The 71493-nt window shown below is 48.4% G+C and overlaps 2 protein-coding genes and 1 pseudogene across 2 annotated transcripts; all 3 read right to left on the bottom strand.

The window, feature by feature from the left end:
- Nucleotides 1-18589: 18589 nt before the first annotated feature.
- LOC149355535 (uncharacterized) lies at nt 18590-55683 on the bottom strand. Its single transcript, XM_089577663.1, has 5 exons — nt 55423-55683; nt 25951-26066; nt 24923-25080; nt 22523-22667; nt 18590-18709 (listed from the first exon to the last, which is right to left on the bottom strand). The coding sequence occupies exons 1-5, from the start codon at nt 55508-55510 to the stop codon at nt 18686-18688; spliced, it is 531 nt and encodes a 176-aa protein (XP_089433789.1). The 5' UTR covers nt 55511-55683; the 3' UTR covers nt 18590-18685.
- LOC149355536 (uncharacterized) lies at nt 34637-39608 on the bottom strand. The gene is made up of 4 exons (XM_089583856.1): nt 38166-39608; nt 37854-37943; nt 36641-36752; nt 34637-34751 (listed from the first exon to the last, which is right to left on the bottom strand). Exons 1-4 carry the CDS (start codon nt 38280-38282, stop codon nt 34678-34680), a joined length of 393 nt encoding a protein of 130 aa, XP_089439982.1. The 5' UTR covers nt 38283-39608; the 3' UTR covers nt 34637-34677.
- Nucleotides 55684-64455: 8772 nt separating the features above from the next.
- On the bottom strand, nt 64456-70673 carry LOC149355534 (uncharacterized; annotated as a pseudogene).
- Nucleotides 70674-71493: the final 820 nt, after the last annotated feature.

Here is a 71493-nt window from a genome sequence, read left to right as displayed (position 1 = left end):
TTTAAACGCGAAAAAAACTACATCACGTTTTGTTTCTTGACAACCCAATTTTGGAAGCTACTTCCAAGAAAAACTCAACGCAATATTTGCACGTAAATATTCATCCAATGTGAGCTTATGCTTACCACGAGTTGCTTCGGAAAGGTTGAAACTAATATACATACCCAACAATTCAGGACAAAGGCATTTTTGATCAGAAAAGAGTGTATGAAAGCAATTTTTTCGTATATTGTAGCACTTCAGCGTATCAATGAGTATATCATAAAATCTCCCTTTGGCAGGCTCGAATTTTTTCGCTTTAACATGTTTGCTGTTAACAAAAACATTGCCCATTTGTTTTACATGGCAGCCTCAGCTGCTCGGTGCGAGCAAGACAAACAATATAAAAGAAAGATTTTACTCCATATCCGAAGAATGGGCCAGGGCTTTCTATATTCCTATTCAAGTACCGTACAATTTCCCAGTATCCAAAATGTTTGTCCAAGAGTGTTCGGCACGTGTGCCAGAGCCTACTTTAAGCTTGTTAGCACGAAAATATAGAGTAACTTGAGACGGTGAAGCGACGCACGACTGGTTTGTGCATCGAGGCCGATTCGGACAGCAACTTAATCGGCTAGCCGGTGCGTTGTATGTTTGTTCAAGATGAAGCGCGAAGATTTTTGCAGGATATTCACGGCCGTAGTCACTGATCCTTGGTAGACGCGAACCAGGCGATGTTCGCGTCTTCTAAAAGCGAATGTATGATAATTACGTAAACCAAAAGCCACGCTTCCTTCGTAGGGTACACCAGGGCCGCTTTCAGAAGCAACAGCTTTCGCATCTCTTTATTTGCCACAAAAGCAGTCCATCCCCGGTTTGCTGACACAGTGACGTGACAGTCTTAATAGTGATGCCTTCGTTGCCGTTCGGGAAACTAAGTTTACATTTCTTTTTCGGTACACCTTCATTGATGCTGTTTCCTCACAGTTGTCATTTGCCGCTTCGTGCACCATTCATCCATCACACCGACATTCTTTTTTATACCTATTTCATCAGGTCTGCTTTTGACATTTTTGTACAGTACTCAGTCTTGTGCGAACTGCCTAATTTTGGCTTCTACTTGGCTTGATAAGTCGCTCACAACCAGAAGGCACAGAATAGGGAATAAAGCAACCTCCGGTACACCACAAACTGGCAACGGCCAGATAAATAATTAGCGATGCACTGAACAATTGGGCCATCCCATTTTAACATTTAGTAACAATTTATCATAGCAGACACAATCTCAAACCTTTGAAAAGTCCAGGGGAAATATATTTACTTGTGATTGGTCGTCTATTGCTTTGGCGAAGTCTTGTAGGTTCTCCACAAGTTAGATTACGGTGCAAATTTCAGTTAATTATATCTTATTCCAAGTAATAAGACATATATTCGGAGGTGCAACACAGTCGAGTCAAGAGATAATTTAAAAATTACTTGGGATAGGGCGGTCTGGCTCGCGCATCGCAGGCTGTCTGGAGATCTATAGTAGGTACCTTTGTTCTGCAATTCACGAAAGCCCGTGGCATATTTTGCCGCACCAGCTAATTTCAGTTCGAATCATGTTTAGATCGAAATGTGGACTTACATCTAAGCATTAAAACGCTTGCTTCTTAACCTTCATGAATGAAAAGACGGGGAGTTGAGATGAATTCCCCACATCCAATTTGAAAGGGGTGGTCACGTGTTCGTTACTTTAGATTTTTCCCTGCGAAACGTGTTATTTCCTTAAACTGTGGTCTATGTGTCTATGTCTATGTGTGTGGTCTATGAGTCGTTATAAAGGCCTCTGCAACATAGAAGCGCTATAGTGTAAGCAATAGAGTGTGCATGTTTGAAAATAGTATTCACCTCACTGACTGAACATTTAAATGACTTCGAGTTCAAGCCATTTTTAGCCACTTGGGACAGAGTGCGAAAATGCATTTTCGGGCAGAGGGATGAATATTTTCTAAAACGTCATCCCATCGTCGCCTTGTTTAGATGTTTAGTTGTCAAGGCAAGACAGTGGAGCAGCGCAAGGGTTTTGCAAAGAACCGACGAGACACAGTGCGTACTTACAACTGACAGAGCTATTCAGAATGCCATTCGACCGCTGCGGTGGCAGTGGTCAGAGCATCAGCCTCGCATGCAGCAAGTGCGGGGTTCGAACCCCCGTGCCGCCGGGTACCCACCGGTGATACAATGGGTACAAGCTATCCCCTGGTCTGGTGCTCGGCTTATTTAGGGTGAAATGCTTGTGAAATGGATCTTTTCTTAGACCCCCCCCCCCCTTGAGTAGAAGAAAATACCCTGTGCCATACCGCTCTTTCGCCACAGATGCCCTCGCGCCATAAAAATGCATCATCATCATCATCATCAGATTGCCATTGCTTAAGTGTATGCGGGTGTCACCCAAAAGCCGAAAAAACAAGACGAACAGCACGAGTGCACGACGGCAACATATATTGATAATTCACAGATAAAAATAACCAGCAAATGATCCTGAAGAAACCAAATACTCGTGTTCTTGCCTTGAGATAGCAACGAAAATGGCGCTAACACACCTAGTTTTAAGCTCCATAATCTCAGAGGCGTCTATGCCACGAAAAACAGCTTCGAAAGAAGTTAGTGGCCTGCAAAGAAAACCTTATCTGCTCATTCCCTTTGTCTGACACGGACAAACTTGTAACAAGGAAGAACATTCGCAGACACCATTTCTGTAACGTCAGCCAGGTACTTCAGCGGTGTTGTACTGTGTCCTGCGTTTGTGAACGAACACCATCGAAAGTTTTCCCACCTCATTCGGGGAATTCTTTTGAATCGTGGTTTAATTATGGATGTGTTTTCGCTTTCCGAAACGCTATGCATGCTTGTTGCCTTACGGCACTCTCCTCTGGGCTAGATCGGGCACGACCGCGTACATTTGCGTGGCCCCGCCCTGCGCACAACTAACTCGTGTGCTGAGAGAAATGGGGAAAACAAGCAATTCATGAGGTTTCCTGAGCTTTGGACGTCTCTAACAATGAATTCAGCTGAGAACCTTTCATTATGAGATCACCATGGCGGTCACTGGGAGGGCGGCTGAAGCCTGGTCCAGAAGTGATAAACTTTAATCCTTACACCATCGGAAACCCTTGACCTCGATATCGGGGCATGCTGTCGTAAGCAGGGTCAAGTGATACGAGAGTGTTGTCGAAGCGTCCGACCGATGCGAGAAGGCGCTGGGCGAGCTCTGCGACCGACAGCCACGCAGATGAGGACACAAAGGCTGAAGTGAGGCCGCTCCTTCTGTGGCACGAGCGGGTTTCTCGACCACTCGGGCAGAGCCACTTATCCTGTGGACGGGGGAAATTTTCGTGTAGAAGAGGTGGGGACCTTAGGGTCGATCCAAAGGTAGTAGGTAGTCAAAGAAGGCTTAGTGAGGTTCTATCGAATTAGTCTTGCTCATCGTCGCAAGCCACCTCCTAAATCCCGGACAATGCGGGCGGACCATCCGGATTTTCGGACATGTTCCGACGTGCTCCTCGGAGCACTGACCCGAAGGCTCGTGGCCCTGACAGCCGCGCCGCACAAATCTGACGAGGCAGATAAAAAGGCTGGCTCCGCTCCGTCAAGGCAGTGCGCTTTGGGAAGGTTCAGCTGCTCAGTGGTTCCCGCGGAACCGACCCTCTGCCGTGCTTCTTTCGTGACCCTGCTAACTGCCTCGCCGTAAACCCCGTTCACCTCCGTGACATCGAAACATGACAACTTTTCCTGCGCTGAATTTCCCTGAACTTCTAGTTCGCGCTCCCTTGATTTTTATTGTTTTGCCTGCGTATATAGTAGTTTTTCAGTGCTAGTTCTTCGTGCCGCATCATACTGCTGCTCTAAATTTGTAAATTTTCGTCTTGTATCAATATTCAGATACATTTTATGCCTGAAAACCACAGTTCCTTGAACTCTTTCTTTCGATCCATATGACACACAGGCCGTCCAGCCTAATAATAATGCCTCTCTAAACCTCTATCAAGTGTTTACACCACTTTTTTCACAATCATTATCATCTGGTACAATTCCTGATGACTGGCCTACAGCGAAAGTAATACCCATTTTCAAATCTGGAGACCGCACCATTCCACTTAACTATCACCCTATCTCATTAACCAGCAACATCTGTAAACTCCTGGAACACAATTCATACTCAGGTAATTAATTATCTAAAGGAGCACGATATCATTTCAAAATACCAGCACGGTTTTCTCAAGGGTTAATCATGCGACACACAACTCGCTGGATTTACTAACGACATATTTTCCGCAGTAGACGCTGGCTTACAGGTTGACGCAGTATTTTTAGACTATTCTAAATCTTTTGATCGCGTTCCCCATCACAGGCTCCTAACCAAATTGACAAACTTAAATCTCCATCCCAACGTTATTTCATAGATAAAACAATTCCTCTATAACAGAAAACAATTCACCTCTGTCGACGGCTTTAACTCGTCTTCTGTCCCTGTAACATCTGGAGTCCCCCAGGGAAGTGTACTGGGTCCTCTGCTTTTTTAAATTTTTATTAACGATCTACCCAAGTGTGTATCGTTTGAAATTAGGTTATTCGCGGATGATTGTGTAATATATCGTGATATTACTAATGAAACCGACCGCCATTCACTTTAAACTGATCTTGACGCTGTAACGGCTTGGTGTTCCTCCTGGCTAATGTCTCTAAATGCATCTAAAAGAAAGTTAATGTCGTTTACTAACCGTTCCACTAGAATTCCTACAGCCTACTTCCTCAATAACGATAGAGTAGAACTTACAACAACTTACAAGTACCTAGGAGTTCACTTTCAGTCTGACCTAACTTGGCATTACCATATTAACACAATCTTAGCATCAGCAAATCGCGCACTCGGCCTTCTTAGGCGTAATCTCAAACACGCGCCTTCACACTTAAAAAAAACTTGCTTACATCACGCTATCCGCCCGAAAGTTGAGTATGCTTCTGCCATATGGGACCCTCAACAAGCTTACATCATAAACAACATTGAATCCCTGCAGAACCGTGCTGTTCGCTTCATATTTTCAGATTATTCACGCTTCACAAGTGTCACAGCATTAAAACAACGTGCCGAGTTGGAACCGCTATCATGTCGACGCCATTTCGCTCGCCTAACCTTACTTCACAAACTGTATCGCGATCCCACTCTACACGACGACTTCTTTTTGCCACACCCTGCAGTGTTTCCTCGCCGCGACTATGATAACAAAATAAAACGCATCACATGCCGTTCATTGCTCTACGCGAAATCATTCATTCCTCGCACTATAATAGATTGGAATAACTTGCCATGACACATAGCTACTGATGTTAACCTACAATCGTTTCAGCATTCGTTAAAGCAAACCATGGACTAACAGATTTGGTATTTTTGTTCTATTATGTGCATTTACTGAGTATTTTATTCTGCGTTGTTTGTTGTGTTATTTGTGTACATTACTAGCTTTAATTCATTATTGTATTTTGTTTCAAGTGCCTGCGCCATATTTTTATGCTTGTATCGCCCCCCCCCCCCCCCCCCCCCTATGTAATACCCTCGCACGAGGGCCCTTAGGGGTATTGTAAATAAATAAATAAAATAATGTGCCTCACACGCCTAGTCGGGAAACCGTTGAGGAGATCTGCGCCTTAACTCCGCCCATTGCACAAGTTTTAACAGTCATACTCTCGGAGCAAAACAGGAGGAGAGCTGGATGCCCAAGGAGGTGTGCGGCTCAAGGAACGGGGACAAATACTATGCTTCATGGTATTTGAGGCACGTATACTCGGAGGAGGTGATGGAGACTGCAAGTCGTACATAAAAATCTGAGTCCTTTTTTAAATGCTACATTCAAGGCATAAAAACTTGTAGAAGAATGTTTATTTTGGAGATCGTACCATAAAAGCAACCCATCGTAAACGTCTTTCACTCTCTTACATGCGTGTGAGCTGCGAAGGATCTGCATGTCCGAAAAATCATGTGAGTATACGGGCTTTAGGCAATTTCAATACATCTTCATCCTTCTAAGTGGTTCGATCGCTTCATGTCATAGCTAGCTTCTCCCTCGCTTCACAGCCAATACATTGTGCATTGCTCACATGACCGCGTTTGTCTTGGCAAGCACCATAACAGTCCTTTGGTACATATCAGCACTCTTTTTCGAAGTAATGAGCCCAAAGGATTTCATTTTGGGCCTTGCTTTCTGCCGCGCTCTGCATCGACAGCGTTGCAATTCTCTAGAAGGTAAGAGAAACTCTCCTCTTAACCCTTCCGAACTTGCACGGATGCTGCAGCAGGCGCGCATTTGGTGTTTTAGAAACAATCTCCTTGGGCTCTAAAATTTTGACAAAGCCTGCACCTCTACTTCGTTGTGTACTTGTCCGAAGACAAGAGCTCCGTCCCCAGCCATCATTGTCACACTACAATGCTTATGGGTGAAAGCCAAGGGACCCAGCAGCGCTTTAGCCGAAAAGGTGCGCGCCAGGACTTGACAGCTCGGAGCCACCTGGTCACGCGCAGTTTATACCTCTCGTATGCGCGCATGCGCAGATGATGCGTTGCGCAAGCAAATCGCGGATCGTGCTATGCTAAAATCCTCGACTTGCTCTAAGTACCATTCAAGCGTTTCACCTTCGCAGCATTTTTTGACTGCAGCAGCGCTATGCCAGTAACCTCCCTCCACCGGCTCCCTCCTGGACACCTCTCACCTCACCAACGTCCAATAGAAGACGGTGGTAACAAGTGGTGTAAGTAGGGTGGTGAACCTCACTTCTTTTTTTCCTTTTATTTGTTCCCTTCATTGAACTTCCTCTCCCTCACTTGCGCAGAATGTTTCCGTATCGGCAGGCTGCAGTGCCTTTCTCTACTGAAGAACAAAGAAAATGCACTAAATGTGGGTGAACAGGTAATTAAAAAGCTGGCTACGAATGCAACAGAGACGCCGCAATTTTCCATCATGGATAGAGAACATATATCTATTTTCCGCAGAAGGAGGCATCCTAAAGCAAAAGGGCAGCAAGACGCTTTCAAAAACTGTATACCCAGGCCAGTTAACGTTTATGGTGCAGGCGATGTTTTTCTGTTTTTATCCGTTCACGGAGTTTTCACCTCAGGTTCAGGATTTGTGAAGTTTGAACATCTAACTCGCAGATATTTGATTTCGTACCCTCTCCCCAGCATATATCTGAAAGGCATTGCAAGTCACTACTGATTAAGCGGAATGGAACAGCGTTTCATGTAAAAAGGCAAACAGTATCGTTAACAGAAGCCTTCCAGTAGAAATACGTCTGGTTACAAGAATTGCATAATATGGGCCGTGGCTATTCAACATCACCTAAGCAACAAATTGTTCGTTAATGAGGAAGCGTGCGCAAACATTGCAAAAGAGAGTGAACAAACTCACTCAGCTTTGAGAAACAAGATCGAAATCATCTCGTTGCAGCGCAACTACAGGATAGGTTAGTCAAGACCAGGCTCGATCAAGGCCTGTCTATAGCAGCTTTACGGTGAATTATAAAACCATAGCGTTAAGGCTCCCGTTCTGCCGGCGTCGTCGGCATCGTCGGCGTTGTGAGCGAAAAATCGCCGCAGAAGCAACCTGAGTGGGCCACGTGATCTGGTGGCGTCATCCCATCACAACCTCTCGGATTGTGACAAACTGGCCACCACGGCAGGTGCTAGTGAAATTAATGGTTGGCCGCGGGAGGTCGCCCGCGAAGAGCAACATGGTGCTCAAGAGGCAGTGCCCTACTTTTTGAAGCTATGTCAGGGTGTCTTAGAACGCGCAGCTACAAAAAGAAATTTAACGAAGAAGATGACACATGTGCAGTGCGTGGTAGATCTGTGGAAACAATTGAACACCTCATAATCAAATGTGATGGTATCCATCCGGATGTCGATGCAGGCACAGTCACTCTTCCTGAGGCCCTAGGGTTTAAAGATAACAATGGTCATGTAAATAAATCTGCAGTGGAAGTTAGCAAAAAGCGATTGGAGGATTGGTGGCTGAAAAGCAGAGATGTGGCATAAGGTTAGAATTGTAGGAAACCGTAGGTAAAGATGATGGCGAATCTTAATGAGAATTGCCAACACAGTAAACAAAAAAATATAGTAAAGAAAGAAAAGCTGAGCATGGTGCCAATTGCCACCACCCCGTTTCAAAGGGGGCGCTCCCGTCCGTCCGTCCGTCCGTCCGTCCATCCGTCCATCCATCCGTCCATCCGTCCGTCCGTCCATCCATCCGTCCGTCCGTCCGTCCGTCCGTCCGTCCGTCCGTCCGTCCATCCATCCGTCCGTCCGTCCGTCCGTCCGTCCGTCCGTCCGTCCGTCCGTCCGTCCATCCGTCCATCCGTCCATCCGTCCATCCGTCCATCCATCCATCAATCCATCAATCCATCCATCCATCCATCCATCCATCCATCCATCCATCCATCCATCCATCCATCCATCCATCCATCCATGGGTCGCAGAAGATGCCCCACCGGTGGCAGCACTTGCCATCGCAGGGCAGGGGAACATCGAACGGTACGAGACTCCCAAGTATCTATGAGCGTAAATTCGAGGATGGCCAATTCAGCTTACATGGGAACTAAAGTATTGCATTATACCCTTAACGCGGAGCTCAAATGTCCCTCTCAATTTATTTTTGTGGCGCAACTTTGGCGAAACAGCGCCCTGCCGCAAGATATTTTTGTTTATTGAAGACGGGGTACCGAACCCACATTCCAAGCATTTCACTCCAGATAATCCCAGCAACAGGCCAGGGGAAAGCTTGTACGCAATTTATCACTGGTGGGAGCCCGGCGGCACCGGGAATCGAACCCCGCACCTCACGCATGCCAGGTGGATGCTAAAGCAGCGTATCACATAAACTTCGGTTCCTCACTGCGTGGTAAATATCAGCTCAGCCTACTAGCGTCGTCTCGCTGGCTCGAATGGAAGCGCTAGGGAAAGAAATTGTCAGAAGTGGCATTGCAGACTAGTTTTATTGCAGTACGCTTCAAAGCACTGCTCCCCGAAGTTTCTATAGTACACTGTTTTCGAATAGGAAGAGAGAGAGAATAAACTTTATTTGTAGAGTCTTTGAAGAGGAAGGCTCTCTTCTGGCGCAGGCGGGCTATACTGTCGCTCGGTGGCCTTGATCTCTTGGATCTCGGCGACCTGGTCAGCTCTCTCTGTGAGCAACTTTTGCTTCCACAGGTCCGAGCTGCGCAGCGCGGTCTCCCCCCGATCCTCTGTGGTTATTCCGCTTAAAGGGTTTTTACTGCAGGCCCACCTGATGTGGTTAAGGTTAGCATACTCTCCGCAGCTTCTGCATTCTGTAGAGTTTACCGGGTGTTTTTTTAGAAGCTCCAAAATTTTTAAAGAAAAATAAATTCCTTTAGATTTATTTTAACCCTGGGGCTATACTGAGGGCTACGGCGGACGCCAGGTAAGAGACAAACTACTTTAATTAGTTCGTTGATTAACTTTTATACGTTAATTAACTTTTATAATTTTTATTTTAGAGGATATGTTGTATTAGCCGAATTGGAGATCGTCTTCCAAACAGTCCAGCCAAGAAAAAAAATTTTAATGAAAAAATTTTTTGCGCGCGTTACGAAGCGCGAAAAAGTAACCCTGGTAGGCAGCTTCACACTAACACAGCGTCTGTGAGCGCCTGTGACGTAGCTCGCTCCGCCCTGCGCTTTGTGTCCGTGCGTTTTTGTTCCAACGCGGCATTCCGTGAGGCCACGGAGCGAAGCGAAACAAGCAGCGATAGCGCAAGCCGCCCGTCCGGGCTTCAGGTGATATCAACCGTGTGACGCCAAGTGCAGGGTGGAGCGAGCTACGTCAGAGGCGCTCACCGCCGCTGAGTTACGGTGTGAAGATTTTCGCGCTTCGTAACGTGCGTGAAAATTTTTTTATTAAAATTGTTTTTTCTCGGCTGGACTGTTTGGAGGACGATCTTCAATTCTGCGAATACAACATAACCCCTAAAATGAAAATGAGAAAAGTTTATTAACATATTTAGTTAATCGGCGAACTATTTAAAGCAGTTTTCCTCTTGCCTGGCGTCCGCCGTATCCTCCAGTATAGCCTCAGTGCTAAAATAAATCTAAAGCAATTTATCTTTTTTTTAATTTTGGACCTTCTAAAAAAAAAACACCCGGTATATCTGGATGAATTTTGCCTAGTATTGCGGGGCATGGGAATGTGTGCGTTTAGAGCTGCCTGAGAGTGGTTGCTTGCTCTTGCGTGAGCGTGGGGTTGAGAGGGGGATATTCCAATCTGCTTCTTTGATAGAAAGTCGTGATTTCGCTAAAAGTAAGTAGATGGTCCCTCGCTGAGCTGGCCCCGTGGTTTGGGAGTCTTAAACGTGTCCGCACTAATTGATTTCGCATGTACGAAATGCGATCTGAAACATATGTTCAGCGGGGATGTAGCGGAAGCGAATCACAGTCCAATAGCACCAACCGCAGAAGCAAGAAAAAAAATGGACTATTATAGCTTTTCGTTTAGCTTATGTTCCTGTATAAGGCCCGCAGAAACAACTATTTTCTTAATAGGAAGTTTTTACCCATAACTCTAAAGTACACGGACACAGAAAAACGAGTTCACTAATAAAACGCCCCTGACTGATGAAAAGCGCGCTTCTTTTATGTTAGATTCCAGGCCTATCACAGATGAGGATACGTATGGATCCATTCGCCCATGACAACATGCAGTACACGTGATTTCGTGATTTCATGACAACTAATTGTTGTTGCCCTCAATAAGGTAATGGCGCGTACCCACTGCAGTACAAAACATTTTTCTGCAGTATAAGTGCACACTTATGCATTCTGCAACGGTCGGCTACGTTCCCTGATAGCTGCGTCTCATCTTTTATGTTGATCATTTTCTTTGTGCATTAATTGAGGCGTTTTTCCTCAAAACTAAGCGCACTACGAAGCACAAATTACCGCCCACTTCAGAGAGTTGATGACTGATGTTTCCAGAGTTCGTCCATGAGGCTGGGATCTCGTAGTTTTCCTTAACAAGGCAGCTTGGTTACCCAATCAGTAGGTTGGAGTTTAGCATTGCTTGGTCTTAAAGGGAAACTCTGGAGGGTTTTTGATCATTTTGGACTAACTATCGCATTGAATTTCTTAGACGTCACTATCTTAGTTATGACGACGTTCTCCAAACTAATGAAGAAAGCAATCATAAAACTGCAAAAACCACGAAACCGCAACTGGGTTTCGAACAAACTGTCACGATAGACCAAAGTATGGCGTCGCGCTTACTGTAACAAAAACCTCTCCTAGGTGTTTGATAAGCTATACTGGGCTTTAAGTGACAACTGAGAACATTATTTGCCACAAGTTACCAAAACCAACCTACAATTTTTTTCCTTCAGCAAACGAAAGCTAATATCGATGAGCATGCTGATCGCGATGACGTGACGCGTGCAAGGTTACACCTGATAGAGGTCGTGAAAAGGGAAAACCTCACATTCGTTTGCGTTGAACCAAAACGCCTTCAGGCCGATAAACTTGGCACAAAGGATGCGAAAACAACGAATAACCTACAGTAAATATTTCAGACCATTGAGAATGAAAAACCTCGCAGTTGCCCTTTAGCAGCACTTTGGGCAGCAGCTTGTTACACACCGAGCGCGGAAAGACGATCTTTTTTTTTACATTATATCAGTGGCTACCTCCCAGCTTATGGTTCACAGAAAGGGGTGAAGGAGGCAAAAAAGGAGGAACTGTTGGAATACGTAGGCGTGCCCAGACAGGCAAAACTGATAGGACACCACTAGCCCTAAAAGGCAATGTCGCACACTTCGGAAGCTGATCCCGTGCTCAACAGAATAAATACAGCACAGTGTTCAATACGACGTCAAATAAAACAGGAACGTTTACTTTCAAAAGTGTTTACACCAAAGACGAACAAATATCAACACTACTGCGCGCGGTGCGGCTGGCGTCGACCAGGGTACGCTGCCGTAGATTACGATGCCGCTGCCCCCACCTGACAGAAGAGAAGAGAATAGGCAGGGAAAACGTGCGATATAGTTTTAAGAGCACGAGCAATCTCAACGTATCTGCTGTAAAATGGGAGCAGCCTTGATGCAGGTGCACCGAGAGTGCCAGTCAAATTCGTCCAGTACCTTCATTCAACAAGTAGAACAAAAGTGTTAAGGAATCTTAATTTTTAGTATTAACAGCACGCATATACATGTGAGCTGTGAAAAGGAGGGCCCTTTTTTGACACTCGACTTCATTGTCGACCCTTACATGACTATTTGGAACAGTACTCGGTGAACAATGTGGGCTGGTGACAGTCTAGCGAGTTTATGTTATCATCTCTTCTGAAAAGCACCGTACCGCCACCTCAGTACGCTCAACTTTCTTCACTGACGGGCCACAACCCGTCTAAACTAGGGCCCTTAAGAATCTTTTAAGCATGAAATGCTTTTAGCTCCCGTTGTCGGCAGTGTGGTGACGTCACGCCGAGACCGAGATCCACTCATCCGGGCTCTGAAACGAGAACATCCGGGCACCGTACGAGACTTAACCAGATTTAACGAGACTCTCTAAGCCCTCCTACACGACCGGCTTGCAAGCGCCGGTTGGTCTCCAAACGAGTCACAAAAAATAACTGCTGCCAGTGCCTTCTCAATGTTTATCAAGATATCAGTCGAGCTGTCGTTTGATAATGCACGGAATTATAATTTCCGATTTCTAATAACGCGTGCAAAAAGCACATACATGCCACAATATTTAAGCATGAAATGATTTACGGTGCGGTTCGGGTGTCCACCGGATTGACAGAGAATTACTGCCCCATTTCCTGTCCTCAAAAAACGTTGCGTTCAAAGGGCAAGGCATCGCGCCGAACGGGTAGTGGCGTTCCTACCTTCCTGTAAGGTGCGGCTCGGGTGTCCACCGAGGTGGCAGAAAATTACTGTGTAATTTCCTTTCCTCAAAAAGCGTCGCGTTCAAAGGACGAGGCATCACGCCGAACGGGTGGTGGCGTTCCGCGGACTGCCTGGCAGCGCTACAACACGCTGTCGCGTTCCACTCCTAAAGGCGAAGCTTAAGCGTCATTAATTAGCAGTTTATTAGTATTTAGTCATTAATCAGTCATTACACACTAATCAGTAATTTGTCATTACTTCGTCATGAATTATGTGTGACGTAATCCAGTGGTAACATCACCAGTGTCACATACGCAAAGTGGTGCTGAAAACGCTTTCGCCTCTACGCACTTCGGACAGTTTCGAACGCGCTGCATATACATTCTTGTCAGGCCTGCGTCTCGTCGTGTCCGCGCGCGCTTCGCATTATGCCCGTAAACATTTCATGATTACTCTACTCTCGGTTACGGGAGAGGCAGAGTTTTTTTTTTTTAATTCAGCATAGCGAAATACAAATTGAATGCTGACGATTGCAGGATAAAAGCATTTGGGAAGCTTGACTAGTCCTGCGTACTACTATACTTAGGGCAGAGCAGCCGTGACGGTAACCTCAGCTCCATAACTCTGCCATTCGCGCCGACCTTGCGACGTCGACCGCTGAAAACCGAGGAAGGCAGATGGTTTTTTGTTTCAGCTTCCCTGAACATGGCGGCAAATATCGCGGAGAACGGTAACACGGTGCTCCTGTCGGCTAAATTTAAAGTGACGAATCTGCGCCGTCAGCGGACAAATTCTCGTCATTCTGGAGTTCCTCAGCATTTTGCTGGATGAGCAGGGTTTGCCGTCCTGATGACAACTGAGCCGTGAGACTAGCCCACCTTCCCCGTCACCATTTGCGCATTTGGTACATTAAGGAGTTATGACAACTATCTCTGTGTGGACTCCTATCGTCCCTAAGTGTCAGGGAATTTGCATTGTCTCACCGTCAACACTTATCTGGAATGAAGATAGCCTGTAGGTTCAGAAAAACAGCGAAACACTGGAGAACTCATGACGACATGGGCGCTGAGCAGAAACCATGGTTTCTTATCGTAGGCTGGGTTACCGATAGATGCAACACCCAAAAGGTAAGCCACGGCTACATGCCAGGATACACACAAATCGCAGCAAATATATCTAAACCCTAAAAGCAAAACTACAAAACTATATAGGCAGATATTTAGAGTCCCGGGGCAGCAGCAGCAAGACTGATAACAAGCATGAGCTCACAAAGCCGGTACCCAACGAAGCGCTTGTAACGAAGGCCAAATGCCGTACGCTTTTTTGTACGACCACGGGGTACCATGCATTGCATTGCTGCAGCTGGTCGACGAGACTAGATGATTCGATAATCAGCAAGTGTTTGAAAATCAGGAACACAGCGCGAGTTTGGCTACAGAGTAGACAAGTGCTCAACTGAACGGCAACGGCTAGGTGATGCGCCTACACGAAAATGCGCGAAGGCGACCGAACGCAGCTAAGCAAAAAGGAACACAGGTGAATACGTATACCTGCGCGCAACCGATTCAAAGAGTCTGGCGGACAACTTTTATGAGCGAGCCAAATGTGAGCTACAGCGGCCTTCCGAAGCATTTCATGCAGATGCCTACTCTCGGCGACGAGAGAGATCGCTAGATGTTAGTGAATGCAGGCTCTATGCATTCACAGGATTGGACACCCTTGTGTGAATATTCATTGCGTAACGTTCGACAATAAAGGATGTTGCTTACTATGATATTATGTTTCGTCAGTCTTACACTCTACTGTTTGCGTGTATTATTTACATACTTCTGCCTTTTTTTTTTGCCAGCGCTGCCCTCGGGTTTCCTTTCTTACCATTCATTTCCTCTTGCACTGTTTACCCCACGTCACTAATATCTAGCTTTCAAAACTGATGGTTCTGCGTCAAGCTTGTTACGGCTATTTTCAAATACTTGATCTCTATTTAGTTATTTTTCTTTCTTTTCTTTCCAGTGATTTTGGATTCTCAGTTTGGGGTTTACACGAATAGCGGCAAATAGCGCTCCTTATAAGCGTCAATAAAGCTCACTTCCCGTTCAGCGCAAGAGTCATTGTATACCTTTTCGTTTTTGTGATGCCTTCAATACTCCTGTCATAAGCACAAATTTAGGGGCAATTTCAACGCGTGACAGTCACTGCTAGTGCCATTTTCAAACTGTCACACGATGAAGTTTACTGACTACTCGCTGCAGAACGCTCTCGGCTCGAAGTGAGTCCACCTAACTGACTCTAGTACTTGGTTTGAACAAGCTTTACACGTGAGGAGTTATCCTCCCTGTTTCTGTGCAGTCAGCGCCTCGCTTTCCGTAAAATAGTTGAGAGGATTGCCGGCGTCATCTGGCTCAAGCTTACGTATGTGCGCTTGCCCTCTTTGGACACATTTGCCACCCAGTACTCAGTGAGCGCTGCATTTAATCCGCTGAATCCTCATCTCGAGAATGCTGCATCCAGAGCGCATCTTTTTATTTCTGATGCAAATCAATGCGTGGCTGTGTGCACATCTGCGTGGCCTTAGAAAGTGTTAGCATTGTACCTAATATATCGTCCTGCAGTTCGTCGTGTCGTTCCCCGAGCAAACTCCTTTCGCGTGTGAATACGTTCAGCGGCTACTGCGAAAATGGCGGACAAGAAGGTCAGGTGAATGCGCGGTACGTTGCAGGAAAAATGTGCATTCGGAATGAGTTTTCTTCTCCGCGTACCATCCTGCCGTGAAGATATTCCACGAGCCAAACTTCACTAGTTGGATGTGACACTCAATATGCCTGCCTGACGGTCGTTTAACTCTCTTGGACAGACGTCTGCATTATCGTCTAGAGCGCTGGCGCGTTTTTGCCATTCGTTGCGGCCTGGCGGGCTCGATGTAACATTTGAGGCAATAGAAGCAAACCACGAACCATGAGAATGTGTATGCAAAGTGAAGTATAGCTTGTAGCCCTTTGCTGCCCGTAAATTACGCTATAGTTGGATAAAACTCAATAACAAAATGGCAAATGCCATAAAAATAGGCCTTGCAACCAATGGCATCGACTCATTCTCATGACGTCATGGTTAATTTTCTTGCACATGCTAATGTGACATCACGGGGGTGGCGGATGAAAGAGGATTAACCATGGCTTAATCCGATTAATCGCCGCGTGATGAAAATAGTTTGATGCCACTGGCTCATGGGCCCATTTGAGGTGCATATTGCCGCTTCGTTCGTGAGTTGTTTCCGACTGTAGCGAACGGGTGCCACGAAAACTTTGCCAGCTTAGTACTGCTGAACAGTCGGGGTGGCGGAACCTGGCTTCGGGGAGGGGATCTCGGTAAAGCCCCTGTTCGGTTACCTTGTCTTGGACGGTTGGAGACCCCGGCTAACGTTCACTGTGTTATGGAAGTACGCTTGGAGGCCGAGGTCCGCACTATCGTTTTGAATAAGTGTGTGCCCCTCTACGGAGGCCCGGGAAGGACCTCAAAAGGGTCAGAAATACGAAAAAAAAATCGGCTGTCCCCAATCCCTTCGAATTCCCATAACCCCACTCATATTTCTCATATCCCACACTAACCTGCTACTTCCCAAAGGAGATCAGAGTAGTCCCCCCGGGGCCCACTCCTCCGGCAGTGGATCGCTGTAGTAGCAGTTCCCATATTTATTTATTTCCAACTTCGGGTGGCAAAATCCCATTTACCCAAAGGCCACATCTTTTATTTTGCAATTGGGATTATACCCGCGATACTTTAGTGGCGCCGGGGAGGTTCGCTTTCTTCATTCATTCGTATGCCTCAGTCTACAATACATGTAGCGCAATGCCCTAAGGGAGAAAATAAGAAGTGCGCAGTTGGTTGGTTGGAAGCACGGGTGGGTCCCCCGGAAGCGTTAGGTCATGTGCCGAGGGCCGGTGGGCTGCTAAGCCGACGATCTAAGCGTCGGATGGTAGGATCACATCATACATACTTCCGATGTCTGCAAAAAAAGAACGCTAACAGCACTCGACGGGTAGTAGCTAGTGGGTTGGAAACACCCCTGTGAGTCGGAATAACCGACAACCTGCTCCGCGGTTGAAACGGGCTGCGGAAACAGGCGTCTTGGAGGGGCCCCAGGTAGCCAACCCGTGTTAGGTTCTCCTGTCTCCGGCGGTCGGGGCCCATTGCTTTTGATGCGTAGTCTGGCATCCCGTGAGCGGGGCCGCACCATTGGGCAATCTTGAGGCCCTCCCTGTCCTGGCCAAGCAGGCCAGTAATGGAGTCGAGGCACATTCGAAGGATCTCAGCAAAAACACGCTGCCCCACTCTTGTGCACATTCCCTTAGCTCATTTCCTGACAACCATACATTCTACCCTTACAGCCCATCCCTTCCACAACTTCCCAGGGGAGATCGGGCACTCTCCCAAGGCCCGCTCACCCGGCTGTGGGTCGCTGCAGTCGCATTTCCACATTGATTTCTTTCCACTTTCGGGTGGAAAAATCCCATGCGCCCAAAGGTAACATCTTTTATATTACAATTGGTATTATACCCGCATTAACGACCCCGTGTCGCAGAAAAGCCGGTATCATCGTCGGCGGCGTTGGCCGTGAGCGAAAAATCCCAGATGCATTAATTAATAAACAAAGCCAAGCAGGAAATTGGCCCAGTTAGGGAATCGAACCTGGGCCACCGGAGAGCGAGGCGAGCACGCTAACCACTCCGCCACGCAAGCTCGATGGTTTGGAACGAACAAAGGCGCGTCTAGTAAATACGGTGTTGTCTTAGAAGCGTGTTTTAGAGACATGTACTGTGGTGTCGATTCCTTTCGGGTGTACACCGAGATATGAGAGACAGGCGTATTTTCTTTCCTTAAAACCAATTTTCATCTCATTTTCCTTAAGGCCCTTAGGGCGCGGTTCGGGGGTCCCCCGAGCTATGAGAGAGAAAGGCGTCGTTTCCTTTCCTTAAAACCAATTTTAATTTCATTTTCCTTCCCTTACGGCACGGTTCGGGTGTCCGCCGAGAAATGAGAGACGGGCGTCGTTCCCTTTCCTTCGGGCAAGGCGTCGCGCCGAACGGGTGATGGCGTTCCGTAGACTCCTCGGCAACGCTGCAACACGCTGTCGCGTACCACTCTTAAAGAGGAAGCTTAAGCGCCCTCCAGATTTTTTGTTCTGTTCTTGAGGCCTTGTTTCGGGGCTTTCGTATTCCTTCCCGATTTCCTCACTAAGGACCAACATGATGGTTGAGAAGAACTGCCGCGGTGGCTTAGTGGCTATGGCTTTCGGCTACAAAACCTGCATACAAGGGATCAAATCCGTGCCGCGGCAGCCAATTTCTGCGCAGTCAGAATGAAGAAGACAGTCGTGTGCTGAACGAACGTTCTTAGTGCCCAGTAAAGAACTCAGGTGGCATGAATTAATCCATAGTCATTCAATACGGCGTCTCTCATAGCCCGCGTGCAGCAGTGGAACGTTACTCCTGACATAAGCGACGCGAGCTACACTTCCTTAATTTAAAATTACCTTCGCTCTCGCCCGGCTGGCCTCCTCGTTGAGGAAGGAAACGGGAGCAGGAGCCGTCCGGACCGAGTGTTGAGGAACTCCATGCTTTCCCTGTTGTTCCCCGACCGGAGGCGAGCACGGCAAGCGGGACAACCGATTCTGCCGCTGCCATTTCATTGGTTGCCGCCTAAGCCATGGCTCATGCCGATGGGTGTGGCGGGAGGAATGCCCACACAGCACAGGATGACACAGCAGCCGGGGCACGTCGTCGTCACCAGGAACGTGCTCCTGGTGACTGGAACCGCAAGATTGCGGATAACAATTTCATGCGCAGCCACCAATGACTATTTCTCAGAATTATTTCTCTGTTAAGAATCTAACAAGCACGAGGACGCATTGGTTCCAAATTCAGGAAAGTTCATTCAAACCAAAACTCAGGTATAAACCATTCTTTCCAAGTGTTGCTAATTGCGGAGGTGCCGGAATGATGTCATTATTGTGTCTGAACTCATTTTCGAGTGAAGTCGGAAGGAAAAGGGAGGGGTGTAAGAAAATCGTGGTGTGTTTTTGCTACAAAGTTCCTCGTGTTTACTTAGAAAACGCTTCAGTTTTCACCTTCAAGCAAAAAACCGCTATAAAATAAAGATGGGCATTCAGAAAGACAGCAAACGAGCCCTGATTCCCGACGGAATTTTACATTTTAAGGCGGAAGCCTTTAATGCCTCATCGCTGTAAGCAGGAGCTGTCGACAGAAATGTCACGCTTTTCAATTGGTCGAAATGGTCGTGACGTCACAGTGCACGAATTTCAAAGGGGCCAATTGTACTTTGGCTACTAACCATGCACTCAATTAAAGGGATCGTATAGTGATGCTCCTAGTAAGTGGGAATGAGTTGAGTTAACTGCTTACTAAACCAGTTAGTCTAACGTTTCTAGTCAGACCAGATAAACAAATAAAACCGAATAAGAAATTGGCCGAGCTTGGGAATCGAACCCCGGTATCCGGAGTGCGAGTCGAGCACGCTACCACTCCGCCATGCCAGCTCGATGGTTTGGAATGAACAAAGGTGCGTCTAGTGAATACGGTGTCTTCATTCACTCCCATCTTCCTCCCTTCCCGTTACGGCGAGGTTTAGGTGTCCACCGAGATATCAGAGACAGATACATTTCCTTTCCTCAAAAACCAATTTACCGACGAGCAAGGCGTATTTGTCCGCGCTTCAGATTGGTCCAAATTGTCGTGACGTCAGCGCGCGCAAATTTTGACGGGTGTCTACCGAAATATGAGAGAGAGTTACTGCGCAACATCCTTTCCTCAAATACAATTTTCGACTAGTGTCTACTGAGCTATGTGAGACAGTTAATGCGTAATTTCCTTTCCTCAAATACAATTTTCCTTTTCTTCATTACAGCCCCTCTTTCTTCTTTCACTCACACTTCCTCCCTTCCAGGACGGTGCGGCTCAGGTGTCCACCGAAATGACAGAGAATTCCAGCCCCATTTCCTTTCCTCAAAAAGCGTTGCGTTCAAAAGGGCAACGCATCGCGCCGAACGGGCGGTGGCGTTCCAGCGCTACAACACGCTGTCGCGTTCCACTCCTAAAGGCGAAGCTTAAGCGTCATTAATTGGCAGTTAATTAATGCACCAACAAAATGTGCAGTGAACAATCGCGTAGCAGAATGCAGCACTCAGGCTTTCGCCTTTCACCACTTTAGTCGCTAAAGTTCCTCGTAATTTTTCTGCTAATAGAAAGACATACAGAATGCAAAAAAGCGCTCTAAAATAAAAATGTAATAATGAAATGAACATTGCAGGTTACAAGGCGACAGCGCGAGGGAAACCGGAAAACATCAACTTATACGCACGTAGTTACATGCGGCCAAGAAAAGTAAGCTGGTTGTTCTGAAGCTCCATTGATGACTGCCCTTAAGCAAGCAGGCATGTGATACGTCTTTGTTTTCTCTCTCACCCTCATGCTTGTCCTTAGTGTTTGGAATAGAAAAAAAAATAAAACCCTTACTGCCTATGTGAAAACCTAACAAAAGTACGGCCAACATTCTAACCTAACAGTGGGTAAACAGGAAAACGATGAAAAGGCACTTGTGCTCTCCGAGACTTACATTACTTCACCGACTCGTAAAAAAAATTAAAAAAAAACACGTGCACCACATCTGTTTGTAAAGCAGGTGTTTCTCCTCCCCCTCGATCATACTGACTGGCAGTTGCGGCCGAGATCAGAAAAGCCTTTGCTGAACCATTCGTCACGACATTCAAAAGCAGTGGAGAATGTCACTTCCTCTTTTTCTCGCCATTCCTCATAAGTCGTTAGTAAGGTAGCAAGCTAGGCTGTAACCTACGGACTTTTTTGCAAGCACAAGAGCGCTTGCCCGAAAAAAAGCTATTAACCCGCAGTGTATCGAATGAAATTTCAAATTATTCTAGGCGAAGGCAGATTGGCATTCCAAAAAAAATCAAGTCACTGATACTATAACTCAGTCAACGCGAGAGGGGTGGGAGGCTGCGCTGTCTAGCTCAAACGAAGGATGTCATCGTCAGATTATCGAACGAACAAGGGCAGCAGTTTCCGCCAATGGAGTCCCGGACTAAGGAAACCACCCCCTTGCTCCCCACCCTGTAACTACACTGCAATAAATATTTTCTTCATTAAGCTCAGGAGCAAAGCCCATGTCCCTGGGAAGCCTTCGGACACAGATTTTCAGAAAGTCGATGAACATGTACATATATTCCGCATTTCCATCGCATGCTCCGCAAATTGAAGAACTCGGAGAAGATATGTAGTTCGATGCTTATTTTCGCCGCTCCTAAAATGAGCAACTGTTCTGACGAGAGACTACGCCTGGTGTAATCGGCCCGGCCGAGACTGCACCTGTTCGAAATCAGTCATCAGTCCAAGTACGTCGCGTGCACATGTGTAGTCATTTGGAGGATCTCTTTTAGCCCCGGGTCACCGTAATGGCGTCAGACGGGGCGACGTGTTGTTGCGACGCTCAAAGAAAACAGAAGCGTCTTTTCCCATAATCTTCACAAGCACCTTGGCTCTCATTGGTGGTAATGTTCTCGCCTGCGTTTTGGACGACACTCGATACTATTCTAACCCATAATCAGGAAGCTCGATTGATATTAGTGTCATGGAATTTTTTTCTAGTACATGCCTAGCTTTGCAATAGAGACATTGTAACACCGCGATTGGCCCGCCGCGGTAGGTTACTTTCTTTGGCGTTCGTATGCTGATATTCATGTCACGGGTATCGATCCTGGCCACGGAGGCCGTATTTCGGTGGAGGCGAAACACAAACAAGTCCATGTGATGTGCGATGTCAGCGCACGTTACAGAACCCCAGGTGGTCTAAATTATCCCGGAGGACTACGGCACCCCTTCAAGCTCCAGAGTTGCTGCGGGACGACAAACCCCCCTATTTACCTTTTTTTTTTTACTAACAATGACATTGGTTTTGAGAACCGCACAAGTGGTGTTTTTTCGTAGTGCATCTGCTGCAGCCTGGAAACGTAGTTTAGAATGCTTCTAATTTTCGCTGTATTTCGTTTTCGAGCGCCATTTGCACTTTCCGTGAGTACTTCTTTTTCTTCTCAAAATAAACACACTCCGTTATCAGCATTTGTTTCGGAGATATCTTAGTTGTCATTTACTTTTATGCGCTCTTTTGCTTTAAGATAAATTGTTACCGACTCGTCGAACCGCAGGTGTTGTTTCACGTTAGCATCTGTTGACACAAAAGTTTCATTGTAGTAGGCTTATTAGGTTCGCGAAGTATCGTCGAGCTGCACTCCTTAGACCATCACAACAGCGTCACAGTGTGTAAACCAAAATTTACTCGAAGCTCTGTAGCGATAGCACTCTAACGTCATACAATTTTTTCTGGCTATTATAGTCTCAGAAAAAGGAAAATTTGACCGCTTGCTGCACTTCTGTGTGGCTTCCAAGCGAACATATCAGTTATCGTTTTTTTTTGCCTCAACAATAACCACCATGCATTCACGCTAAAATTCACGAAAGGGACAATTTGCGGTTCATAACGACTCATTCGTTTTGTCACCGGCCAGGAGTTTATAGTGTGGTCTTGTTCACCTTGCTTCGTGCTCTCCTGCGGCTTCTGCTGGTCGGCGGCGAAGACTGGTGCGGCGTTCGCAAGCTGGCGCGTTCAGGCATGTGCGGGCGCGAACCAAGACGTGGTCCAAGGTGACCTCTTGCGAGACTTCGTCGCACACGGTGTCTGCAGAACCAGCAATCTCAACATGAAACGCGAGATGTCTGATTCGAGCGCAGCCAGGCGTCAAGGCACAGCATCAATACTCTCAGGCAGCCGCAGATGCGCAAGCGGAACTTCAGCGCACAATCCGACATTTTTGTGGATGCGGTTGGGGCTAAACTGAAAAGCTTTAACAACGTCCTCGCCCTGTGGTTCAATGAAGTGCCTGCAGGTTCACATCTTGTACGCCCACAAATTCGCCAGCAAGACATGCACAGCTTAAACGGTTAATGAAGGTGGAGTTCCTTGTTCCTCACTGCTTTTTTTTTTATCTGCTCCTTTTCAGATCACTGGAAGGTCAACACATCTTATCTAAACGCCAAAACTGGCGCTTCACCTTCTATAATATTCCCATCTAGAGGCAAAAAAAGCTGAAAACATGACACTATACGAGTCGTTGCAATAGAACCAATTACAAGATAACAATATAGTTTGTCGCGAAACTCAGCGCACGACAAGACGGGCCACAGCGAATGAAAACAGAGAAGGAAAATGAGTGCGACTAACTACTGAAACGACTGGAGTAACAAATAAAGAATAAGCGTTTCTAGATGCCTAATATTTTTATGCTTCTTGTAGCTTTATTCCCGCAGCTCATTTCGGTCCCATGTTAATGATTTCAAAAACAAGACAAGCGGGTCGGGGCATTTCGACCCACATCCTTTTATCTTCTCTTCTCTTCTTATCTTCACCACCTGTCTTATCGCATTTTGATTTGCGTTTTTATTGCTGAAGATAGTTTGTATGCTCAGAATAGTTTTGCTCTTCAAAAACAGCTAAAAGATCAGCTTCAAAAATTGATTCCACAGATGTGAGTATCGCCTTGAAAGTTGGGAAAAAAACCCACCTAGGCGCAAATGATTTCACGACACAAAAAGAGACGAGGAGACAACGGACCTGTCCGTTGTCTCCTCGTCTCTTTTTGTGTCGTGAAATCATTTGCGCCTAGGTGGGTTTTTACAGGTCCGTTGTCTCCTCGTCTCTTTTTGTGTCGTGAAATCATTTGCGCCTAGGTGTTTTTTTCCCAACTTTCAAAATGAAAAACCAACTAGCCCGTCAACTTGCCTTACTGAGTATCGCCTGCAAAACAAAATGTCTTGTTCACTTAAGAGGATGGGAGAATAAATAGGGAAGAAAATGAAATAAACCCGAATAAGCTATGTGTGATAGTTGCTAAGAAAACGGGTCTTAAATAAGCCTCTTACAACATGTGAAGTATAGACCCCATCCTGTGCCCTTAACCACTAAGATTGCAACGAGTTTACAGGCGTTGACGAGGAGCTAACAGCGCACTAAAGTTAATCGGCGATGCCTTATCACGATTTCGTAATGCCGACGACGCTCCAATCATGTACTTTGTAAAGCCAAAGGAAATATCGCGCTTGGCTTACAATGCTTACGAAATCAAGATAGCCCTTCTAATGCGTGACCTCTAACTTGCGTACAGACGCTCGCTAAGGATGAGAAGGGTCGTTCGGGCTAGTTGGTGAACGTTCATGTTTACTGAACTCCCCGAGACAGACGAAAAGGGCAGACAGAACGGTTTGACCGGGTTCCTTATGGCGTCCCTGTCGCCCGTCACTGTACTTCTATGTCTCTCATCGTCGTGTGTTTCGCCCCGCGCAGTCAGCATGCACTGGGAATGAACATTGAAAGCATCATTTCGAATATCGGGCCAGTCGAGACTTCTGCTAAAGGGATTAATGAGAGTCAGCTATAGTCTGCAGTCTAGGATATGAAGACATGCCGCAAAAGAGATGATTGATTAACTGGCGATATAACAAACAACTCAAATATTCAACTTAACCTTCTTAACACATCTCATTTCAAGTGCAAAAACTTGAGCTTTAGATACTGCACTACGCGATCTTATTCACGTTACAAAGAATGCCGTGAGTTGATCATTCAGCATGACGTTCCAGTGCCATACCGCAACACAAAGGACGAGCGCAGGAGGATGACGCGGACACTGTGTCAATCGTGCTGTAGTCCGTATCGTACTGTTGCACTGAAACGTCATGCTAAAATTCAGCTACTGGACACTTACGAACATTTGATTAAGAATCATCCACTTTTCGGACGAAGCTCATCGCAGCGAAAACCACTTCCCCGACGACACGCCTTCCCTTTCCTAGTAACCATTTAATATCATTGCTATTTGTGAGTCTGGCTCAGTGTCACGTTTGCACTCATTGTGTCCCGATCGTTAAATGGCGTACCCCTGATGCCGCCGCCGACGAGGTGGCAGGTGAGGAAGACGAGCGAAGGCCTCATGATGGTGATGTGAACGACACAGCGGAACCGTGTAGCCTGGCAGGCGCTGGACTCCGTGCCTGTTTTCAGCCGCATGCTGGCCAGCCTCTCCGCAGCCGAACACCTGCGTACACGAGCACGCAAGAATATAAGCGCTACTTTGAACGCATGCAGATAATTCCCAGTAGTCGTTAGAAAGAACGACCGCCTTAGAAGAGAGCGCAATATATGCCGTACTGTCCAGCAGCTCTTGAGTATATAGTGATAAAGACCCCCGATCAGAAAACCTTAAATTTCCTTGAGGTCCGGCTGCACATATGATGTTTCTTCCACGCAAAGGACAGAGGAAACTAAGTTGCTGCCTACAGCGCCTTTTAAATGCGCGGTTGGGAAAATGAAAACTGGTACGCACTGGCAATCCCACTTTTTCAAGTTGCATGTAGGCCTGCCATTGAGTCCCTCAATTGTGTAGGCAGAAAAGAAGCACTGCTTACATAGCAATTTCTATAGGCTGATGCAGCTGCACACACAAGGAAAACATTTCATCTGCAGGCCTGGCTTCTTCCCTGGAAATAAACTTTCGACGCTCTCTGGTTCCAAGCAGCAGTTGGTAACAGGGCAGCACGTGTGCACCGATCATTGATCCCGATTAACAGCAAAGCGATTGATTTGAATATTATCATTTGAAACTTTCGCTAACACATCGGTGTTTTTTTTTTTCGAGCTACGCTGATTCCTATTAAATGCCACACGAGAGTGAGGCTCTATAAAATCTTTTATCTTGACGCTCAGCAGCAGAGTAAAGGGGAGCAGTCATATGGGAGGTGAACGCTATATGCCACGACTGGCATATTTTGTGACCGCGTCATGGATGTAGGACGTTGTTGGATTTCACTGCTCATAAAAAAGGCTTCGATCTACTTTCTGGACCTTTAAAGCACAGGTAGAGGATAGTACTACCCTCCCAAATACCTGAATGGAACCGGATCCTCACCTGCGCACAGCAGAATCCGACGATGATGACCTCCTTGTGCTGCGAACACGATGCCCCCAGCGAGCGCCACGCCCGCTTCTTTGCGTCGCATGGAAGGCCGCTAACCATGCAGTGTCCTGGATCGAAGAACAGTGTCGATGGAGCCGAGCTCATGCGCAAGTCTCGCTAACTGCCCACAGGGACTGTCCGAGTCGAGCACCGCAAGACTGATCACAAGGAAGCGTGAAGGAAGGTTTTAGATAGGCATCACAGCGCCGCGCGAGCTTCGCGACGGGAGCGAGCGGCTTAATGCGATCTTCTTGTTCTTCGTCTACCATCCAAGGTAAAAATCAAAAGAGCTACTACTGGGGCTAGTTGTAAATACCTTTTTAACCTCTCCCTCATCAAAATTCCCCCCAGATTAGCACAAATACCAGACCTACATCACACGTTCTATGCAGATGACATCACACTTTGGGTAACCAAAGGATGCGAAGGCTACATAGAAGACACACTCCAAGAAGCAGTGGACATCATTGAGGCATGCGCATGGGAATCCGGCCTCACTTGTTCAGAGCAAAAATCTGAACTCTTCGTGATCCGTCATAAACGAAGAGGTAGGCGTAAAACGACTCCCCCCCCCCCCCCCCCCCCCCCGCAAATAAACGTCTATGTCAATGGACGATCCGTCAAAGAGGTACAAAGCATGAGAATACTGGGGTTGTATTTACAAACCAATGGAAAGAATACTGACACACTCACTAAGCTAAAACGCACGGTAGAAGCGACGGCGCGATTAATCCGCCGCATAGCTAATCGAAGACAAGGGGTGAGGGAAAGAGATTTATGCCGACTAGTGCAGGCCTTTGCGCTAAGCAGGATACTCTATGCCACCCCTTGTCTTAAATTTGCGAAAGCAGAAAAGGACAAATTGGATAGCATGATACGGCAGGCATACAAAGCTGCGTTAGGACTCCCACTAAATGCCTCAACCGAAAGGCTTATGAGGTTAGGAATACATAACACCTACAATGAACTGAAAGAAGCCCATTTAATGGCTCAAACAGCGAGATTAGCCAATTCCAGAACTGGCAGGAGTATTCTTACCAGGCTTGGAATTAACTTTCAACCTACGAATACAGATGCCAAAGTAGACTTACCCCGCGACTATAGGACGGCCCTATTAATCAAACCACTCCCCAAAAACATGCACCCCTTACACCATGAGGGTAGAAGACAAGCACGAGCCAAAGCCTTACAAATAAATACAGACAGTGCGCTGGAACACTTTATGTAGATGCGGCAGAATACAAACATACGAATGCATTTGCAGTTGTGGCTGTGAACGAGAATGGTGACCACATCGTCTCGGCAACAATCATAACAAATTCCTCTGAAACGGCAGAAGAGGCGGCCATAGCCCTTTCCCAAGCGCATACCCAAGAGAGCATCATCCTCAGTGACTACAAAATGCGTATCAATAATTTCGCAAAAGGCCGAATTACAAACACCTCCCTTAGAGCCCTTAACGTAACCAAATTCTCACCAAATTATTCCGAACTGATATAAGTCCCAGCCCATTCGGGGTATCCGGGGAACGAGGCAGCCCACAATAAAGCCCGAGGTTTCGTCGACCGGGCAGTGGATGAGTCTGGCTCCCTGAATTTCACAAAGGACTCCATGATCACATATCATGGTCTCGCCAATCATTTTAAACTAGAGAGGATAATTTTCCCCCCTCCAGACAAAAGACTTACTAAAGAACAAGAGATTACGTGGCGTCGTCTACAGACGAGATCGATACGCACCCCATCACTCCTCGCGCACATTTACCCGGATCTTTACAACCCAAGCTGCAAACACTGTGGCCAACGTGCCACCTACGATCACATCCTGTGGGACTGCAAAATAGAGCCACCTCCGGGTGATATAGTTACGTACAGCTCCTTCTCTCGAGCGGTGGGAGACCGTGCTGGCTAGCTCTGACCCCAGAACGCAAGTTTTGGCGGTGGAGTGGGCTGACAAAGTCGGCGAGGGCTATGTACTCTCGACCACTTAACGCGACCTCTTACCCAGCTCTTTCCGGCGAATAAAATGTTTTACAATCAAATGGAAATACGTACTTGAAGGAATTCGTGAGCGCTAAAAAACACGGAAAAGGGACGAACACACAGGACGAAGCGCTTCGTCCTGTGTGTTCGTCCCTTTTCCGTGTTTTTTAGCGCTCACCAATTCCTTCAAGTATCCAAGGTAACTTGAGAAAATTTAATGTAGCTGGGCCAGACAACAGTTTTTTAGGGGTTCTCATAATCGCCTGTTAAAAAACATCAGTTTACGTCCTGCATTCCCTCCTAGCAAACTTCAATAGGCGGTGAACAAAGTTCAGTTTATCTCTTTATTTTCCGAGACCATAACAACAAGTTTTAGCCAGCTTGTTTTGCATATATTTATGGAAAAAAGTGTGCAAATTTTATACAGTGTGCCACGCATTTGCTCCATGCTCCACACCAAAAGTGGCTCTTTACCATAAACGCTGTTGCAGGTCACAGTGCAGGTGCTGTTTACACACAGAATATTAACGGCTGGTGAGCATCAGGCGCTTCGAGGGGTGCCATGAAAGAATAGCACACGAAAAAACAGCATGAGTCAGAACGCGGCGCAAAAAACAGCACAGTGACAAAACAGCACAGGGAAAAAACAGCACGACAGCGGTAGAGCGCAGAGAAAAAACCGCACGGCGACAAGACAGCACATCGGAGCAGGGTGCAGCGCTGCTAGACGGGAGAACAAGCATAGCCATAACCGCAAACGGTAAATCACAAATATACGGCAGCGACCTCTGGAGTTAGTGAATGGTCGTTTCACAGACTCAACAAGGAACATTATACGATAATATTCGCGATCACATACATCCACTTTTTTCTGGCTGGTAATGGAATGAATAACGCTGAAGAAGTAGTTGTTCTGGAAGCATCGGTTGTGCGGCTTGACCATCATGATGCTGAATCCTGGCAAATACACCCGACGTAGCGCTCATAGGTGTACCATGAGCTCTTATTCTTCAAAACTCTCGCCCTCGGCAATTGAATCTTCAGCGATTCTGCCTAGAGCGAGCTACAGGGCCTTCGTACACTGAAAATATCTAGTATGCGATGCTTCCATTTAACGATGTCAGGATTGCCCGAGCCGGCGTCTTCAGTTCGTTTGGTGTTCAACCAGGACGCTGCGCAGTGGTTGTCCGAGGCTGACCGGCGGTTACTCTGCGAAATGGCATAAACAACTGACCTGAAAATTCATGCATCAGCGTCCATTTTTTTAGTGTACTTTTACACTGAAGTTCTATTTTTCACTTCGAAAAGAATTATCTCGAAACATCAATTTTCACAACATTTGACCAAACCTAATTTTGTCGCTGAGAAGCCAATTTTATTAACACGTTATTTTCGACAGATTTGACCCTTTAGCTCAGGAACCCCAAGAAACACCTAACAAACACACACCTAACATAACAAAAAAAGGGGCGGGAGTCTACTGGAGCACAGTTGTTGAATAAAGGCAGAGAATTTCGTTTCAGAGCTTGTTTGTTGCCTCTTATGGTTTGATTAAAAATATACATTTGAGATATTAATTTTCGTTCTTGCGCAAGCACGTGTGCGTTGCTTTTTAAAGTAGTCTACTTAAGGAACATACGGCCAGCGTCACGAAACCCCGCGACAACCCCAGCTGCACTCCCGTAAAATACGTACTACATTCATCACTGCAATTTAGCTACGCTGCCATAGGGGCCCCGTGGTTGTAAAGCAAATAACGCAGCGCTCATATGCACTGATCACGTGGGCGAGAAAAAAAAACAGCGCGCAAGCTAGCTGAATTCCAAATCCATTCTAACCAGCTGGAGTTTGACTAACTTGTTAGTTTTCTATTTTCTGTTTACTCCGCATGTTAGGCTGCCGTAAGGTTCAGTAATCAAGCATACCTTAGGCTATCTTCAACCGCTCTGTTTCGTGGCCAAAATAGTCAATCGATTTATTTCGTGTTGTGACGATCGTTTCGATTAAAGGAAGCTCGGTTCGATATCCGAATTCTAGGGCATTAAAACTAAAGTTGCATATCTATTGTCCTTTACACACTTTCGTTCGACTTTTATTTTCTTTTTTTTCAGCCGTTAGGTGCCATTTTGATGCTGCCGAATTTCACAACTCTTGCGACAGAACAGTAGGAAGCAGAAAAAAAGATGATAATGCATGAATCTGCATTCGAACCAGCGATGCGCTAGGCTTTTCGATACCTTGGAGCGACATCGCTGCAGCCTCTTGCTCTCCCTGTTCTAACTGGTAGCCTCTCTCGCTATGCTTTGGAAGTCTTCATCGCCGCGAATGTTAGCTACGGCAGCTGAAAAGCGGTCGACGGCTATCACCCGTCAACGGGAGAAATCAAGCGAGAGAGGTCATGCATGCTGCCTAGCAGTTGGAAACCGAAGCGGCTGCGTGCGGCGACATGTAATGCATCGAAAGCGTACAAGGAAACTGAACATAGCTAGCAAATAATACGACAAGATAAACCACCCGGGACATTTGAACACAGAGCGCATGCCCGGACCATGTTATCTCTCAGTTGCCCAGACTCTTCTTACATAATACAGAAAGAAAATCGATCACTGAAGCCAAGCAAGCAAGGACTACATAACCACTAGTGCTGCCATATGCACCGTTCAAGCAACGCTGTTCCTCAAGGAATGATGACGGTTGAGATACAAAATTATGAGGTTCTGAAAAGCTTGTTATTGGCTACCTCTGTATGTAAGGTCATCCACGTACAAATATTGCATGCGGCCCGCGCTTAAAATATATTTTAATTCAGCTCCAACGACTCCCTAAATGCTATCTCACGATCGAGACCCATCACTAGAGTGGCAGTTGCTGACGTATAGCCATGGGAATGATATTAATATTGGTGACGTCACCGCACAGTAACGTGACGTACTATGAACGGTGATGCGCGACATCGGCTAGGCGCTGCGTCGGCGACTCGGCGGTCGGTGTGCTCATCTGGAAGTACGCCTTCGCCGAGTGAAACCTTCACGTCGATGAGACAATGACTACTTGTTCTTGTCAACACCTTACCTTCTCCGTACTGCGAATAAGCGAAACGAGCGACTGCATTTCATATGTTCACCCTTCGGCGCTAACCTGCGGTACGAACAGGCCTAGCGAGTCCGGGGAGTTCATATGTGCGATGTTGACGATTGTGGAGAGCGAGTTCCGAAGTGTTAGCGAATACAAATGGCCATCGAGCATACAGTTTCGACAACAGTGACCGAAAATGTAGTATTGCTTGCATTTTAGCACGCAAATATATCGAGTGGGAAGCGCAACTGCTAGGCGGTGTGATCCAGTCTGACGACCTATGCGTCAGGCGCCCAGGATGCTAGCAGTCGTCGGCGTCGCTCGAGGGCAACAAATTAGGCCACTTTAATAATCACAATTGGATGGGCGCCCAACATGCTTCTAGATAAACTAATGTAACGTCATATGGTACCGGACACTTCGGAAAAAGTAGTTACAGCGAGCGAGAAACGCCGGTCCTACGCGGTGACAACAACCTAGCTATGAAGTGTTCCCAGGCTCGCGCTCGTATTCTTCGGCGATTCTAGCAGAGTTACCGCACTGCGCAAAGAAGTAAACGTACAGCCGGCGCAGAAGAGAAGAGATCGTTTAACCTAAGTAAAACGTACCTTGTAATTCATGATGAACGAACGTACATGCAATTGATTTCTGTATACAGACGCAGGTCTATGTAAACAAAAGTAGCGCTGAGTTGCAGTCGTCGAAATTGGCGCTTGGGAAGTTACGTACTCGCGCGGTAAATGCTGAATCATGTACAATTACCATGACGCATTCATTTAGCGAATACACAGGCTGTACGTTTGCTAAACAATCAGAAAAAAAAGCGAGCAGCAGTTATCGTGACCCGGAGCAGTCCCGCAGCGCGGCTGCGCGCGGTGCGAAGTGAAGACAGCCAAGGGTATTTGTCGGCACAAACAGTGAGGCATCGTGTCGCTGCAATGTGAGCTATGGATCGGCCGATCGCTGCTGTCAGCCACGGACCACCGATCGGCGTAGTGTGGCAAAGCGAAATACAACGCGAAAACCGCGGTATGCCGACTGAGATCGGCCCAAGCGATCCGCTTGGTTTCAGAACTCAGTGTCGTCCCTTACTCGCTTGACTTTTCTCACCATATCACAGTACCGACCAAGTTTGACGTCATTTCGAAAGGCGCTGGTATGCACATCATGTATACGAGAGCAAACGACGCAGCAGTCCATGGGATTCTTCGATTATCCGCCTCTGGCAGCCCGCGGGTTGCTTGCGGGCTGCCCGAGCGCGCTCGATTTTCTCGGGTTGCTCCGCCCACTTCCGGTGGCTGCCCGGAACGCGTTCGTTTTTCTCTGGCTGGGCGGTTTCGGGCTGCCAGCCGGCGGCCAGACTCGCCAGGACGATTTTGTGCTCGCAGCGTTCGGGCAGCTAGCAGACGACAGAGAGGTGTATGGTAGCGGGCATGGAGGAAGAAAAAAACGAGGAGGATGACGTCACAATCTTGAAGCCTAGTCATAAAAAATATAGTGGAAAGCATCATGGGAAAAGGCCCTCACGTGACAAGGCAGCGGTAGCTCTTAGCCGGATTTCGGTTTCGGTTTCGCTCTCTCGTTCTACGAGCAACTGCGCGACCATCTGCTTGTGTTCACTGACGGCTCCGTGGTGAGCACAAACTGCTCGCTCGCCGCAGCGGCCACCATCCCCGAGCGACGCGTGCGCTGACTGCGGCGCAGTGGAGACATTGGAGCACATGCTCCTTCGCTGTGCCCCTTCTGCAGTGCCGCGTCGCGAAATGCTCGCGGCCTACAGGGCGCTGGGTATCACCCCGGACGGTCTCGAAGCGCTCCTGTGGGCGCGCGGCAGTGAGCGCACCCGTGACAACAATGGTGAGCCTCTGTGCGTTCATCAAGCAGGCGGACTTGACTTCCCGCTTGCTCTTTGCCAGGTAGTGCACGCGTGACACGAACGCTCCGTTGGTGCTACCTCGGACGGTATACGCGGCCGGGCGCCCCACCCCGGCCGCTAGTGCAGTGTGCCGAGCGCGGGATTATTCCAAGACAGGACGCTACGTGCGCGCGGCTATGTAGTAAATACAGTTTACTTCTTTTTGTAAGTGATTGTGCGCAGTGGCCGGGAGACCCCGCGCAGGAGCAGACGTAAAGCCGCCGGCACTCTCTCTCAGAAATACTTCACTGTCGCATTTCACGTCGGAACCGCGTACGTGCGCGAGCGTATTCGGCGCGACTTGTGCCCCGAGATTAGCGGAGAACGGCGGGCCCATGGGCGGGCCGAAGTCCGCCTGCGCGAGAAATAGAATCTTGCGCAGCGCGCCGGAGCGCTCGTTACCGTCCGCCGTGAGCGCTCTGGAAGCCACTGCACCCTTTCTTAGAGGCCCGTTTTCTTCGCCTACTCTCGAGTTCTGCGCTTATAGCATGCGCTGAAATAAACGCTCCGTATGTGTGTATAACGACGGGAGGAATTGTTCTCTATATGAAACACAGTTGAACAGTGACGAGGTCGCGGCCGCGCCCTTTGATGAAAAGTTTACCTCCAGTTTTCTACAGTGCTCCCAAAAAATCAAGAGTGTAATCAACAGAAGTGTTGAGACGCGGAGCCTTCAGACAACCTCGAGCTCGGTGCGCATTCCGCCAAAGCTGCAATACAGGCGCTGCGCTTCTGCGCTACATCGGAGCACGGACGTTCACTAAAAAGCACCGCTGGTTGGCAGTCTAGTAACTGTGGAGGAGGGCCTATTTCCCAAGAGTCAGTGCGCAAAAGGGCCCTCGGCAGCGGCGTCAGAGGAGGATGGCTTGCAGAGGCTGAGCGCACTCTCTCCTAATTTTTTTTACTCCATGGTAGCGGGAAGCTCGCGCGGCCATTTTTATAAGGACTAGAAAGACCGCGCGCCACTCTAAAAAAAAAAGGTGTGATCTTAGTCTTTTTGGGGGGTAAAACACTTGTCGCTGAGCTGACACCTTTTTGGGGGTAAGGTTACGCTGTTTCTTGGAGACTAAGTATTTATGCTCTTACACATAGAGTAATGTTACGCTCTAATAGCCTAAACTTGCACTGACATAAGAAGAGTAACTTTAAACCAGTTAGGTATAACATTACACCTTTCTAAAAGGGGTAAATGTTAGCCTGAGGAAAGCATAAACATATCCTAGCATGCAAGGTGCAAGTTTGCACCTTTAGTAGGTAAATTTATGCTATGTATAGAAGTGCAAAGTTACTTTGTCAAAGACTAAACTTATACCGTCATAAACAGAGCAAAGTTTGCACCCCTGTGGTGCATGCTTATACCCTTACATGGTGGATAAAGTTACCCTTCTAGTGGTACAAAGTAATGCCCTACTGCAAAGGGTATCTATGCACTACTCGGTGGTGTATTTATACTGTCCACACGAGAGCATTATTACCCTTCTGTAGCGTAAACCTGCCCACTGAATGCAGAACTAAAGTTGACCCATATGGTAGAAGCCCGAGTCTTTCTGGAAGTGCAGGCAGTGTCAAAATGTTGCGACGAATCTTTCATGTGAGATGGTCTGTGTCATTGTGTGTTCAGGTGCAGGTACTACTGCAGAATGTACACAAAGGATTCATAAACGAATTGGAGAAAGAAACATACCGTCATATTTATTTTGTCACATGCTACACCATATTACAGCAATGACCCTGGCAGTCTTCTTCATACAGGTGGAGGCAGTATGTACCATGTATTTGACCTGCACAGAGAAGAAAACATATAATGAATTTTGCAACCACAAAGCTCGGATGACGTGACCATGGGCTTAGTTAATTCAGGTCTAAAAGTGTAAACCACACAAAAGGCAGGGATAAAGGGCGATGCATGAAAACAATGCCACAAGTGCAGGCTTCTGTTTATTAATGAGAACCAAAATCAGAAAAGATATGCAGGAAAAACAAAACATGTCCTAAATGGCAGCTACTTAATCACTCACATATGCTGACATTATCACAAGCACACTGGCTTCTCAGGAAAAATCCAGAATATTGTGCCCAGCTGCACGGTCAGGCTGTAGGCATCCCGGATGCCAGACTAAGAAGAGGGTCATATCAAGAAACAGAAAAACATGTGCATGAAATGGAAGCTACTAAAAGGTGATAAAATGAAATGCCGTTTAACAAACCCTTCCCTCCATTCTCGTGTTTTTATTTCTCTGTATCTAGAGTGGTTAAGGTTTCATGCAGCCCTTGCTAACAATATGTCTCTGGTCTCTGATGCCATTATATGTTTTGTTGCCCATACAGTGAATTTTCTTCCTAAAAGGGAAGTGTAGGTGATTATCTGAGCATCAATGAGTGATACTTCCAATTGTAATTTTCCCTGCATATATTACCTGTGAATTCATTTCCGATTAGCAAACAGCAGGAAGCTTGTGCCTGTGATGGCATTTCTGGGTGCATTGCATTGTCACAGCCTTTCGATACAGTTTAAATACCTGGTGAAAGGCCTATGCACAAAGGCTATGCACTATAAATCTTAGTCTACCACTCCTGGAAAACAAGGAAAAGCTTTCGGCTAAATGTGAAATAATAGCAAGGGCAACTTACACATCTAAAGAGTTATCTCCATGCATGAGGTAACATCATACCAAAAAAATTATTTGGACCACATTATAATAAAGATACTTTTTGTTCACGTTCATAGCCTGTTTCATACTACACCTCTACATTATGCCTGTGCAAAAAGCTTTGGTTATGGACTGGCCTTCACTGACAGACTACATTAACTACACAAGCAGCATAGAACAGTCTCCTTCTAAAGCACTATTTTTGCTTGAGGAAATTACAAAGCTCGTCTTTTTATTTAGACAGTGCTGCTTCATCCAATGCTTGCAGCATATGCAGCAGCAGTAATTCTCATGAATTACATTTTGCTGGCACAACAGAATGTTGTGTTACCTTTACACATCTTTTCAGATGCTTAGCATAATGAAATTGTAAACACTGACTGACAGCATGCAAGAATGGCTATTAAACCAGTTGCCTTCCATATCTGCTTTCACATGCAGGGCACGTGAGCTTAGTTAAATTTTAAGTTCACTCCAATGTGAAATAGAACAAATATGGGTTCACGTGAGTTATTGGAAATTATTCACATCAGTGAACAGCACCTTCCTACTCAAAAAGAAAGTGTGAACAGTGCAAAGAAGATGAACAGCCTCACATAGCTTCATATCACATTAAGCTCTACATGCATAAACGACGGTGCTAGTCATATTAGCTTGGTAGCATGCCACCCTGCCAAGCATTACCATAACTCTGCCTCATTTTTTTCTGACTTCTCCAGCAACATGAATTGTAGGCAGCGCCTCTCAAACTAATTCAATATGAAATGTTTGCTGAAGTCCAGCCTACTTTTGCAGAAAAAAAACTGGATTTATACTTCATGCCATAAAAAGTGGTCACAATTATTCAAACCATTATTCAGAAATTCTTTCGGAACTAAGTCCTCGAAAACATTGAAAAGCTCTAAAATCTCTGTAATAGAATGGCTGCAGCTGCGCAACATAGCATACTATGTTCACGGATGGACATCAAGTGATGATGAACTTGCAACAATGTCCCAATTACATAAAAACATACATACCACACACGTCTAGTCCCGGCCACTCGTACGGTTTTGAAGAATCCAGGCTGAACTTCGGTGCTAGGAGTGACAATGGTTGTGCACCTTTGCATCCCTCCTTCTCCCAGGTGCACTGCAATAGAGATGTCATTTATAGTGTTAGTGTAATGGTTAGTGATAACTTATATGTTCATTAAACCATGTAATGGCAGCACACATGCTCAAAAAACGACAGGAATAGTTTGAAAACGAGAAACAACTTTTTGTTCCAAACTTTATCTATTACAGCACTTGCCACATATTTATCACAGGCATAATTGACGCAGTGCACTGGCATAATAAGCCTAGACAAACTTCTACAGCACAATGGCCTATTACCAGTGAATTGTCACTAAGTGCCTAACATAATTAACATATCTTCTAACAGCCACTGCAGAAAAAAGAAAGAACTATACTGTTACTGCTTACGAGATTGACAGTATTCATTACAGAATTTTTTTTTTCGTTGACAGATTACCGCAGTGCAACCAAAATCCTTATTGTTCTAAACAGAAAAGCTTAGATACTAGCGTATTCTTCTATTCAACCTCTTAGAGCAACATCAAGCCTAAAGTTTCACTCTTTCATAAGAGAATACAAGAGCACAAAAAGAGGTGACATAGACTGTACGCTTTTGTGAGCTAATGTTTGGCCACCAACTAGCCCTGACCCTGACTTTTTCACTAATAAAAAGAACTAAACAAGTTCACTTTTCTCTATTAGTTCTCAGCCTGAGTGAAGAGCCAGTTACATATCAACTTAACACCATTAGCAAGCGCATCTTGCCATTCGAATGCAGTAAAACTGCTGGCATGATAAGTCACATTCTGGGTTAGCAAAAATATTGCAAGGTGTAAGCGAAAACGGCCGCATGCCTGGAAGCGCAGAGCACAAATGAGCTGCTAATTTCTTGCCTATGAATAAATAAATTTCACGTTTACTGTTTTATCGTTTGCTTGCTACTCCGTGGTAAAGAAAAAAAAATTGACGCCGTCCATTCGCAAAAAAAAAAAAAAAAAAGCGGCCTGGCAGAAGGAGTTGCCTTGCAGCGCTAAAATTATAAAGGGATTATTGTGCAATAAGAATCACATACAGTGCTGCAGTAGATGTGAGCACTGCGCGCAGTACGTGCCACAGAAGCGCGCACACTAATTTACTCGCCCCTTTCTGAACGGAGACTGCGGTTTGGACTTACCTTACTGAATGGTCGTGAGCAGGGACAAATACTTGGCGTTGAAGAGACGACCGGCAATGTTCTTTCGCACGGCAGACGAAGGATCAGAGCCTGCAGCGAAAGAAAGCATGAGAAAGACGCCTGCAGATTGCGCCGCTGCGATCGTGTGTTGCACACGATAGGCTCCCTCCGGCCGCACGCGACCGGCTCAAAACAAGAAATAGCAACAAGCAGCGGCTCGCGCACACAATCCATGATAAAAAATCTGTATTGAACACACCATAACTTGATGGCAGGAAACAACCCGTATGACCAAACGAAAATGTCACTTACTTGTACGGTTGAAATTGGGCGCAAAGAATTCGTACGATGAGGGCGCCGCGACGATCTGGCGTGCGCTGTTTCTTTCAGACGTTGACTCTTTCGCGAAGATGTCGCCCACTGCAGCATCACACATCGATGAAGCTTGCACGATGAAGTAATCGCTGAACAGAACCTAAACGCACAGAGGCCCGTACTAAAAGATGAAAAGAGGAATGCGCGTCGCGACTTGCACGCACGGCACCCAGGCGCGGTAAACAGCGGCTTCGTCTTCGACTCTACGCGAGCGGCCAATCCAAATAGACAGGCACGTGACCTGAAGAGGGAGAACGGAGAAACTACAACCCATCGCCAGCCATCGCTTCCAAAGCTTGCTTAGAGGAATTACAGAGGAGGTTTTCCTTCCTCCATGCTTCGTGCCTTTCTTTCGTTCCGCCGGACCCCGCGCTTCCCCTCTTTTCCTTTTCTCCGCTGACTAAAAGAACGTCTGCGTTCCCAGTAGTGTCCCAAGGTCAAGCTGCCCGCGTGCGGGGCAACAACCTTTGGTCTTTGCAATGTGCTGGTAGTTTATTATTTTTGCATGCGCCTCTCTGCCCTTGTGGCACGTATTTTTCCGCGCTTTCGGCGTGCGCACAACTCTTCGTTTATCGGAGACAACGAGCGCGGCGAGACTCGTCTTGTCAGTGCTTGCTTTTTTGAAGCTTGAAGCTTTTTACGCAGCCAGCTATTACGCAGTATGAATTACGCAGATGCTGCCGTAAATGTGTGGCGTATGCAACAGAATAGTTTTCAGAGCAGCTGCAGCTTAAAGTTACGAGCATCATTCGGAAGTTCTCGTACTACCGCGTACAGGAGCTACTGCGAAATATATATCAATAAACTGCCCTTCCTGTACTTCTAAAACCGATGTAAATGCTGCAGCATTATTGATTCAATGTCATTCTGTCGTAGGCTACAACAACAACAACAATGTCAGGTACAGTAACAGTTTTAAATACTGATATTGCCGCGTGATATTGCTGCGAGAAATTTCAACTTTCTTTTGTGGGGCCGCACGTGTGAGGAGAATCCGAAGAAAGCAAAAAAAAAGACCGCTCTGTTCAAAAATAGTTTAACTCAATCGAAATAGATACAGCTGTAGAGATATGGATTTAATAAAGCCGCATCGAGTGATCAGAAGCGTCAGGCAAACAAAGGGGATTCACAACATTTGAGGAAGATGGCGCAGAAGAGGGCTTCAAACGACAGTCGACCACTGCTGATGCAGCAGTTCTCACCTCTCATCGTTCCAGTGTTCGCGAAGTTCTCAAAATATTTTCAAAATGGGTCAACAGAGCAGAAATGGAACACTGCCAGCGCTATGCCAGCAAGCATCCGTTAAGACGCTTCAACCGACTGGTTATTCGGGCGATTCCGTCTATTTACGCGCTTTCATTTTATTCTATATAGGCAGTTGCCACCGCTGAATTTATGCTTTTGTTAAAAATTGGTTCGTCAGTGCGATACAATGTGTCCTTTAGCTCAGTTTTATTTGTGCATACAAGACAAAAGTCTCAGTCATCCGAAGCAACTTACGATGATGAAGGAAAACCTGCCGGTTTATACGCCCTAGTTTCATTTATTTTCGAGCTTGGGTCTTCGGGCTGCGTCTATCTAGTGCAATGTACTGTTTAGTGCTTATCATTAGCCTCTAAAAGAAAGAGTTATTTCCTGACGCATGAACCATTCCATAAGAATTCACAATGCACTGCCGCAATATAAGCGCCTTGATTACTTTTTCCTCTGGCTCCCGGTTTGTTGCGGAATTCGATGCTTCCATAGCGCTACAGTTCGAAAAAAAAAATGGAGGCAGTCAACTTCATTTCTGACTATCAGCACTATTTGACTGCATTAAAGCTGCGCGGAACAACCTAAAAGCTAACAGTTACGTACACGTACACTGAGTTTAAGCTAATTTCTGCTCTTGTAGGCGTGCAGCACAATTTCATACGCAAGAGAAGTTCGAATAGACTTAAATCGCTTTGGTCGCCTCGCTCCCTGTTTATCAATTTAAAATAAGCTGGAATTGAATTGCTTCTATGTGAAACACTTGTATGCGCCAAAACATGATCAGGAAATGCAGCTATCTCGAAAACTGATTACTATGGGCTTCGCTATCTTGTGCCGAGAGAAAGGATCCGTACACTTGTTGGAAAGGAAACGTAGAAATGTCTTTTACGCTGCGTTGAGGAGTTTCAGAGCAGATGTACAGGGTCCGTCAAAAGTTCCAAGGCCACAGGGTTTGCTTTTCAGCAGCATAGTCGGGCTGTTGAGATACCCTCGAAGCTCAACATATCTGTAGAGAATAGAAGAAGGATCGTTCTACCACCTTAGAACCTCGATAGCTCTATCGGAATCTTAAGTGCCAGGATATACCGATGAAAAGCGGACCATGTGGCCTGGGAACTTTTGACGGACCCTGTACAAATGCTGGTGATCTCATAGTAGACCAGCAAAAGTGCGACCCTGAGGCCTGGCTCGTGTCTTGGTAAAAGTGCTCTAAACAAAAAAGTACCTATATATATGGAATGGTCAGGCCACGTTCACAACTCAGTTCAGATGCAGAATTATTCCTTCCCTAGTTTCTTTCATTTTGGTTTTTCAGCGTTGTCAGTATTAGTGGTGAAGATCACGCGGTTATCAGCGAGTAGGGCTCTTTTTTGTTGTTGAAATGGAGCAGAAATATGAGAGTGCAATTTATTCGGGATTTGCGTGACATTGCATCTTCAGCTAACATAAAATTACTGCGTCAACAATCTCGCTCGTTCGTCTGATTTTGATTTATTAACTTGTATGCATGTTAACCTGAACCCTTTCTGTTATTCGTCTGTTATTTGCTCAGGAACATGTGCCACAACGAGGGGTTATTCGAAAAGTGGTGCACGTTATTCGAAATTGTACGGAGGGAATTAACCGCCCTGGTATTTATCGTACGCTATTAGAAAATGAAGAACAGCGCTGACTAATAGAGCTTACGTTGGCTGTGAAGCAAAACTGTTCCTTTTAAAGCTTTTATTACCGCTTTAATAAAAGCGTAACCACAAGCCGAAATTATAAGCGCAATAATTTTTATGCCTCTGGTGTGTTGAAGCGCTAAACTGTTGATTTCGTTCAGAGCTGCGATTGGTCAGAGGAGTAACACAGCACCGATCATGCCGTCTGTCTTTGCTGACTTACTTCTTTTTAAAATGATATCCAATCATGAGTATGAAAGCACATGCACCGAATATTAGTGATTATTTTAGGTCGTTAGCAACCAAGAGCATGTTTGCATGCGTGATGGTTGTCGTGGCTGATCGCGGCCAATGCACCTTTTTTCAGTAACGTTCTGTGCATCCGCCAAGCCGCCTCCAGGCGGAGATGGGCAGAAGATCGCTGTACGTGTTCTTCCAAGAAATAGCTTCTGGTCCCTTGAAGAAGCGAGGAGGCGCGGTCAGTGTCGCCAGCGCGGGTGAAAGGATCAATGCAGTGGGGGAGCGTGAGCCAGCGTAGCTTTTAACTATTGTCCTCAAAATAACCCCGCCGCCCCGCTTTCGGGAGAGGGCCATCTTCGAGAGGGAGGGGAGGCGGTGAGGGCTGCATACTTTGCTGTACAGCGTCTTCGCGCAGAGGGAACACAGCTGGTTTGAAGAGTAAAAAAGGGGGTAAGTTTTCTGAAAGAGACTAACGGCCTCCACCACCTCGACACGGGTGTAACGATGCACTCCGCAAAGTGCATCGTTAGTCCATGCGCCTTCAGATAGCATAAGTCGTGAAGATGCACCCTTCTTACACCCTTTTTTCTTAGAGTGGGTTCTTCATGCGATGTTTTGCGCGATGCAGGCGCTTGTTTCGACTAGGCCACGGTGCATATCGATTGTGTCGCCTGCAATGGCATCTTTTGCGGTAGTTCTCGCTGTTTATTGATATGTTTTGCGTGCGTATGCGCGATCATATTTGGATCGTCTCACCACCTCGAAAGCACAATTGCTCGCTTCATATTACGATCGCATACTTCTGATTCACAAAATATTTCGGCTGTTAATTTCGTGCGCCCGGCGGATATTGCGATGGTGTTCGAGGCCTTTCACGAGAGCAGCCGGATTCCAGTTCCGAGTACGCGTTCAGACGCGCGCATATATGCATGTGCTGAACGTGTTTTACGAAGTGTTGGTTGAGCGCGATACGGGAGCTTATGGTCTTCATTGCGTTTGGCGCAGTGCAAAAGTGGATATGCTTTGAAAAACCCTTGACTGAAACATGTCCTTTATTAAAAGCCCTCACGAGCACATTGCTCGAGACATCTCTGCGGGCATATATGTGGCCACACAGAATTGTCGCGCCGACCAAGTGCTGATTCTGTCGTCACCAACTATGCTCGGGCCTTCTGCCACATATGCTCAAAATATCTGAGAAGTACCGCAGGCATGCACCTCCTCGCGTTTGGCTCATTTAAAAAAGTAGATAAAAATGAGCTCTAGCGCTGATCGTCATGCAAACACACGCGGAACGTGAGACGCCGACACGCAGGGCTTTATTGTAGCGCCTTTCATTTCATTGCCAGTTCTCTGCTATAAAACTGTATTATTACAGAAACGATACGCAGCTAAATTTATACAGTGCACCCGCTTGTTCTAGATGGACGTTCAACAAGCTGATATGCGCTTTTGCCGAGATTATGCGTTCCTTGCTCGCAGCAAAAGCCAGCGGCCGACAGACTACAGTTGAACGAACGTATCCCGATTCTTTTCTGCTTACAGCTTACAGGAAGCAGGTTACTAGCGTAGAAATCGCAACGACCACACCAGAGTCCACCAGGCTCGATCGTCTGCGGTCATACCAGTCATATATACTTACTGCGTAGTAAGCAAACACGCAATAATCCGAGAGTGCGGCTTGTCGTTTGATAAACAACGCACGGGCAGTTTTTCAGTCCTATGTGGTGTCGACTGAAACATGCTAGATTGCGATTGCTCATCGCATGCTTTTGAGGATTTCTTGAAGCTTACACAGTGCACCGAAGGCACACGCTCGCGTTGTCGTTGCCGATGTATACGAGTGCGAGCTTGATCAGCTACATGTTCTGCAGTGTGCGGCACGCAGCCCTCAATAACTGCAAGTCGTTGTTTTCGATACCAAGCCTATTTCGAGCCTTTCGATAGCCTTTCGAGCCTATTTCTACCGTACGCGTGCGTAGCAATGAGACGCAGAACGCGAAGCTAGAGAGAGCATCTGCCCTCCGTGATCCGCGACTTGCTTGCCGCCGTGATTGCCGACCGGCTGGTTCCGGTGGCCGCCAGCCCACATGACCATGATGCGTTTTCCTGTCAGAGACGAACTTGCGGGCCGCCAGCGGGCTGCCCGAGCGCGGGTAATCGAAGAAGCCCCGTGTGTCACAACTTTTGGGGCCCACGTGACCAGGTTTGCTGCCCTTCCCTCATCATGACGTCACAACGCACGGAAACAGCTCAGAAACCGAAACCGAAATTGCTCAGTATAAATAATGCAGTAATAAATAATATACGCGGAGCGCGTATCACGTGTCCTGCGGTACTGCCCACCGTTTGAAACGATGAACACGCCAGCGAAAATTTCGGTGTCTCCACACGAAACGAGCACTCGCTCACTACTAAGGTCGCTGCCGCATGTGTTGTGACTTACCACCTGCGGAATGCGGATATGACTATGGTAGCAGGGTGTCGAACCGGAACCGAACCTGAACCCTAAACCGGAACCAAAAAAACAGAATTTTTGCCCGGAACTGGAACCGAACCGAACCGAAATTTTTTTCGCCATCTTGGAACTGAACCCGAACCGGAACGATTCAAATGAACCGTTCCGAACCGGTTCAGGACTGGGTTCAGCCGCACATATTTCGCAACACGGCATACTTTCTTTTTTAGACAAAACGGCATGTGCCAGCGCGTAGATTTACCCACCTATAGCTGTCTGCGCTATGGAGTGCGAAAATGGCACCCAGTTGAAATGGCATCCAGTTCAACAGCTAAACTGAACGAAGTGTTGTCTAGGAAGAAAGCTAATTGGCGTTTCCGCAATGTGCTTTTGGTAATTGCAAGTATTTTACGCCAGATTGATGTGAAATGTTGGATTTTATAGTATCCCCTTCCACATGCTTACATACAGCTTTAATCGAATTGTTAGTACTGCTTTAACTCGTAAAGCACTGAGTGAGAATTGTTTTCTTTTCTTTGTGTCGTGTACCATAAATATGTGAAGCATAGGCGCAATGAACCAATCACGTTGGGCAACATTCACTTTCTGAGGCATTCCTTGTCTCAGACAGCAGATAATGAATAAGACCTCTCACGATGGCCCAGTCGCTGTGGTGCTGGGCTACTGAATCCAAAGTCGCAGGTTCGATACTGGTGGCGAGGCCGCATTTTGATGGCGGCGAAATGCAAAAATGGGCGTGTGCTGTGCGATGTGAGTCCACTCTGAGGAACCCCAGCTGGTCTACGTTAATCTGGAGACCTCCACTACAGCGTTCCTGATAGACTCCGCGTCGCCTTGATGCGTTAAAACACACTTAATACTATTATTACAGAACAAAGAAATATAAATATGCGTTTTCTTTAAAGCATCCAAACATTCTGTGTTGCACGCGGCGGAAATAAGTAAGGAAAAGTGGGCGTCATGTAACAGCGGTACGATAGCTAGAAAAAAAAACAGTGATTACACAGAAGCAATGAGGAAATCGCGCTCGCTGGGATGCGATAAACTCCTAGAAAGGTGCTACTGAAATTATATGTACTTGCGATGAAGTGATTATGTGTTATATCGATGCATTGAAATTGTTGTGCTTTTATAAAAAAAAATAAATGCCAATCGGTAGCGGGCAGTTCGTCACGCTGTTCTCGGACTGCTGTATCTTGAATTCCCTGACGGGCGGCTTATATCTGCCTCTCGCTGTCGCACGTGAGGGAAGACAACAATCACCGAAACCAAGGAGCATAGCGGATGTACTTTTTTAAAAATAAGTTTTGGTGTTCATCAGTAGGAGCTTAATATGGCAATTATTTTTAACGATAATTGATTAAAAAGAAACAAAAACACGCCACTGCTAGGATCCGGATCCTTGACCTCCGAATTTTGCGTCCGGTGCTCTACCAACTGATCTACGGCGACGATTTTTTTCTTCACTGCATGGAAATAGTGCCGAAAAAGAAAATAGGAGTATGCCCATGCCACAAAACACCAGGCTGTGTGATACGAGCCCACCATATACCCCTGCATATCCCCACCTCCCAAACATCAAAAGTCTGGGAGGCACACACATGCATCTAGATATGGGAGCCAGCAAGGCGGATCTTCCAGGGCAACATATACTCCCCGCACAAAAGCGCACTGCTCACGGAACAAAGATTTCGATGACCGCGGTGATTCGGAGTGGCGGTCCATCATACGGCTCTTCCAGAGACTAAATAGTCACAGCTACATAAATAGATAACACGGAACAACACAGTTTTTCTCCACTGGAAAAAAATTCGCTGTGGCTTAGCTTGGTTAAGCCCGGTAATTGCGAAAGCAATATCCGTACCTACGTACGCCATGGTTCAGCTGGTAGTGTAGCTGGTGGTGGTCTTGTGGTTAGACTTGTGGCGATGCATCTGTTATACAATCCAATCCAATCCAATGTAATCTAATCTAATGTAATCTAATCTAATTTAATCTATTCTAATCCAATCCAATCCAGTCCAGTACAATCCAGTCCAGTCAGGCCGCCGTTCATGTGCACCGCCGTCGCACGCGGACGGCGCGAGATCGCGAAGCAATGTTAAGCCGCTGGAGGTTGGCACAGCTACTGCTTTCTAGCGACGTGAGTCGAGCCTAATCTCTTCAGCGCAACGCCACAATCGCGCTCCTAGCGGAGAGCGCAGGAGTTAGGCGCCGCTGGTAGCACCGCTAGTACACTCTAGCACCGCCGCGGCTTGCGACGGCGCGAGTCGGTCGCCCTTCTCTTCGGCGTGACGTCACAAAGCACCTGTTGCGCTCCTAGCGGAGAGCGCAGGAGGTAGGCGCCGGTGGTGGCACCGCCGCGGCTTGCGACGGCGCGAGTCGGTCGCCCTTCTCTTCGGCGTGATGTCACACATGACGTCACACAGAGCTCAACTAAAGGTCAATGGTGGCACCGCCGCGCCACGGCAAAGGCTGAAAGTGCAAGTAGTAAAGCTTTCGCTTTAAAAAACGGGTACTAATATGGGTGATTTCAGTGTCCTTCTAAAGTGTTCGCCGTAAATATGTCCCAGAAGAACGCAGCCTCCTTGCACAGAATAAAACAATCGTCAATGATCTTTGGGGCATTGCATAGGTGGCAATTCACCGTCCATGCCACAAACATCTCCTCAGCATGAAGTCATGCCTTGACAGGCAGCGTCGATGAGTGAAGTTTAGACTGGAACGCTGACACTGATGTCAAGGAACTCCAGAAAAATTGGCAGTGGCTTAGCTCTGCTATGCCAGGATATACGTAGCGTGAGGCAAGGACGAGGTGTCCACATCTCCGTGGACCCCTGAACCAGAGAGAAGGCGCATAACTGCCCTCTTGGAACAGTGAACACCTCAACCATGTTTTAAGCTAAGTGGCGGTAGTGGCAGGTGTGCGCTGCAAGCGTTGGCAATGACAACGTTGTGCCAGAAACGCGGCGCTGAAGCAATAGGCCGTTGGCGTTAGTTGTGTTCATTGGCGTTGGCGTTGACGAAGTTTTACACTTCGATCATTTTAAGGAAAGAAAGCGCGCATTATGGCTCCCTGGGTCAGTGGACGCCTGGATCGCGCTTAAAAGTACGTGGGGTGATGAGAGAGAGAGATGTGGTCTGCAGGCATTGACAACGTTGTGCCAGAAACGCGGCGCTGAAGCCGTAAGCCGTCGGCATTCATTGTATTTATTGGCTTTAGCGCTGACAACGTTTTACACTCCGATCATTTTAAGGAAAGGAAGGCGAGCGGGCGCGGCGAGGCACGCCAGCTGTGCGTAGTGACGTCACTTGCTCCTCCGCATGCACAGTATCGTCGTCCAAGAAGCACGCGAAACGGCGAGACTGTGGGCAGTGTAGCTCACGCTACAATTGTATTTGAGGAAAGGAAATTACGCAGTAGATGTCTCACATATCGGTTGGACACCCGTCATCCGTTTGACGACGTCAGCTGCGCTCGTCGATGAGTCACCCCAGGGGCTGGCTGTGCGCCGTGTGACATCACTGCTCCTCGCGCATGCGCAGCACGGCTCTCCAGGAGCCACGCGAAACTGCTCAACGTCAACCAGTGTAGCTCATGCTACAAAAGGTTGCCAATACCACGGTACAGGAAACAAATACCATGTAAGTACCTGAGTCGTCTGCCTTGTGGAGAGGCTCTACAGGTAGTGTAAAGAAAAGCGCACAGTGAGGAAATTTAAGGTGTCCTCTGTTACCGCACTGCGGCGACGACTGTCTAATCTTTTGGCTTTCGGGGGTACTTATGTGTAGTGCAACCTAACCTTGAGAGTGTTCACCAGCGCCACCCTCGTCCATAGCAGGGAATGTAATACGTCTTCTTTCACCGAGAGTGCCACATAGGAAAGTGGTCGAACGGTGTGAGCGGAAGCTGTGCAAGAACCCTCGCTTCGGGTTGTTTGTGTCTGAGGCGAGAGGCTTAAGGTTGGTTCACATGCAAGCGAATGGGCGACTGAGCGGCGCGTCCCAGCGAAAATTTCCAACTTGCTGGAACATCGCCGCTCACCGCCGCGACGATTCAAAAAAGTTTTTGCACCGCGACGGCAGGATTCGCTAGCGTTTTCTCTTGCATGTGCAACAGGCTTCATGTTTGTTAGCGTTTTTTCGTGGAACGCTTTGCGATGGCACACGTGCAGCATCCACAGTATTGCACCTCACTTAGATCGGCTGCAGGTAGATGGGACATTTTAGACCGCATCTCTTATGCGCCCGTTCCTGCGTTCCGCGTCGTAGTCGTCGTAACCGGGTGTCCAAGTAACAGAACGAATTAAACGCCACCTGGTTGGTGGCTGCCACGGGAAGACCCCGGAGAGTGGCTAGCAGCATAATACGCCACGTGCCAGGTGACGTGTGATGCGTTGCGCTCAAACTTCGCATTACTGACAATTGAAACCGCCGGTAAATTTTTCACCAGTGAGTGCCCGGATGTCTTCTAAGGAACAAGGTCTTCGTCGCACCGCTCCCGTGTGCCACCGCTGCGGCATCGAGGGGCACACCGCACGCTACTGCCGCCGTCGTCCACCGCCTCGATAAGAGCCGCCCGTCCAACCTGCTCCTGCAGGTAACCGTTCTTACAACTATCCTTGGCAATGGAGCTCGACCTCGAGCGACTATCCCCTGCCCGATGGACAACGCAGCCGCTCTTCCGTTTCCGACCGAGGTTTCTCACCACCGCCTTCCTCTTCTGCGCGCCGTTCTTCGTCACCCCGGCGTCCCCCATCGCCTTCGCCGGGAAACAAAGCCAGCGCGGCCGCTGGAGACTGTGCGCTCCGTATATAGAGAGAGAGAGACGGAAAGGCAGGGAAAAAATTACTCCATCGGTTATTATGTTGAAAAACATCGTTCATGTGCCTGTGTGCCCACAGTAGATACGGGTGCAAATCTTTCGTTCAAGAACCTGCTAGACCGCAAAGTTATATTTCTTTGAGACTTCCATGGCGCGGGCGGTGAGCTGCGCCCTCTGGGGATATGCAGTGTGGTGGTGCACCTCGACGGGACGGTTTTCGCAATACTTTGGCGTGGTGCATTGTGGGTGAGCGGCCATCTTGTACAGAGAATGCCGTTTTTATCTGGGGGATTTTAAAGGGCAACTCCGGCGATTTTTCAGCCATGTTAAGTTAATGGCTGTTTTGTGTTCCTAAGAATCTCCTGTAATGTGTACGATACAAGGTTTTCAAAAGCAACCCAAAAAATAATTTTTAAACGGCAAAAAACGCAAAACTCGAAACAAAAACCGCGAAACCGAAACCAGGGAGGTGCCTTCGTGTGGTGTTGCCTGTGACGTTACTAGCGTGTTCACCGCGCTGCGAAGTTCGGAGCCGCGCTGTCGACGAGACTGAAGCGCGGAGAACAGCTTTTCCGAGACCAGCGAGTCTTTAGAAGACGACTCATTCGACGATTTCGGACTGGACGAGTCGCCTTTCAGGTATGATCCACCGCCGCACTAGCTAGCCGAGTCACACCACAGGCCGCGTCACCTGCAGCATGGAGACGATCTGAACTCGGAGAAGTATTTGAGTCATTTCTCGTACATGCATTTCTGACACAATCGTCAGAACAAAAGTTAATTTGATGCTCCCGCTGATAGCTGTTCGTGTGGCGAGTGCCGGCCGACCCGGCCTGATGAAAGAATCTGCTGCCGGCACGTTGCCGCGGTGCACAACGTCCTTACAGATGAATGCATCACCAACAGCCCTCTCTTTGCGAAGCTTTCTCTCGATGGCGAGCTTTTGGAACTGAATTCACGCCAGCTACAGTTCTACAATCCAACATACTTTGAGCATGCTCACTGTGGTCTGCTTCCTCTTGACGGCCGCTGCGATGGGCGGTTGTACTCGAATAACGTTGGCACAGAATCTGCCTTCAAGCACCGGTTCAACGAAGCCTTAGCGAGTCCAAAGCTCCGTCTGAGGTACACGCTGTCTTCATAGCAATCTGGCGAGAAATGTTCCAATCACAAGCGGGAATGATCCCTCGGAGACCAGCTGACACGGTGGACAGCTCTCACCCAATTGTCGCGAAGGTTCTTATCGCTAGCAAACCTATGGTAGATCACGGCCGTTGTCACAGATGAAGAATTTGTGCAGCCCACAGCACATCAGAAGTTGCCGTGACCCATCACTCTGGCGTACACATCACATCAGATACGTAGAGATGGCGCAAAATTGCACATGTGGTCGGAATAATTCCGGAGACCTGCACTACAGTACCTCTTTCTTCCTTTCTTCTTTCACTCCTCCCTTACGTAGGGGTTCGGGTGTCTGTTACTGCGCCATTTACATTGCTCAAAATCAATTTTCAGTTTTCCCCTGCACTACCAACGTCAGCGCGCGCCCGATCAGCTTGACACGCCGACACGCTAGTGACGTCACAGCACAGGGTGGCCTGTAGAAGTTGCTCGATCAATGGGTGCCGCTCGCGTCGAGGAGCGCTTGTCTTCAAAATTCGCTTGCGAACAAACTACGCCGCTTTCAGGTGCGAAATTTTACATGAGATATCAGACTACCATAAAGAATACAGACTTAAAATTTCATTACGATCAATGAACATTGAAAAATCGCCGGAGTTGCCCTTTAACAAATTTCTGTGAGCAAACTACTGGCCTAATCGAGAGCAAACTTCCCTCTCGTGGTAGCATATTATGATCTACGTTCTTTGAGAGGTAATTAAACGTCGGTACTTGCCTGCATTTCGTGAAATTAAGAAAAAAATTGGCAGAGGCTCAGCTTGGTTAAGCCCGGAAATTGCGAAAGCAACTTCATCCGTTTCTTCAGCCCGCATATGCCTTGTCTACCGCCGCTCTGCGCCGACGGTTGCTTTAGTTGCGACTGAGAGAAGGACGAAAAGGAAAGTGCACGGGCCTGTCTACTGGCTCCAGCCGAGCCACCACCGCTGCCTCGTGCAGATAGAGGAAAGTTGAAAGATATGAGGAAAGATAAACACCACTCATTAAACTTGGCCCTGCCCTTGTAGATGCACCCGCATCAAGCGATGCTGACCGGCGTGCTCGCCAGGCTGCTGCATACGCTCGTTGTTTAGCTAGCCGTTCTTCCCGTTCTTCGTCTGTTTCTTCGGCGCGGCGCCGTCGCTTGGCCGCAGCAGATCGTTCCAGCCTCTCCTTGTACACATCATCCGACGTAGCGCACTGAGAGGAGCGCAGCTGCAGCCCCCCCCCCCCCCCCCCCCGTTTTATCCCGCTCTAGCGAGCGCACTCTCTCGGCAGCGATGGAGCCGGCGTGTAATGCTGTACCTCCACCATCGATGGCGCGAGCTGGGGCCCCGGCTCTCGGTCTGTCGTGACGTCACGCGGTCACGTGGTGGAGCGGCGCCGCTGGCGTGTAAGTAGAGTGTACTAGACAGAAACCTTTCTAGTACAGTCTAGTGTAAGGCTGTACCTCCGCCATCGGTGGCGCGAGCCGGGGCCCCGTATCTCGGTCTGTCGTGACGTCACACGGTCACGTGACGCGCCGCTGTGTAAGGAGGCGCCACGACCATCGATGGCAGAAAAGTGCAAGCAGTATTGCTTTCGCAATAAAAACTGCTGTCCACTGCGAGTAAAGCTGTCGCAGACGCGAGCTATACGCGAGCCAAGCAGCTGGTTTGACAGGGCGCGCCATCTGCCGGAAGGCGAGGCAAACGACGTCCCGGCTCAGTGGGTGGGAGGGTAGCGCGCTGGCTTCGAAGATGCGGCTCTTCTGCTCGTCGAAATGAATGCCACAAGGAAGAGTCGTCGCTAATAATACTAAACACCACGGTGAAAATGTGACATCGATAGCACTGCACACAATAATGCTAAGTTGTCGCTTGTGGTCGCGCGTTCGTTTCGGTGTCGGCTGCTTGCGACAGTTGGTTTGTTCGGACGACTTTGAGTTGCTTTCCGTTCTCTGCCTGCCGGAAAGATTAACATTTTGTGTTCGATTTGTCACGCATCGTTTATTACTACGAGTGTGGTGATATGCCAGTGTACTCAACGAACAAAAAGGCTGCAGCTGCGTCGTGGCTCCTTGAATCTGGCTCGATCTACTTCGTACGCACAAAAATCAAAGAAAGATTTCGCCGTCACAGTCTCTCCGAAAGTTCTGTGCTGAGATGGAAAAACACCTTCCTAGGAAGAGGCAGTGTCGCGAGAAAGAAGAGAACCGATGCAAGTAAAACCCATCGCAGCATCGCCGATGCCCTGGAGGGCGCATTTTTGTCTGACCCGCAGTTGTCCCGCAAGCGCGCTGCGCTGTTGTTCGGCGTGTTGCCGGCAACTGTTAATCGAGCTTTGAAAAACAAAGGCTACTATCCGTACCGAATGAAAACCGCGCAAGAGCTGTCGGAAGGTGACAGAGAGCGTCGCCTTGACTTCTGCCGCGCAGAACAGCGCATAGCCTCCAGTTTCTATCATTTTCAGATGAAGCCGTTTGTTTTCCATCTCGTCGGCCGGGTCAATAATCGGAACACACGGTTGTGGGCACAGACTAATCCAAGATTTTTTTCAACAAAGAATGTTCACTTCCCACGCACAGTTTGTTTGGTGCGAACTGTGGCGCCAAGAACTCGTCGGTTCCTTTTTTTTCGAAGACACAGTTACCGCTGATGGATATTTGGACCTGCTCGAAAATCAGGTCCTTCCCAAACTGGAAGACAGACACATGCAGAAGGAAGTGTGCATATTTCAGCAGGATGGGGCTCCGGCCCACTACGCTAAAAGCGTCCGCAACTGACTCAACAACACTTTTCCCAACATGTGGATGGCACGAGGCTCGCCCAACATGCCATGGCCTCCCCGTTCACCAGATCTACCGCCCTGAGACTTCTTTCTGTGCGGCAATTTGAAAAGCACAGTGTACAGCCCGGGTCGAGTGAAAACGTCTATCGAGCTCAAGCAGCAGATTGAGGATGCATGCTCAAAAGTCACGGACCGCAAGAGGGCATCGTTTTCAGAGGTTACGAAGGCTGCAACGATGTATTGACGCTGCTGGAGGGCAGTTCGAAGTATAGGCACATATCCTTGCAATCTAATTAAGATACCCAGGGCACCCTCTGCCCATTCTTTTCAGCCTGCAGCATCATGTCAGTTTGATACAGATGAAAAGCTAGAACGCCTGTGTACTGTTCAAAGTCAGCGCTTGTTAAAGAAACTTCGTTAAAACATTAAGTTGGGCTAGTTGGTAACGGCTAGTTGGTAACGGTAACGGCGCCTCCTTCAAGTTGTTAAAGAACCTGGGGTAAAAATCTTTCCGGATCCTTCAACTGCGGTGCCTTTCATGGACCACGACACCGAAACGAACGCACGACCACAAGCGACAACTTAGCATTATTGTGTGCTGTGCTATCGATGTCACATTTTCCCCGTGGTTTTCAGTATTATTAGCGACGACTCTTTCTTGTCGCATTTATTTCGACAAGCAGACGAGCCGCATCTTCGAAACCAGCGCGCTGCCTTTCCACCCACTGAGCCGGGACGTCGTTTGCCTCGGCAGATGGCGCGCCCTGTCAAACCAGCTGCTTGGCTCGCGTCTGCGACAGCTTTACTCGCAGCTGACGGCTGTTTTTTCTTAATTTCAGGAAATGCAGGCATGTAGCGACGTTTAATTACATCTCAAAGAACGTAGACAATAATATGCTACCCTGAGAGCAAAGTTTGCTCTCGATTAGGCCAGTAGTTTGCTCACAGGAATTTTTTTTAAATCCCCCTGATAAAAACGGAACTCTCTGTATTACTCCTTAGCAGACGCCCGCTAGTCACCGCAGCCGCTACGGCAGCATGCTGCGCCGATGTACGCATGAACGTGATAACTTCTCGTAAATGACGCGTTACAAGTAGCCTTATACGTTTGCAAAGAGGACGACTCCGGTTCATGGAGATCATGCAGCGACGCTATCAGAACGCGATAGACGACGTTATGAGGAGAAAGCAAAAAATTGCGCCTCTCCCGTAACCGAGAGTAGAGTAAGCATGAAATGTTTACGGGCCTAATACAGGCTCCATTGCTCGGCTTAAGGAGCTGTGACGGTGGCGGCATTGAAATGCAGGACAATGCAGAAGCGTACGCGGACACGACGAGACGCAGGCCTGACAAGAATGTATCTGCAGCGCGTTCGAATACTCCGCGAGCGTGTATACATCTGCCTGCCAGAGGGGGATAGGGCTTGAAGGCCAAGCGGCCGGTCTTTTACATGCGTGAGTGTGGGGCCGCAGCGCCATCCTTGGGGAGGGAGCGAAAGTTTTCCGCCGAAAGCCCTTCTCGCCCTCTTTCTCTAAGCGGCCTTCTCTCAAAGCCCCTAACAGATCACGTTTGACAACGAAGTGTATTGTGGCATGTATGTGCTTTTTAGAAATCGGAAATTATAATTCCGTGCGTTATCAAATACACAGCTCGACTGATATCTTGATAAACATTGAGAAGACACTGGCAGCAGTTATTTTTTGTGACTCGTTTGGAGAGCAACCGGCGCTTGTATGCCGGTCCCGTAGGAGGGCTTAGAGAGTCTCGTTGAATCTGGTTAAGTCTCGTACGGTGCCCGGATGTTCTCGTTTCAGAGCCCGGATGAGTGGAATTCAGTGCCCGGATGAGCGGATTTCAGTGCCCGGATGATGGCTCTCGGTCTCGGCGTGACGTCACCACAAAGCCGACAACGGGAGCTAAAAGCATTTCATGTTTAAAAACAATCGGCATGGTCCCTTTCACGCTGCAGCGGTGCGTGACTGCGTCCAGCACATGGGCTTGTGGCCATGAGTCGATGCTTCGGACGTCCACGAATTCCTGGCGTTGAGGACATGCTTTACCATCCATTAGCAAGTGAAGTCTCGAAAGGAGCTGGAGGACCCTAACCTTGAAATGAGCGGCTGTGTGTACGGTGAAGGAAGCGTCGGCCGACACCGTAGCCATGATAACAAAGATAAGGCTGCTGCTTTTGAATGTTAGCTAATGTTCTAGTTGACTATAAATTTAACGTGTGCTGCCTGCGCGTTTTATTCACAGGTAAATTATTTGCAAAGCCTGAACCCGGCTCCTCTAGCAGCTTGGGGGCTTACAAAGAGCGACAGCGACATAATCGCTGCGCGCTGCTCCTGAACGGCAAAGTCTGTTCCTATGTTGTTGCGATCCTTTTCTTCGCAGAGTACCGCGTGAGTGAACAGCAAGAGTGCTCTTGCACCGACAGCGCGAACGCATGGCTGCAGCCCACGCATAAAAAGTGGAAGTGCTGCCCACTGCTGCCATGGATTTCGCGTCCTTTGCGCTGAAGAAGCGTCGACTTGGCACCTCAGTTTGTGTGCCAATCGTGACTTCTACTTTTCGTACGTGGGCTTAAGCAAGGCGTTTGCGTCGTCGGTGCGAGAAACCGTTTACCGCGCACGCACTCGTCAAAGAAAAGGATGGCAGCAACATGGGAAGACTGTAAGTAGCGATAATGTCGCCGTCGCCCTTGGTCAACACCCAAGTTGTTTGAGGACCCTGGTTCAGGCTTTGGGAATAGTTCACCTGCGAACAAAATGCGCAGTCTTAAGGGGCAAAAGAAGCCGTCTTACCTTTTGTAACGTAGCCCAGCCTAGCGGGAGCGCACTGCCCAGCCGGCAACCCTGAGCTCCCAAGGTGCCTTGCGCGTTCTTGACTCATCGGCGTGCGTCGCAATAAACATCTCTCTTTGTTGAGCACTCGCCTTGGCGTGCGTGTCGTCACTCCCGTACGTTACATGGTGTCAGAAGTGGCAGCGCTGTTCCCGCGCAAGGGACCGTTTGGATAGCGAGCTCGAAATTCAAGCCTACGCATGGAAGCCCTGCCACCTCCTGCTCCGCTCGTGCTCGCTGAGAACGTGGCAGCCAATCGACGATATGCGAAATGCGCAGCGCCATCTCTCGGCGCTCCGAGAACTAAGTCCTCCATGTTGGTTCTGTACAGAAAACGAAACCGCGGCCCTGCGTTGAGTTAAAACGGCTGCGCTTCATTTGAAAAGTGGAATGACGATGCGCTCTTACGCTGTGCTGTCCACTACGCAAAGAAACTACGATGCGTGCCAGAACTAGGTGCGTTTCAGCTTTTCGCTTTTCTATTTCTTCCTTACTCTGCCCCAACGTTTTAGTAACAGCAAATGCCATGCGAGGTATCGTGTGTCAGCACGCCATTCAGTGCACAGCTTGCGCTTTCTGCGCCGATTTTTCACAAAGCTTTCTAGGTGATTTGCGTTTACATCAAGATACGGACCACAGCCTTTGTTGCCTCTGATCAAGATTAGAAGACGATTTAGTGCATTTATTAACTCTCCGGTCGGGCGTGAATATATGTAGACGCATACTTGAGCAACGTAATAGAGAAGGTAATTTTTTTTGAGCGAGCCTACGCCAGTGTTCCTCAAGCGTGTATTCCAGTCGCGAAGAAGCACGTTCATTAATGTGCAGGTAAATCGCGGCCATGGGCACTCAGTGCGCTCCATCTAAAAACCTCGATTGCTCATGCCGTGGCGTACTAATTAGCGCACTCGAAAAACCACACGCACATTACTGCTTAGTTTGTTACGTGTTCAGTTAAGTTTTTCCCGTGTTTAATTAGTTTTGGAAGGGCTAGCCATCTCTCTGGACCATGGGGTTGTTGCAAGATCCCACACATTGTTTTCTTATAATGTCGTACGTGATCGCGCCCGCATATGTTATGCGCGTTAAGGCATCTTTGTGAAGCAATACATCCTACGTATAAAAACTGAGGTGCGAATGCTTTATTTTTTGAGGATTCCTGTATATTCGATATCTCCGGCGGCGAAAGTGTGAAAAAAAAATATAGCAACTTTATTTTGAAGGCGGGACGCATTTCCCAGCTAGAAAGTACGTGCAACATTGTTCTGAAAACGCTTCAGGCCATCAGATTTTATTATCGTTGTGGCAAGCTGCAACAGCTTGCTTCGCAACAAAGAAATTTCTGTAGGTTTGGGAGGAAGCGAATTAAGTGTCGGAGGCAACCGAACATGCGAATTTCACCCCCGCATACACAGCTTGACCAGCGTATCGAGTCTGTGCAGGCACCTACAGCTGTACGCTCTTTCTCTAATCAAGCCGCCGCGGTAGCTTAGTGCTTATCTGAAAAAAAAAACTGGGTCTTTGCTTACAATTTTTTTAATTATATGCGCCCACTTTCCTCTTGTTAACATCGACTGACAACATCGCAATACTCGCTTCAACTGCGTCTTAAGCAAGACGCGGTTTGAACGAACTGCAGCGGAAACGCGGCGCCGGGCTCTGAAACGGTGACGTTGAAAACCGCGGATGTGCATTGTACATTGCACTAAAGGAATCACATTACGCAGCTGGTCGAGGGTCCTGCGAAGCTCCTGCTTCGGCGCGAACGAAAGTTCACGCTTTCACAGAAGTTTGTCAAGACATCTGTGCACTCAGCGCAAAATAACCGCTGTTACCCCACCAGATGAAATCGCGTCCACCTGGGAATAAAATAGCCACGATAATGCGTGATGCTTGAACCGGTGCTTTAATGCGCGAATTAAAATGACAGTGGCGCAGAGTTCGACTTGCCAACACACTTCCCAGTGCCGATTCTGGCTATCATCAGCGCCAGACTTCAAGCGAAGCTCAGGACGCGGTAGGTGGAAGTTGGCGCTTACTGAAAGCACCTACATTTGGTAAATAATGAGCAGTGAAAACAACGCAGCAGCTGAGCTTGCCTGTTGAAATTTCACACGCAAGATTCATGACAGCTATACCGATATCAAGAAGGTACGCATAGCAAACGATGCATCTGCTCGACGAGCTAGCCCGAACCAAGATGGAAACCGGAAGTTGTGGGCGCGGTGTTGCCAGACCACCAAACAATTTCGCATATCGTCTATTGGAGGAAGTTCAGGGAACGCATCGAGCTATATTTCGTAGCCATGGGAAAGGAACGTACCAGCGCGGAGAAGGCAGCCATTTTTTTACATGTGGCCGGCCAGGAGGCCATTGATGTCTTCAACACTTTTCGACTTACGTCTGCCCAAGCGGAGGACTACGATGTGCTGGTGCGCAAGTTCGAAGAGTACTGCGCACAACAGAATGAAACGTTCGAGCGTTACGTCTTCCGCATGCGACTGCAGAATGAAGGTGAGCCATTTGAACAGTTTTTGAGGGACGTGCAGCTCAAGGCGCAGTCGTGTAACTTTGGTGATCTCAAAAACTCCATGGTGCGTGACCAGTTAGTTTGTGGAACTCAGGACAAAAAGTTGCGCAACAGACTGTTGCGCGAGAAGGACTTGACAATCGAGAAGGCCATTGATTTCTGCAAAGCGGCTGAGGCTGCCACGAGTCAGGCGCGAGTCTGGGAGCAGGCAGAGACGGCACAGGTGATCGACGCAGTGGAAGGAAAGTTTGACGGGCCGGCTCGGGGCAAGACTTTGCGGCGGTGCAACTTCTGCGGCAGCTGTCACCCGCCGCGAAAATGTCCGGCATGGGGAAAGAGGTGCGCGGCGTGCCGAAAACTGAACCACTTCGCGGCGTGCTGCAAAGCGAAGAGAAGCGTTCAAGAAGTTGAGTGCCCTGAAGAAAAGTCTGAAGATGATTTTGAAATATTAGACGTGCACATAGCCGGCGTCGCCAGCTCGAACGATTGGATCGTTCCGGTTAAAGTTGACACAGATACAGTGCACATGAAGGTCGACACGGGAGCCCACGCGAATTTGTTGCCGTTATCTTACCGGAGACTCAAGCGAAAGCCACCGTTGCGCCCCAGCCAGACTGTTCTTTCAGGCTATGGAGGCAATGCTATACAGCATGTTGGTACAACGGTGCTGCCTCTTCAAGTGGGCGATAAACGCGAACAGCTGGTTTTCTATGTGGTGAAGAAGGGCAAACAGGCATTACTCGGCCTTGAGGCATGTGAGAAATTCGGCTTCATAGCACGAGTCCGGTCAGTGTCACAAGAGGAAGGAATGGACAAGCAGCGGATTATTGAAGAGTTTCCCGCTCTATTCCGTGGCCTAGGATGTACGAGGCGCAAATACAGGATCAGCCTGAAAGACGATGCACGACCTATAGCGCTACCCTCGAGGAGGGTGCCACACGCTCTGAAGGAGCCCCTGCGCCAGGAGTTGGACCGCATGGAGGCGGAGGGCATTGTAACCCGGATGCAGGACCCAACTGACTGGGTAAGCCCGCTTGTCATCATAACTAAGGAAAATGGGAGATTAAGAGTGTGCATGGACCCGCGGCGTGTGAATGAGGGTATCCGAAGGGAGCACTACGAACTGCCCCGAAGAGAGGACATTGAGGCAGAGCTGGCAGGCGCCAGGTATTTTAGCAAACTGGACGCTAATAGAGGCTTCTACCGGATACCTCTAGATGACTATACGTCCAGCATTTGCACGTTTAGCACGCCGTTTGGCAGGTACCGGTTCCTGAGGCTTCCATTTGGGCTGAGTTCAGCGCCGGAGGTTTTTCAGAAAGCCATGAGTGATGCCCTGGACAACCTTTCGGGGGTGCGGGTCTACATAGATGACATCTTAGTATGGGGAGCAACCAGGGAGGAGCACGACGCCTGACTGAAGGCGGCGCTCAGAGCAATTGGGACTGCAGGCTTTACGCTTAACCCGGAGAAGTGTGTAGTGGCCGCTGACAAGATCAAGTTCCTAGGTGATGTGCTCTCTAAAGAAGGAATACGGCCCGATCCGGACCTGGTGCGATGCGTAGCCAGTATTCCCTCGCCCACATGCAAACAGGAGGTGCAAAGACTCCTAGGCGCAGTCAACTATTTCGGTAAGTTTTTGCCTTGTCTGTCTGAAAAGACACCCATGCTACACTCCCTCGTGAGGAAGGACGGTGAATTCGAGTGGACAGAGGCGCATGACAAGGAATGGAAAAACTTGTGCGGCATGCTATCCTCTGCCCCCTTGTTGGCCATTTTCGACACTCAGAGGCCCACTAAAGTGTCTACCGATGCGTCCAACTTTGCCTTGGGTGCTCTCTCCTCCAGCTACATGAGGGGGGTTGGAGACCGGTGGCGTATGCCTCGCGTGTTTTAACGCAAGCGGAAACCCGGTATTCTCAAACTGAGAAGGAGGCACTAGGAATAACATTCGGCTGCGAACGCTTCAGAGAATTCATCGTGGGGTCTCATGTCACCATAGAAACAGACCATCAACCCCTTCTAGCTATTGTGAAAATGGGACTGAATGAAATGCCCCCTCGTGTTCAGCGTTTTTTCTTGCGTCTGATGCAGTTCGACTGCACCCTGCAGTTCGTGCCCGGAAAGCATGCAGCTCCTACTGGCGGATGCACTGTCGCGCCTGCGGATCCCACCAGACTCAACTCGGGCAGGGGAATATGAAGATGTAGCCATACATGCTGTGAACTTACTTTCAACCCTCGTCAGTGACGCCATGGTAAAGAGGCTGCAGGCAGCGACGGCTGAAGATGAAGACCTCAGGCGAGTGATGACCGCTCTCGAGAATCATGAGGCCATTCAAGGGCGGTTATCGCCTGTGGCAGCAGCGTTGTACGTTGTGAATAGTGTCACGTAGTGGTGACTGCAGTCCGGCGAACAGGAAAAACAACGAGGATGTCTTCGAAACGGAACTCTTTATTTGGGCTGACTTGCGCCCGCAAAGAACTTAAAGGGAGACTGAAGCACTTTTTTTGAAAATCGGGCTGGCAGCGGCATCCTATAGTTTTTCATGCTGTATACTGGAATATCGCATCCAAATAAGGCAAAACCAAGCGCGAATTGCCTTTTTTAGCCGAAATATGCGGCATGTGCCGCGGGGCACGCCGCGCGGCGCGCCGCCGCCCGTGATTGGTCAAGAGAGGTCGTGACGCCACTTTGAAGACTGGAGAAGCTGCCGATGCGGATCCGGCGCTGCGTTGAATGCAGATCGCCGCTTTCCGTGGCGTTGTAAAAGCGAATACGGCGACTATTTTTTTTTACTGACCTCCGAAGAAAAGGATACTACAGTTTGCTCATTCCACGTATCGCCTGAAACCAAAAAAGACACAAGCAAAAAATTCTACGCCTAGCACAAGCATACGCCAGCGTCAAAGACGCGATGCCGACCATGCGTAAAAGGTGCCAGCACAACCTCGGCTCGTATTTTCGGAAAGGAAGGGGTGCGAACAATACTCAAGTCAATTACCACCACCGGACGCCTCCTGGCTCACCCGGAAGAGCGTCATCCTAAAGAAAATGCCCAAAGCACTGTGTACAAAAAATCCTGTTCTCACTACCCGGCGTTGCAGGTTGGGGCAAGAAAGTATTTCAAGGAAACGATGAAGGAGAACAAAGTTAGTGTCAAAATTAGCGAAGCGCAGTGGCCAAGCACTGCGAGGCATGTGACCACAAGATAGTGACGCAATCATTGTGCGCTGGAAACCAAGCCAAATACGCGCACAAGGCTGCTGCTTCACTCGTGGCGCGTTCAGCAGATGCCAGAAAATATTAATCGCTGCCTCGGAAACGTTCGCCCTTCCTAGATTTGCACTTTAGGTTCAGTGAAGAAGTTGCCAACTATATTTATTTATTTTATTTACAAAATACTGCAGCCCGAGGGCCAAGCAGAGTGGGCAATTTAACAACAGCCAAAGATCACACCAAACTTCAAAAAAGAAAGAAAGAAAACAGACAAACACTACAAAACACCTGAATGATCAACATAAAGGCAGTCAAAAGTAAAAGGTTGCTGTATGAACAACATTGTCAAAAAGAAAAAAAAAACAGGAAGAAATATTATAAAATACCAGACGTAGGATTACAAACAGAACTCAGATGATAGGGGACAAGCGTTCTTCAAAATCATGAACATTACGCGCGGAAAAGACGAAAGCTGGCAAGCTGTTCCACTGAGCGATAGTGCGAACAAAAAAAGAGTTTTTAAAAAGGTTTGTACGGGCAAAGAACGGCGTAAGGCTGTGGTCATGAACGTTCCTAGTATGCCGGGTTAAGCGTGGGCGCAGGTAGTCCTTGGAAGAGAAATTGAACTGTTGGTGATAAAGTGAAAAAAGAAATTTTAACCTAGCGAGTGCTCTTCTTTTTTCCAAGGATGGAATATTATTTACAGACATGATGGCGGACGCTGAAGCATTCCGATGATAACTGTTGAAAATGAACCGGATTGCTTTTCTTTGTATCATCTCTAGTGAATGTACATCTTTTTTGAGAAATGGATCCCATGACACACTAGCATATTCAAGTTTAGGTCGAATGTACGTGTTGTATGCTAATAGCTTCACGGACTGTGGGGAAGACTTTAATTTGTGGCGGAGAAAGCCAAGTTTCCTTGCAGCAGCAGCGCAAATTTTGTCGACGTGACTAGTCCAACTAAGGTGCTTATTTAATGTTACGCCGAGGTACTTGTAGTTGTCAACTTGCAGTAGGTTTTCGTGGTTCAGAGTGTATGTAAACTGGAAGGGATTCTTCTTTTTCGTGACCCGTAGGAGAACAGTTTTATCAGTATTTACTTCCATTAACCATTCCGCGCACCAATCTGCAACTGCATTAAGGTTTATCTGTAAGCGTGCTTGATCCTGGTTACTATTAATAGACTTAAAGAGAATGCAGTCATCTGCGAATAACCTAATACTTATAGCTGCAGTGTCAATGGCCGAAACGATGTCATTGATGTAGATGAGAAAGAGAACCGGGCCAAGGACGCTACCCTGGGGCACTCCAGAGGACACCGGTAGAATGTGAGAGGAGCAGCCCTTTACCTGAACAAACTGCTGTCGGTTGGAAAGATAAGAACGAATCCAATTAACAAGGTTATCGGGGAGGCCAATTTTTCGAAGCTTAAATATCAGTTTACTGTGACAAACGAGGTCGAACGCTTTACTAAAATCCATGAAAATTGCGTCAATCTGTTCGCCCTTATCTAGTGATGAAGCAAATTCATGAAGAGTGGTCACGAGCTGCGTGGTAGTTGATAAGCCTCTTCTGAAACCGTGTTGAAAGGGTGAAATAATTTTGTTTTCCTCAAGGTACGAGACGACGTAGTTTGATATGATATGTTCAATAAGTTTACATGTACTGGAAGTAAGTGAGATAGGTCTGTAGTTACCAATAATTAAACGGTCACCTTTTTTAAAGACCGGAACCACTCGAGCCACACGCCACATGCGTGTTTAAAAGCCAAGCTAGCTGCAACTCGCCCGCTGCCACAACTTGATGAAGAAACCGAGTAAGGTTGCGGTGTTTTTTTTTGCAAAAACTCGGTTGGCATTCATTTCTCTCATAAATTCGCATCCGAAATCAACGTCGAACGCTTTCATTTTAATTGCTTAGCTACGATTAAACGAGATGCCGCATATGAAGAGCTTCGATGCTTGCTTGCTTTGCTTTATTATGCTTTGCTCTGCTTGCTTGCTTGGACACGTCGAACCGAGTATAAAATCACTAACCGAGCCTTGCTGAGCACGTCTCAGGTGGTCTGACCGCACCTAAGCTGAGGAGAGCGACACATGCTCGAGCCTCTATAAGGTTTCTTCAGGGGCCAAGTGAGCCTGTTTCTACTTTTAAAAGAGGCGCTTCTTCGGAATGCTGACACGCCTCTCATGCGGGAGAAAATCGAAAGAACTGTGTCATGGTTCAGCCGCACCTTTTCGACAGAAATCTCCAGAGGTCACATTAGGGACAAGATCTGCATGTAGCCGCTCTTACGAAAGTGGTTCGAGCAGAGTAATCTTGCTTTGATCAGCTTGAATTCTTCGTCACAGCAGCGAGCGCTTGCGCTGCGAGCTTTTGATCTTGCTAAAAACAGTGGAAGACGACACAGTCTCGGTCGTATTTGTTCATGGACACGAACGCAGAGTACTACCTCGTGTTGATTCTGATTCTCAAGGTCGGTTGACACGCTTTGTACGTCACAACGCACGCAGCACGAGAAACAACGCGCGCTGAAAGCTCGCTCGGGTGCGCCGAAGTATCCCCGGCTCCTCAACGTGACGTCACGTTGGCCGCCATGGACGAGGTTTCCCTCTCCGCTGTTCTCCTCTCCTACGCTCGCGCGGGGCGCGGGAGATTTGAACATCGCGTTTTTAATTGGTGATTGCGCCACTGTTTTAGCCAAAATCGAAAAAATAATGTCACAGACGTGATCAGCAATGACACTACTCCAAAGCCCTAAAAAATTAGCTGATTCTAAAACCGCCTCAGTATCCCTTTAATCACTCGGCGGCGGCGTTGCAACAAACGTGCTCGGCGGTCTTCGAACAGAATGCCCGCCGCTGTCGGCCGCGCTCTTTTTAAAGCTGATAGCGTACATTCGAGATAAAGCTTGGGAAGTTACTAGAACATTCTGGCACTAAGTAGAATCGGCTCCGCCTGGATGCGATCATTCGAGATAATTCTAGGCGCGTCTTGCGTCACAAACGAAGCGATAAAGCGGCGTGCCGGCAGCCTTGAAGCATGAACAAATAAACACAACAAACAAACGCTACAAAGACTCGCGGCATTACTCCCCTCTCAAAGAAGCATCGCCTCGATGCTTTAGAAAATAATGCGGCTATCAACAATCAAAAACGGATTGTGCAAAAATAAACACCGAATGTGGAAACACGGCGTCCTTTAGCGTGCATGATAGGGCTTTAGGCGTACGACATGGACTAGTTCGGGTGGTACGCGGCGTCGCTGGGATGCAGTTATTTGGTCAGGGACGACTTCATAGTCAAATTCACCTAGCCGACGAAGAACCTTGTACGGGCCGAAATAGCGTCGCAAAAGCTTTTCACTCAATCGTCGGCTGCGAATGGGCGTCCAAACCCAGACTCGGTCTCCTGGCTTGTATTCCGCGTCGCGTCTTCGTAGGTTGTAGCGTGTGGCGTCGGTCCGCTGCTGGTCTTTGATCCTTAATCGGGCAAGTCTTCGGGCTTCTTCTGCGCGTTGTAGGTAGGCGTCGACGTTATCTTCCTCGGTAACGTTCGGCAGCATGGCGTCCAGTATGGTCGTGGCCTCTGCCATGGACGAGCCTAAAAGGCGTCATCTGGGTGGTCTCCTGCACTGCAGTGTTGTAGGCGAAGACTACGTAAGGCAAGATGACGTCCCAGGACTTGTGTTCGGCATCGACATACATGGCGAGCATATCGGCGATGGTTTTGTTGAGGCGCTCGGTCAGTCCGTTGGTCTGCGGGTGGTATGCAGTTGTTCTCCGGTGACTGGTTTGGCTGTAATGGAGGATGGCTTGCGTCAGTTCCGCCGTGAATGCTGTTCCTCTGTCAGTGATGAGCACATCGGGGGCGCCGTGTCGCAGAAGAATGTTCTCCACGAAAAATTTGGCGACTTCTGCTGCTGTTCCGTTCGGTAGGGCTTTTGCCTCGGCGCAGCGGGTCAGGTAGTCGGTCGCTATAATGATCCACTTATTTCCAGATGTTGATGTCGGGAACGGCCCAAGCAAGTCCATGCCGATCTGCTGAAAGGCCCTTAAGGGGGGTTCAATGGGGTTCAGAAATCCTGCTGGTCGGGTTGGAGGGGTCTTTCGTCGCTGACAATCTCGGCAGGTTTTCACATAATGTGCGACATCGGCAGACAGTCGGGGCCAGTAATACTTTTCTTGAATGCGGCGGAGGGTGCGTGAAAACCCGAGATGTCCAGCTGTCGGCTCGTAGTGTGAGGCCTGAAGAACTTCTCCGCGCAGACTTACAGGTACAACAAGGAGGTAGGCTGTCTTGTTCGCTGCAAAGTTCTTCTTCACGAGGACATCGCTCTGTAAACAGAACGAAGACAATCCTCGCTTGAACGAGGCGGGGGGGGGGGGTGAAGAAACCTTGCCTTCCAAGTATTCGATGAGGCATTTTATGCCGGTGTCCGCGCGTTGCTGTTGTACAAAAGAGCTGGAGCTGATGGGTCCCAGGGAGGCGTCCTCATCGTCGTCCGGCGGCGGTGCATCTACAGGGGCTCGTGACAGGCAGTCGGCGTCAGAGTGCTTGCGTCCGGACTTGTAAACGACGGTTACATCAAACTCCTGGAGCCGTAGGCTCCATCGAGCGAGGCGGCCGGAGGGGTCCTTCAAACTGGCGAGCCAGCACAGTGCGTGGTGATCGCTGACCACCTTTAACGGTCGTCCGTACAGGTAGGGACGGAATTTCGACGTAGCCCAGATGATGGCAAGGCACTCCTTCTCAGTTGTCGAATAATTAGCCTCGGCTTTGGACAGGGAACGGCTAGCGTACGCGATGACCTTCTCCACTCCGTCAATTTTCTGAACGAGGACAGCGCCTAGGCCCACACTACTTGCGTCGGTATGAATTTCAGTCTCGGCGTTTTCATCAAAGTGCGCAAGGATCGGTGGGGTGAAGGCTCGGACTTGAGCTGAAAAATAAAAGTTATCTCTCTCTCTCTCGGTGGGGTCTGTAAGCGGCGCTGTAGTTCCATGAAGGCTTCTATTTGCGGCGCTTCCCATTTAAATGGCACATCTGCCTTTGTCAGGTGGATCAGTGGCTCGGCGATGCGCGAAAAGTTTTTGACGAAACGACGGTAATACGCGCACAGTCCGAGGAATCTGCGCACAGCTTTCTTATCGGCCAGTGGCGGAAACATTGCGACAGCAGCTGTTTTCTGCGGGTCTGGGCGTACTCCCTCCTTGCTAACAATGTGGCCTAGAAACAGCAGCTCTTCATAGGCAAAGTGGCACTTCTCTGCTTTCAAGGTTAGCCCGGACGATTTGATTGCGTCTAGTACTGTTCGAAGCCTTTTCAGGTGCTCTTCAAAGCTCGAGGCGAAGACAACGACGTCATCTAAATATACCAGACAAATCTGCCACTTAAGGCCTGCCAGCACTGTATCCATTACTCGTTGAAATGTCGCTGGTGCGGAACAGAGACCAAACGGCATCACCTTGAACTCGAAGAGGCCATCTGGAGTGATGAATGCGGTCTGCTCGCGATCTCTTTCATCGACCTCAATTTGCCAGTAGCCGCTTTTGAGGTCTATCGATGAGAAATACCTGGCGTTGCAGAGCCGGTCCAGTGTGTCGTCGATGCGAGGGAGGGGGTAGACGTCCTTCTTTGTGATGTTGTTCATGCGCCGGTAATCAACGCAGAATCGAAGTGCATCGTCTTTCTTTCTCACTAGAACAACAGGTGCAGCGCAGGGGCTCTTTGAAGGCTGGGTAACGTCGTCGCGCAGCATTTCTTCCACTTGGTCCCGGATGGCTTGTCGTTCTCGCGGTGACACTCGGTAGGGGCTCTGGCGGAGAGGTCGGGCGTGCTGGTCGGTTATAATGCGATGTTTGGCAATTGGCGTTTGTCGGACTTTTGGCGACGACGAGAAGCACTGGCTGTAGCTCCGAAGGAGATTGCGGATCTGGTCTCGTCTGGTCCGCGGCAGGGCTGGGTTTATGTCGAAAGTGGGCGAGTTCTCTTGGTCAGGTGAATCTTCTACGGATGGATCGGAGAGGGCGAATGAGTCTCGTACATCGGATATTTCGTCGAGGAAAGCAATCGTCGTTCCTCTGTTAACGTGCCGGTATTCTTCGCTGAAGTTTGTCAGGAGTACTTCGGCTTGTGCTTTCCGGAAATGTGCGATGCCTCTGGCGATGCTGATTCCTCGGTCGAGAAGCAACTGCATGTTCCCCTCGATAATGGCTTCAGTGTTATCCGCTTCCGTGGCGCCTACGGTGATGATGACGCTTGAGCGGGGTGGGACACTCACTTGTTCCTCCAGGACACTGAGCGCAACGTGATGTTCCGGAGTTCTCATCGACGGGATGGCCTCGTCCGTAGAAAGTGTGATCATATTGGATCGCAGGTCGATGATCGCCTGATGCTCATTAAGGAAATCCATACCCAAGATCACTTCGCGGGAACATTGCTGTAGCACTACGAAGGTCGCGGGGTAGGTATGTCCCTTGAGAGTCACTCGCGCTGTGCATCGTCCTGATGGCGTAATGAGGTGGCCCCCTGCGGTGCGAATTTGTGGGCCGTCCCAAGCGGTCATTACTTTCCTCAGCTGCGCAGCGAACGGTCCGTTCATCACCGAATAATCGGCTCCTGTGTCGACTAGAGCGGTAACTTTTCGGCCGTCGATAACGACTTCTAAGTCGGATGTCCTGGCTCTGGCGTTGCATGTCGTCTTCGGCGTCGGGTCACGGCTTCGTCGGATATGGGAATTGTAGGTGGGGCGTGTGGTAGAAGCTTTTCCTGATGACGGCGTCGTTTTGAAGGCGGTTCGCGTCGTGGTCGAGGTTGTTGTATGCGTCGTCGGTGTAGTACGTGCGGCGTCAACATACGGCGTGGTCGCTGGAGGATCTTCGTCGTTTCCTCGGCAAGCAACCTGACCTCCACAGGTTGCTTTGTTTAGTTTCCCCTACGGGGGCTAGGGGACCTTCCTCGGACTGCCGCGGCGTAGCTGCGGCCCGGTGGTGCAAAGCGTGCGGTGGACGGTGACGGGGAGCGGGAAAGACGGCTTGACGACACGTACTCCCCTCTGTGCAGGTAGTCGTCGATTTCCCGTGGTCGCTGGCCGGGGAATGGTCGTGGGGCGTCGATAGTGAAACCTCGCAGACCGATGCGTCTGTACGGGCAGTGGCGGAGTACATGACCGGCTTAGCCGCAATGGAAGCACATCGGGCGGTTGTTCGAAGTACTCCAGGCGTCGCACTTCCTGGGGCTTGGGCGTCGTTCGTAGACTGGGCGGGCGGGGGCAGGGAGGCGGCGTTCGGGAACAGCTGGTTCACGTCGAAGAGGCGGACTTCGGCTCCCGCGTTGGGGCTGAGGACTGCGTAGTGCAGCGGCGTAGGTTAATGCTGGAGCTTCAGCAGGAGGCGAAGATGACGGGGTGCCAAGCGCATGCTGCACTTCTTCGCGTACGATTTCCTCAAGGGTCGCTACTTGAGGCTGGTTGGGAGATGGTAGCAGGCGACGCAGCTCTTCCCGTACAATTTCGCGGATAACATCCCGCAGGTGGCCTCCGAATGCTGTGCCATCCGAGAGGGCAGACGAGGTCACTTGGGGCTGTCGAGGAAAATGACGGGCTCGTGCTTCCAAGGTTTTCTCAATGGCGCCTGCTTCAGTGGTGAATTCCGCGACCGTCGTCGGTGGATTGCGGGTGAGACCGCCGAAAAGTGCCTCTTTAGCACCACGCATCAGAAGCTCCACCTTCTTCTCCTCTGCCATGTCAGGATCGACTCGTCGAAAAAGGCGCTTCATATCTTCTATATATGCGGTCACTGACTCGTTCGGGTGTTGGATGCGTGACTGTAGGAGCAGCTGAGCTCTTTCTTTCCTGATGATGCTCGTGAAGGCCTTCAGGAACTCCCGTTTGAGTAATTCCCATGTCGCTAGAGAAGGTTCGTTGTTCTCGAACCAGATTCTCGCTGGTCCTTCCAAGGCGAAGAAAACATGGCTCATCTTAGTCTGGTCGTCCCAATTGTTGAACACGGCGACACGCTCAAACTGTTCCAACCATTCCTCGGGATCCTCGCCCGGTGAAGCGTTGAACGTGGGTGGCAGTCGGGGCTGGTGTAAAATAATGGGGGCTGGTGTCATAGCCATGGCTGAGGTCGAAATTGAGGGGTCCTTCTTCGTTCGCGTGCGGTCCGGTAGCAGTCCGAATTCTGGTGGACACCTCTGGAGACGACGGCTGCTTCGCCCTTCGCCTGCGGAGGGGACGGCTTCTGCGGCTTTCGCGGGATCTTCTTCGAGACGGCTCGGGCTGCTCTGACGGCTCCTAGGGGGTGAGGGCGATAGAGACATCCGTTAGCACATCCACCAGATGTCACGTAGTGGTGACTGCAGTCCGGCGAACAGGAAAAACAACGAGGATGTCTTCGAAACAGAACTCTTTATTTGGTTAAAACATTAAGTTGGGCTAGTTGGTAACGGTTTGAAGGAATCATATTCTTAGCGGTAAGAAACAGACACAACACCAAGATACACACACACAGGACACCCGCTAGACTTCAACTATCTTTACTGGACACTTGTACGACATAAATATGTATCACTGAGCACACGCAGGTGCCTCGTCATCCGCATCAGGTCTAACTACGCCCTCCCCTCTCCTGCAAGGCATACGGTTGCGCAGATAAACAATCTCTTTTTCTGCCAACGCCAGGGAGGGAGTGCTTACACACATGTCGCCCGCCTCTTGAATACGAAAGGCTTCGATAATTTCCCTTTCTTTTTTGTCGGCTCCCACGGATGCGGATGACGAGGCACCTGCGTGTGCTCAGTGATACATAGTTATGTCGTACAAGTGTCCAGTAAAGATAGTTGAAGTCTAGCGGGTGTCCTGTGTGTGTGTATCTTGGTGTTGTGTCTGTTTCTTACCGCTAAGAATATGATTCCTTCAAGTCTTTATTCGGGCTGACTTGCGCCCGCAAAGAACTGAATCACTCGGCGGCGGCGTAGCAACAAACGTGCTCGGCGGTCGTCGGACAGAATGCCCGCCGCTGTCGGCCGTGCTCTTTTTAAAGCCGACAGCGAATCTTCGAGATAAAGGTTTAGAAGTTACTAGAACATTCTGGCACAAACTAGAGTCGGCTCCGTCCGGATTGCGATCCATCGAGATAATTCTAGGCGCGTCTTGCGTCACAAACGAAACGATAAAGCGGCGTGCCGGCAGCCTTGAAGCATGAACAAATAAACACAACAAACAAACGCTACAAAGACTCGCGGCAATAGTATCGTTATGAGAGGCGCTAAAGTGATAATACCTAAGAAGCTACGAAAAGAAATGCTGGACCGCTTGCACGAGGAGCACCTTGGGGTAAACAAGGCAAAGGCGAGAGCTATAGCCCTAATGTATTGGCCGGCTATGCAAAAGGACACTGAGGAAAAAACATCAAAATGTGAGACCTGCTGTCGCTACGCGTATCGGCAGCCATCAGAGCCAGTGCTAATGAAGCCTGTCCTTTTGTTTCCGTGGTCAAGAATAGGGTTCGACCTGTGTGAGCCTGCGGGAGTGCAATACTTAGTGGGCTATGACGCTCACTCAAACTACCCAGAAGTAGAACAGCTGACTCAAACAACGAGCCACCAAGTCATCCAGAAACTGGAAATGTGGTTTGCCAGGCATGGGATACCTTCAGAAGTGTGCACGGATGGGGGACCGCAGTTCTCCTCGAGGGAGTTCCTAGAGTTTGCCAAGCTATGCGACTTTCGACACGTGGTTTCGAGTCCGAGGTTTCCAAGGGCAAATGGGCTAGCCGAGAAAGGAGTACAAGTGTTCAAAAGACTCCTGAAGAAAACAAAGCATGCTAATGAGCCTCTCTGGCTTGGACTTCTAAACTACAGGTCATCGCCACTATAGAATGGAAGGAGCCCTGCGCAGTTGCTGATGGGTAGACAACTTCGAGGCCGTCTTCCAGACTTCTCCACCCCTCAGGCAACCAAGGTGAAGAAGCAGACACAAAGGCACCGGCCAAGGCCGGAACTACCGCCACTCAGGACAGGAGACACTGCCCGCCTTTTAGAAGATCAGGGTTGGACTAGCAGAGCCAAAGTAACGCGGCAGGTCACATCACGATCATATTTAATGGAAACCGAAGACGGGAGCCTACTGCGTCGCAATCGGCAGCACATCCTGCGGACGGCAGAGCCGTTCCACTCGCCTAGTGACACAGCTGGCAGCGCCCACCATCCTCAGAAAGCTAATGGCAGCGGCTGTTGGGACTTTGGGTGATCCCACCGCTGCCACCACTGTTG

This window comes from Amblyomma mixtum, chromosome 3 (assembly GCF_055824585.1).
Source record: "Amblyomma mixtum isolate Tamu chromosome 3, ASM5582458v1, whole genome shotgun sequence".
Lineage (NCBI taxonomy): Eukaryota > Metazoa > Arthropoda > Arachnida > Ixodida > Ixodidae > Amblyomma > Amblyomma mixtum.
The sequence above is the reverse complement of the archived record's forward strand: the minus strand, read 5'-3'. Positions and strand labels throughout refer to the sequence as shown.

Excerpts from the sequence above, each read along its gene's own strand:
- LOC149355536 (XM_089583856.1), bottom strand. The coding sequence starts at position 38,282 with ATGCTGCAGTGGGCGACATCTTCGCGAAAGAGTCAACGTCTGAAAGAA. Across the intron at positions 36,753-37,853 it reads GCTCACGACCATTCAGTAAG|TGCACCTGGGAGAAGGAGGG; the intron begins GTAAGTCCAAAC and ends TCTCTATTGCAG. Across the intron at positions 34,752-36,640 it reads GCCGGGACTAGACGTGTGTG|GTCAAATACATGGTACATAC; the intron begins GTATGTATGTTT and ends TTCTCTGTGCAG.
- LOC149355535 (XM_089577663.1), bottom strand. The coding sequence starts at position 55,510 with ATGAGTCAAGAACGCGCAAGGCACCTTGGGAGCTCAGGGTTGCCGGCT. Across the intron at positions 26,067-55,422 it reads GCTGGGCTACGTTACAAAAG|GACACTGCATGGTTAGCGGC; the intron begins GTAAGACGGCTT and ends TCTTCGATCCAG. Across the intron at positions 18,710-22,522 it reads GCAGGAGAGCACGAAGCAAG|TCACCAGGAGCACGTTCCTG; the intron begins GTGAACAAGACC and ends TTGCGGTTCCAG.